This window comes from Enhydra lutris, unplaced genomic scaffold, assembly GCF_002288905.1.
Source record: "Enhydra lutris kenyoni isolate GAN:26980312 unplaced genomic scaffold, ASM228890v2 scaffoldscaffold4, whole genome shotgun sequence".
Classification (NCBI taxonomy): domain Eukaryota; kingdom Metazoa; phylum Chordata; class Mammalia; order Carnivora; family Mustelidae; genus Enhydra; species Enhydra lutris.
The window spans coordinates 1,656,372-1,728,460 of NW_019154088.1; the positions used below are offsets into that span (position 1 = coordinate 1,656,372).

At 36.5% G+C, this 72,089-nt stretch overlaps 4 protein-coding genes and 1 pseudogene across 4 annotated transcripts; 4 read left to right on the plus strand and 1 right to left on the minus strand.

Moving 5' to 3' along the window:
• Window positions 1-11,964: 11,964 nt before the first annotated feature.
• Window positions 11,965-12,891, plus strand: LOC111139940 (olfactory receptor 4N5). Its single transcript, XM_022492350.1, has one exon. The coding sequence runs from the start codon at window positions 11,965-11,967 to the stop codon at window positions 12,889-12,891; it is 927 nt and encodes a 308-aa protein (XP_022348058.1).
• A 5,281-nt stretch (window positions 12,892-18,172) lies between these two features.
• On the plus strand, window positions 18,173-23,049 carry LOC111159343 (olfactory receptor 4K13-like). The gene is made up of 2 exons (XM_022521743.1): window positions 18,173-18,184; window positions 22,123-23,049. The coding sequence occupies exons 1-2, from the start codon at window positions 18,173-18,175 to the stop codon at window positions 23,047-23,049; spliced, it is 939 nt and encodes a 312-aa protein (XP_022377451.1).
• A 4,197-nt stretch (window positions 23,050-27,246) lies between these two features.
• On the plus strand, window positions 27,247-29,414 carry LOC111159352 (olfactory receptor 4K13-like). Its single transcript, XM_022521752.1, is given in 4 exon segments — window positions 27,247-27,294; window positions 28,471-28,557; window positions 28,559-28,741; window positions 28,743-29,414. Coding segments are annotated over 4 exon segments (990 nt in total).
• A 12,942-nt stretch (window positions 29,415-42,356) lies between these two features.
• Window positions 42,357-46,443, plus strand: LOC111159359 (annotated as a pseudogene).
• Window positions 46,444-65,205: 18,762 nt separating this feature from the next.
• Window positions 65,206-66,144, minus strand: LOC111161219 (olfactory receptor 4F6-like). The gene has a single exon (XM_022524812.1). The coding sequence runs from the start codon at window positions 66,142-66,144 to the stop codon at window positions 65,206-65,208; it is 939 nt and encodes a 312-aa protein (XP_022380520.1).
• Window positions 66,145-72,089: the final 5,945 nt, after the last annotated feature.

A 72,089-nucleotide genomic window follows, 5' to 3' on the forward strand; every position in this document is an offset into this window, starting at 1 on the left:
TCTTAGAAACTGTTTGAAGGAAGTCAACCCCAACTGAAGCTTTCTATTAAGGGACGAATATTTGAAGGCCCTTTAGATTCTGGAGCAGATATCCCTATCACTTCTCGTCAACCTTGGCCACGCCAATGGCCTACAATGCGTGCTGATTATGCCCTTGAGGGTCTTGGCTATGTAACTACTCAACAATTGAGACAAAGCAGCTGACCTCTGCCCTGTACGGGCCCAGAGGGATTACAAGGTCATATTCAAGCTTTCATTGCCTCGTACCTATTAATCTGTGGGGATGAGATTTATTACAACAATGGGATGCTGAAATTCACATACCTACATCCGCACTTTTAAAAAACATGATGAAAAACATGGGGTATATTCCTGGGAAAGGCTTAGGTAAAAACTTACAAGGAATGCCTGAACCTGTAGATCTTAACCCTAATGATACTCGCACTGGGCTGGGTTTTATATAGGGGCTGTTGGGGTTGATAAAATTCCTTCATCAATTCTAATCACCTGGAAAAGTAACGAGCTATTTGGACCCCCGCAATGGGCCCTCAAGTTAGAAAAACTGAAGGCTCTAAAAGGTTTAACTCAAGAACAATTGGAAAAGGGACATATTGAACCTTCTTTTTCTCCTTGGAATTCTCCAATTTTTGTTGTAAAGAAAAGGTCAGGCAAATGGAGATTATTAATACATCTCTGTAATATTAATGCCGCAATGGTAACTATGGGTGCATTACAACCAGGACTTCCTGCTCCCTCTTGTATACCTACTAAATTACCTTTAGTAGTTCTGGATTTACAAGACTGCTTTCACACTATTCCTATCCACCCCTCAGATAAAGAGTGTTTTGTGTTTTCAATTCCAACAGTAAATCAACAAGAACCTTTACAAAGATTTCAATGGAAAGTTCTCCCTCAAGGCATGACTAACTCTCCTAGGATGTGCCAGTATTTTGTAGGAAAGATTCTTGAGCCCATTCAACAATTATATTCCACATGTTATATTCTCCGTTACATGGATGATATCTTACTAGCAGCCCCAACCCCAGAGGTCTTACATCAATTGTTTTCAAATACACAACACTACCTGCAACAGGCTGGTCTTATAATAGCTCCCCAAAAGGTACAATTTACTCCACCCTTCTCCTATTTAGGTCATATGACAGAACGCACCACTGTTCAACCCCTAAAGTTTTCCATTCATCAAGATACTTTAAGTACTCTAAATGGTTTTCAAAAATTATTAGAAGATATTAATTGGTTACTCCCAATGTTGGGTATTCCCACACATCAACTTACAAATCTATTTGCCATTCTTTTTTTTTTTTTTCTATTTGCCGCTCTTGAAGAAGACCCTAACCTTGATAGTTCTCGAAGCTTAACACTGCAGGCTGAACAGGAACTTCAGTTCCTTGAAGAACGCCTTCATCAAGTGTTCTTGCATCGATATGATCCTGCATTACCTTACTGTTATTTGTGTTCCCTACTCCCCATTCACCTACGGGGTGATAGCTCAACAAGACTTGTTTTAGAATGGATCTACTTGAAATAACAGATCTCATGATCCATGGCCAAACAGATGTCTTCAAATATCGGGATACGACCCTCATGTTATCATTCTTCCTATCTCTATAAAACATTTTTCTTCCCTCTTTCCCTTGAATGATCATCTCCTTAATGTTTTAGCAGGATATTCTGGAACCATTGGAAACCATTACCCTGCAGGTAAATTATGAGATTTCCTAAAAAAGACATCATTTATAGTTTCTAATATCTGTAAAACTAGTCCAATTTCAGGTGCTCCTGTGTATTATATTGATAGCTCCTCGACTGGAAAAGGAGGCATACATGGACCTGGTTTAAGCCTCTCAATTCAAAGCAAGTATGCATCAGTGCAACAAACAGAAATATTTGTTCTTACAGCTCTGTTAACTCCTATGTCTTCTGCACTTGACATCGTTTTTGATTCTGCTTATGTAGTTAGTCTCTTTCCCACCACTGAAACAGCTCAGATATATACAACACAAAAAACCATGTTACACGTTCTCACAAAACTACAGTCCCTTGTACAATCATGTTCCCATCCTCTCTATGTCACCCATATTAGGGCCCATTCTTCTCTCCCAGGACCCATGGTAGAAGGTGACCGTCAAGCAGATATCCTGACATGTCCTATTTTCACATCACCTGCAGATGGACACTCAGTTTTGCATGCTAATGCTAATTGACAGCACAACTGTTACCGCATTCCACTTTGAAAGGCGCATAACATTGTTCAATCCTGTCCTATTTGTGCACCTTTGCACTGCCGCCCACACCCTTCAGGAGCCAATCCTCATGGCTCAAAGGCCAATGAACTATGGCAAATGGAGGTAACTCATTTCGATCTCTTTCCTCGTCAACCTTATTTACATGTTGTTATTGATACATTTTATAAATTTCTTGGAGCAGTTCCTCAGTTCTCTGAGTCCTTTATGGCCATCCGCTCTACTCTATTGCAATGTTTTAGTGTTATGGGAGTCCCTACTACCATAAAAACTGATAATGCACCAGCTTACACAAGCCACAAATTTACTGCCTTTTGTTCTGATTGGCAGTTCATCATATTACAGGTATACCTTATAACCCACAAAGACAAGGTATAGTTTAACGAGCTCATCGTACACTAAAACTGCAATTATTAAAAAACAAAAAAGAGGAACCCCCAAGGATATTTTAGCACTCTCTTTATTCACTCTTAATTTTCTGAATTTACCCCGAGGCGACATTCAGACAGCAGCAGAAAAACACTTCTCACAGTCACAGCGATCCCTTGAAGCATCTTTCCTATTTGGTTCAAATCTTTTAATGAATGGCTCCCTGGTCCCCTCTTAAGGAAAGGCAGAGGGTCTGCTCTGATTTCCTCAGATTCTGGTGATGGACCTTCTGAAACACTATGTCTTCCTCTTCGGCTCATCAGGCCCTGGAAAACCAATGACCCTGCCAATAACTGCTGCACCCCTGATGTCCGAGAAAGATCCGGAAATATAAGATACATAGGAGGTCACTCACAAGATGCATGTGCTGTCCCCGCGTAAGAAGAGACCCTGACCATATCGGCATAGGGACAATCCACCCACATGGGGTCAGATTAAGGCCCTGTCAGCTAAAAGAGAAACAGTTTTATGATCATCCAGAAGCCCACAGACCCCTGAGAACTTGCTTTTGGCTATAGTTGCTCTTCTGACCTGCACACCAGAAGTAAGCAGAGATTTTATATATCGGGCTTGGATACCTCATCCACCACTCTTATGCTTGGTTGAATGGAGTGAAAAGGGGCCTAAAATATACACAAATGATTCTATACATATGCGCTCTCCTTGGAGACAATAGGGCCCAAAACATCCACAAGATGAAGGTACCCCTTTTAACATTTCTTTAGGATATAAAATGCTTCCTATCTGTTCAGGAGGCACTTCTTGCATTCCATTGGCCTTGCAGACTTGGCTTAGTATTTTACCCCCTACAAAACAATCATGAACACTATTAGGACTTTTGGAGGCCATGTCTCTTAATTTTACAGATGTGAACATTACTATACAAGGTAAACCTCCTGCTATCTCAGTGTCAATCTGTATCTTATAAACATTGGAGATATATGCCTGTTTGGTGGAGTGACTGCTGCTCATCCCATGGGAAATTATTGAGTATAAAAATAAACAATCACACTTATTACTTCATTGATTGGGGTCCACATGGGCGATTCTCTCACAATTGTACAGAGGACGATAACACTGTGTGACAATATACATAAGATACTTTGGACTGGCAACACCACTCATTGGGAACACCACACACGCGGTTTGATGGCTTGGCATGAAGGAGGATTATCTTCACCACGGCCTCGCCTTAAATATAATGATCAATTATATCCTGAACAACCTGATATCTGGAAATTGGCCACTGCCGCACAACCTCCTGAATATTGGAAAGGCAGTTTCTCAGGAACAATCAACAGTCGAGTTCCACTTACTCATTTGATTACAATGTGTCCTTTTATATTCATGTTTGTATACTAATACCTTATGTTTTTGCTCTTGGACCTTTACGATTTAATGAAACTCTTAGAAGTGTTGAATGTACATCATGTAAATTATACACTTTCATGAATTCATTTGTACCGTTTAATGCCACTAAGGATAGTATTATCATTCTGAAAGCCAGAAAAAAACATCAGGCTTCCTGTAAATCTCACTAGAGAATGGCAACATTCTCCAATAGAAGGTCTTACGACAAAGGTAGTTTCTCATCTTCTGACCCGATCAATGAGATTTATAGAATGGATAATATTTGTCCTTATTATTCTTATTGCTATAGCTCCTATAGCTGCAGTCGCTAGGATTGCCTTGCAGACATCAGTTCAAATGCATACATATGTAGAACAATGGCAAAATCAATCCCATGAATTATGGACTACACAGTTAAAAATAAATGAGGATTTAGAAAATTGTGTAGCAAAACTAAAGCAGGCTATGACTTGGTTAAGAGAACAGGTCCTTTATTTATTTATTTATTTATTTTTTAAGATTTTATTCATTTATTTGGCTGAGAGATCACAAGTAGGCAGAGAATGCGGTGGGAGGGGGGCGGGAAGCAGGCTCCCTGCTGAGCAGAGAACCCGATGCGGGGCCCAATCCCAGGATCCTGAGATCATGACCTGAGCCAGAGGCAGAGGCTTTAACCGACTGAGCCACCCACGCACCCCTCAGGTCCTTAATTTATAACAACAAATTGTACTCACTTGTGATTGGAATGTGACATCTTTCTGTATTACCCCTGAAAATATAATAGTACTTGTTATGAATGGGATAAGATCAAATAGCATTTACAAGACTTACAAGGGAATATATCTCTTGACATCCAAGAGCTCCAGAGGAGATTTTTGAAACTTTTCGAACAAATTGCCAGGCGTTCCTTATGAGAACCTCGCTACAGGGACGGCTGAGGCACTGCAGGGCCTTGACCCTTGAGCTTGGTTTCAGAGTATTATCCATTCTGTTTCTGGGGCAGGAGTTACCTTGCTAATATGTTTATGTATATTTCTTATAAGGTACTGTCTCCTCAAACAACCAGTGAACAAACAGGCATCTAGCTTGGAATTGGCTCTTAAGATGTTGCAATTGAAAACAAAAGGGGGGATTGTTGGAACACCACGCAGATCCTTGCCAGTATGACTGGAGTGATGTTGAATCCTCTCCAGGAGATGGAGTTTTCTTACAGGATTCAACATCACTCCGGTGATGGAGCCCATTGTGGGATTCCCTGCTCTGTAGTGATTCTGTTTCTCCCTCTCCTTCTGCCCTTCTCGCCCTGCTCCTGCTGTCTCTCTTGTTCGCTCTCTCTCTCTCAAATAAACACAATCATTAAATACATTACAAAAAAACTAGTGTATAAGACACCATCAAGTTCTTTTATTTAAGTGGAATTATTCCTGAAAAAGCTTTCTGGAACATAATATACTCTCTCTACCTAATTTTTTTGCACCCAAAATATGCAGATACTAACATACTTATATTGACTTAGTGTCACTAGTAACCTCTTAATAAACACTATAGCCTTCTCATCATGTATATGAATTATATGAAAAGATTTATAACCTCCCAGGCTTACTACTTTCATTATGCTTAATAAACGTGTGCCATTTCACTGTTACTGTTAAAACGTCAAATTTAAAATGCTGACGTGATCCAGTGGGATCTTAGCTGGCACATGTTTTGAGTATATTTAATCCTTAAAATGTTCTTGTCTTTTTTCTCTTCAAATTCTACTTGACATTCTAATAATTCCCATTGGAAACACCTGCATGATTAAGGTAGCTGAAAAACCCCAAAGCATATTCCCCTATTGCATCACGAATGACACAGCAGATTTCAGAATTTACAATGTCCCACCATGAGAACATATATTCGACAAAAAATTCAGAAATGATCAGGTAATCTCCTTCTCATCAGAAGGAAGAGGACAGCCCCTTGCTTGAGAGTAACAGTGGAGCCCTAAAAAGGTGAAATTTTTGGTCATTCTTCATATTTAGAAGGAATTGAGAGGAAGAATACAAAGAAAGTCATATTATTTGTCTGAGACATTTGCTGCCTTAAAATGCATGAGAATGGAATAATCCTGCAGAAGCAGGAAAAGGGTAAGTTCTAAATTCAGACATACAGCATTTTCTACCTTGTCCCTCAAATATACATCCTGCATGTCCTGATGTTTAGTATTATATTAAAGGGGTTAAAATATTTAATTGTACTATTATAAAGATGTGAAAATGCCAACAGCCTTGGGAGATTCACCTCCTGGATTTACATTTGAGTATCACACAAATGACTAGGTTTTTCCTATTGTAAATCAGAGATAAGGGGGAGAAGAAAATTGGGAATCACAAGTTAGAAGGGGTAGGCTCAGTCCAGAAACAAACTTCACTGATTTCACAAGTTTACAAACCTCTTGGTTACCACACTCAGTTGGCCTGAGTTTCTTCTCTTGAATATGGTCCTAACATGTACAAATACAAGGCTCAGAGTTAAGGATCTTAAAACAAGACTCAATTCACAAATCCTATCTGAATTCTATAACAAGATCTAAAATAACCTCCCCAGGCTTACTACATTCATTATGCTTAAGAAACAATGCATATAAACAATTTACACTCTTCCTTGAAACAACACAAGTTTTTACCTCAAAATGACTAAGATTTACGCAGTCAGCATCTCTGGGATTAACTCCAGCACAATGACAAAAAAATCTACTGACACAAGGTCCACTTAGCATTTTTTACTAGAATTTTTCTAATCACTGAGTACCTTCTTAGTTGTTTATATGGATATAATGTGGCTACTAACCCGCTCCTTTGATTTTCATGTTAACCATATGCAGGAGAAAGAATAGATATATTATTCCTCCCTTATAGATTAAAAAAATTCAGATTTTAAAAGACTAAATGACTTTCTAAGGTTATATGCTCCCCAAGTTAGAGAAAGAGTAGCTTAAATAAGATAGAATAATTCCCAAAGCAGAGTTCTTCCTGGAACATTTATGATACTATCTAAAAACCACAAAATATAAAAAAAAAAAAAACCCACAAAATAGTAAAAGATGATAGAGGTTTCCATCATCTAATTTAGCTATCCTATTGAATTGATAAGTAGTTGTCTGAGTGAAGATTTGAGTAACTGAATAAAGTTTTATATAATCCTCAAGTTTAGTATCAAATATTTTTTATGTTCTTCAGCTTGATACACGATTTCAAAACTTGCAGAAGTGTTTAAGAGTATATTTTAATAATTTTAAAAAGGTTATAAAGGGTGGCTCAGTCTGTAAGTGTCTGCTTTCGGCTCAGGTCATGATCCCAAGGTCCTGGGATCGAGTCCTACACTGGGCTCCTTGCTCAGCAAGGAGCCTGTTTCTCCCTCTACCTGCTGCTCCTCCTGCCTGTGCTCGCTTGCTCTCTCTCTCTCTCTCTCTCTCTGATAAACAAATAAAATCTTTTAAAAAATAAAAAAGGAAAAAATTAAAAAGGTTATGAATACAGAGTGAGAAGACACACTGTCATTTTAGAGAGAGAGAAAGCTTGCCCAGGTGAGAGGCAGAGGAAGAGGGAGAAAGTCTCAAGTAGATACCCCGTTGAGCCCAGACCCCTACTCAGGGCTCAATCCCATGTCCTTGAGATCATGACCTGAGCCAAAATCAAGAGCGTGCCACTCAACCAACTGAGCCACCCAGATGCCCCAGAAACCACCCTGTCATTTCCAAGATTTATTAAATGGATTCATGTTGGCATGGTGGTTTTAAGGAGATTAACTTCAGAGCACAAAAATCAATTTATTTTTGTTAGAATGAGTTAGACAAAATGTTTGAGAAGAGAATGTGAAGTAATTAATGAGTGGATGAGACTAAGTAAATTTCAAAAAGGATAAAGTTCAGGAACAAAGTTTTATCAGTGAAAGGAAGTCAAGCTTCTTATCTGTAGAAAAATCCATTGGAATGCAACACTTAGGAAGCATGTGCCATGTTCCTTTTACCTTGGAGAAAAATAATCTATCATCTCAGAATTGATGGAAAGATGGGCATTGAATATAATGATAGAATACATGCATAAAACAGAGTGAAAATGAATTAAGACTCAAAGAATGTAGGTAAATGAGAGAAAGAAAGAGAATGATAAAAAAGAGAGCAATGAGGAAGGAAAAGCAAAAGGTCGATGGAGAGAAACTGCAAGGAAAATAAAGGAATAAAAAATAAGGCAAATGCAAAAAGAATAACTGAGAAAATGAGTGTGTAAAATAGAACTAGGAGGAAGAGAATGGGCAAATGACAAAAATAAAAAAGAAGCAAGAGGAAATGAATGGGGAGAGATGAAGGAGGAGATGCTAGGAAGGTGATCAGTCCCCAAACACCCGGTTCCAGGAGCTGATCTGATGGCAGCTGGAATCTAGGCATCCTCAGTGTGGCCTTGTGGACGCTTTGTCTGCACTCTGAGAAAGAGGAGAGGATATGAGCCCCCTCTCCACCTTCAATGCCAGATGTGTTTTTCTACCAGTTAACATAACAAGGAAGGTTAGGAATGATGAAAACATTCAGGTCTCTATCCGGGCCTACACTGACAATACTTCTTTGCCCTGACAAGAGCAAAATGCTGGTCTCTGTGAGAGTCTAGGGCTTCATTTCCCCAGGAATTCATTTTATGTAGAGTAATGTTCCTCTGATGCATGTCTGTCCTCAGTCTCTGTGATGAGCACAATTTGAGAAGCACAGGAACAGAAGGTATATAAATGAGAATGGGAGAAGAAAGTGGGTTAAAGGGGGAAGTGGTATGCAATTCCATCTGTTACTAACAGGGAATAGAAGTGGATCTGGAAAAACAACGCAGAGGAAGAGTGGGAGACTGTAACTCTTAGAATGCTTCCTGTGGCCTGGAATTGTCAAACTCAGAAAAGCATGAAATAACTGTCAGTGAGCACCTGGAAAGCACAAAGACTAAGAATAGTTAGATGGAGCAATTGACTGACTTTCCTGAGAGTAGGTTTCTATAGGTTTCTAGAGATAGAATAAGAAATGAATGTGGAGGCATTCTGGGTGAAAGACAGAAGAAAGGATCGCAAAGATATTTTTTTCTTATTTCTTTTGTTTTTAGGCTTTTAAAAAAAATTCCAGTTAGTTAATATACAGTATAGTATTAGTTCCAGGTGTACAATATAATGACTCAATACTTCCATACAAGGCGTAGTGCTCATCACAAATGCACATCTTAATCACCATCATCCATTTAACACATGCCTTACCCACTTCCCCAGTGGTAACCATCAGTTAGTTTCTTCTCTATAATTAAGAATCTGTTTCTTAGGGGCTCCTGGGTGGCTCAGTGGGTTAAAGCCTCTGCCTTCAGCTCAGGTCATTATCCCGGGGTCCTGGGATCGAGCCCCACATCGGGCTCTCTGCTCTGTGGGGAGCCTGCTTCCCCCTCTCTCTCTGGCTGCCTCTCTGCTTACTTGTGATCTCTGTCTGTCAAATAAATAAATAAAATCCTAAAAAAAAAAAAAAAGAATCTGTTTCTTGGTTTGCTTCTCTCTCCTTTTTCCCCCTTTGCTTATTTGTTTTGTTCCTTAGACTCACTATAGAGTTTATACATATGTGAATAAGTACCTCTATACACAGATATGTGCCCATGTGTTATAAATTCCTTTTGCATAACATTTAGCTGCTAGTTACAAATGTTACTAATCACACAGAGCATACTCTGATGTTTCTATTAAGTGTGCCCTAAAATACTAGCATATTGCCTAAATTTGTTTTAATGGACTTTTTAAGGTTGCTTTTTCCTTAATTTTTTTTTGTTTTTTTGTTTTGTTTTGTTTTTCCTTTTTTCCTCTCTTCCTACATCTTCTTTCTAGGAATGCTATCAAAAATTTCTGTCAAATTTTAATTGGGACTTTTTACTTCTCCAGTTTTTCCCTCCACAAATAATGGCACTTAAAAAAAGATTTATCGAGGGGCATCTGGGTGGTGGAGTCATTTAAGTGTCCAACTCTGGTCAGCTCAGGTTGTGATCTTGGGCTTCTGGGATAGAACCCTGCGTCCAGCTCCATGCTCCACAGGGAGTCTGCTTAAAGATCCTCTCTCCCTCTCTCTCTGCCTCTCCCCATTCTGTGCTTTTTCTCTCTCACTCAAATAAATCTTTACAAAAAAATTTATTGAGATATAATCAACATAATATAAAATTTACCATTTAAGGTGTATAAGTTAATCATTTTAAGTGTATTTACAGAGTTATGCAAGTATCACCATGATAAATTTTAGAGCATTTTAATCACCCCAAAAAGAAAACTCATATTAGCAGTCATTACTCATTCCACCCATAGCCCTAGGCAACCACTCTTCTACTTCCTATCTCTATTAATTTGCCTTGTCTACAGATTTTCAGAAAATGAATTGAATAATATGTGGTCCTTCGTTGACTCGTTCCTTTCACGTAGCATAATGGTTTTGAGTTCATCAGTGTTGTAGCATGTTACAATATGTCATTTCTCTATATTGCCAAACTGTATTCCTTTGTATTCATAGTACTTTTGAAAAATAACTATTGCATGTAATTCAAAATCAAGGGAACTTTAGTTATATGTCACATTACAGTATTGTGTTACAATTAGCAATCTTTCATTTTTTAACTCATTCATGCCAACAGTCAAACATGTACAGGTGTCACAATATATGAGTATATATTTACAAAATAAGTTTCTACAATTATAGTAATATACAAATTAGAAAATGACCACAAATACAATTCTAAATAGAATTCTTATTTAGACCAGATTACAGCCAGAAAGGGGGAAACATTTATGCAAGCAAAATTATGATTAATTAACTGCCTAAATAAAGTAATATCAACGGGTAGATGATGATTACTAATGTCCTAATCAGTTTAAACTGAGGAATGCACACCTTATTTTTCTTACCACTTGTGAATGAGAATGAAGAAGAGAATTGTAAAACTAAAAATCCTAACTGCAATTGTTTTGTTTTTCTCTTCTACCCAAAGAGTATGTCATACTATATGTCCTATATGACCAATTCCAACTCTATCATGCTTTGATTATATTAGTTGAGATATATAAAGTATTTTTTATATTCCAATAAGTTTTATATGAAAATATTTGTGGGCAGGATATCATTTGGCTATCATTCTGAGATCTGAGGGAAAAATAGGTTATGGACACATGGTGATCAAATAAAACTAGATTAGTATTCATTAGGATTTAAAAGGTATGTAGCAGTTTCAGGATTGGCATCCAACCAAGAATGTACCTAAGGGAATACCTCTATGTTAAGAGAATGTAGGATTTTTGCTTGAGACTCTAAACCAGTTTAGAACAAAGGTGCACGAGAGCACCAAAGCAGAACAATGTGATGGGAGCAAGTGAGAAACACATTTAGAAAACAAGACATACAGATACCACCAAGAACTAAGAATTCTACAGGAGCTAATGGAAAGAAGCACTTGCAAAAGCACTTTGCTCTACGGGAATGAAGAGAAGCAACAAAACCCCAGCAACAAATCTAAACATTAGAGACAGTGCACCACAGCTAACTGAGAAAACAGCACACCTAACAAATTAATAATGGTTAAGTTCTGTTTTCATCAGGAAATTTCCACTATTCTTTAAGCAAAGTAGCCCAGAGTCCTAGAGGAACACAATTATATAGAAGCACATGGTTAAATAAGAGTGAGAGTGTGGTTATGAAAAAAACATCTTACGGACGGATCAAGAAATGGAGGGTAGTAGGGTCAGCTCAAAACACAAGACACTTATGGGACATGCATTTTTTTCAGCTACACAAGTGTTGGATATGGTCAATGTATTTACCTGGAGAAGAGCTATGGAAAAGATGTGGTAATAACAGATAATACTTTGTTATTCTGCAGACAGAGGAGAGATGGAGAGGGAGAATAACACAGTGGTGACAGAATTCATCCTCCTCGGTCTGACCCAGTCTCAACAGGCTCAACTCCTAGTCTTTGTGTTAGTCTTAGTTTTCTACCTCATCATCCTCCCCGGAAATTTCCTAATCATCCTCACCATCAGATCAGACCCTGGCCTCACAGCCCCACTCTACTTCTTTCTGGGCAATTTGGCTTTCCTTGATGCATCCTATTCCTTCCTTGTAGCTCCGAGGATGCTGGTGGACTTCCTCTCTGAGAAGAAAATAATCTCCTACAGAGGCTGCATCACTCAGCTCTTTTTCTTGCACTTTCTGGGGGCGGGGGAGATGTTCCTTCTTGTTGTGATGGCCTTTGACCGCTACATCGCCATCTGTCATCCTTTGCACTATTCCACGGTCATGAACCCTAGAGTCTGCTATGCCTTACTGTTGGCTCTGTGGCTTGGGGGCTTCACTCATTCCATTGTACAAGTAGCTCTTATTCTCCACTTGCCCTTCTGTGGTCCAAACAAGCTGGATAACTTCTTCTGTGATGTGCCACAAGTCATCAAGCTGGCCTGCACAGACACTTTTGTGGTGGAGCTCCTGATGGTCTCCAACAGTGGCCTGCTCACGCTGCTGTGCTTCCTGGGACTTTTGACCTCCTATGCAGTCATCCTCTGCCGTGTGCAGGGACATTCCTCTGAGGGCAAGAATAAGGCTCTTTCCACATGTACCACACACATTATCATTGTGTTTCTGATGTTTGGACCTGCCATCTTCATCTATACTCGCCCATTCAGAGCCTTCCCAGCTGACAAAGTGGTTTCTCTCTTTCACACGGTCATCTTTCCTTTGATGAATCCTGTAATTTATACCCTTCGCAACCAGGAAGTGAAAGCTTCCATGAAGAAGTTACTGAATCGTCACATGGCTTGCTGAATGAAATAGAAGAATTAGACAAGCAACAATGGAGAAAATTTAGTTGGAACTGATTAAATCACTTATTCACACACTGAATCATTCAGTCATTTTAGCAAATACTACATTTATTAAGTACTTGGCAATTTTCAGGCACTGTTCTAGCTATGTGAATAAGGCAGGTAAGATTCCAGGTCTCTTGGGGATATAGTCAGGTAGATAAACACAGTTTAAACTACTAAACTGAAAACAACCCATAATATCCGAAAGAGAAGTGCTCTAAAGCAAATAAAAAATAGTGTTATGATAGAGTTTGACTGGGATATGCTAGTTGCTTTGCTTTTGGTGGTTAAGTGAGGTCTTTTAGAGCAGAGGTTAGCTGATATCCGGACAACTTGAAAGACACACCCATGGAATTGCATGGGGACAGAAAATTCTAGTGAGGTACAAAGATCTTATGAATTAGTATGTTTTAAGACCACAAAAAGGAATATGTTGATATATGTAAATAAGCATTTACTAAATATTGACTGTACAAAAAAGAGTATGATATCTTGTTGGGTTTGTGTATGTATGTATGTATGTATGTGTGTGTGTGTGTGTATATATGTCTATTACATATATATATATTACATATATATATGTAAATGCATGACAAGTCCCATAAAATAAATGACATATAATAGGATTACTATTGATATGATTGGATTAAAATTTGCTTTCTTGTCAGATGTTTTATATTTATATTTTTTCACATTTTCTGCTTCATTTGGTTTAATTGGAAAAGGCAAGGAAACTGATTCTTTCATAGAGTCTCCAGAAGGGAATACAAGTCTGCCAACTAAGTGTAGCCCAGTGAGACCTGGATCAGATTTCTGACTTAAAGAATTGTAGCATAATAAATTTTTGTTATCTTAGGTCACTAAGTTTGTGGTAATTTGTTACAATGAAAGAGTAAATTGATACAACACAGTCTGGTTAACAGGAACATATTAAAGTAGTTTTTCTTACACTATCCTTTCACTTCTCATCTGTATAGGTCTTTATTATTAGTGGTGGTTTCTTGTATGCAACATACATCTATCCAATACAATAATCTCTGCTTTTAAATAGGTTATTAGTTCATTTATACATATCATAATAGACATGTTTCAGTTAAAATTGACAATGTTTTTATTTTATATTTGTTTCATTTTTTTTCAGTTTTGTCTTTTTTATGTATTTTCTTGGATATTTGAGTATTATTTATATTTGCTTTTTTTCTACTTATTATTTAGTTAAATTTTTTTGTATGAATAATCTTGACCTCTTAGCTATCTTTTTCTTGAGGTTTTTAGTGTTTATTTTAGGGTCACAAATACATACTAAACATTTTACTGTATCACAGTCTAACATCAATATATATCTTTTCAGGTATCATAAGAAAGTTACAACAGTATACTTCCATTCACCTTTTCTTGGCCCTGGTATTTGTTTTGTTTTATATTAATGTCTACTGTTAATCTATTGCGATAATATATTCAACAATATATTGTTATTACCTTGCTGTGTATGGTCATTTACCTTTTAAAGAGATATATATAATAAAAATATTTTTATTCTCCTTGTGTTCTGCTTTGTATATTGCTATTGCTATGTTTTGATGTTCACTAATATTTTCTTTTTCAATGTCATCTCTGTAAGTAATACCATCCAATACATTTTTTCACCTCAGAAATAGGATAGTATTTCAATTTGGATTAAAAAAAAATTTCCATGATCCTACTTTATCTTTGTGTAGTAGCAGTGCTACATCTTTGGGTGATCAAGGTAAATTACCTTTTACAGGATGGTAACACCTTTCTTTGCCTTTACATCTCTGGGAAAGAAAATTGAAAAGTGACTGAGCTTGAGGTTAGTAGAAATCTTACTGCATCACTGGTGGAAACATATCCCAGAATTTCTGGAACTAGAGAGCCTGAAGCTGTGAAAAATGAAGGCATATATTATACACATGTATTATAGGGAATGAATGGGGAATATCCTATAAAATCCTGAAGATTCTTCTTATTGGGAACAAGCTACATATAATGTGATTTATATAATAAGAGTGTACACTACATCCTAGAGGATGCCACCCAAAGATAACAGGATACAATTTTAAAATTGTGATGCTCTCTAGTACATCTTAATATAAAAGAACACAAATATGAAAAATATCTCCATCTCAATAGTCATTAGAAGTTCTATGCTATCATGGTCCATTCCTATGTGGGCATAGTAGAATGCCAGGAGCTGATTTCCAACTCATGTACAGTTCTCTGCTACACATGGCATAGCCATGCTACATAATCTTAGGAAACTACACTGTGATTCTCCTATTAGGATATGGAAAACCTTATAAATGGTCTGTTTCCCAACATAGGTAATTTTAATACTGTAGAATTTGCCTGGACATACGGCCCTAGTGATGAGGCTACTTTCACTCTGTACTAAATCTGCTAAGTTGCTTTCCTGAACTAAGTTCACAAAAACTAGAACCCTTATGTCAATCAATCAATAAGTAATATACACACGTTGGAATATACGGCTCCAAAACTTGGAGCGAACTACCAGATATTATGTTTTCTTCTTTGTGGTAGTCATTGAGGTACGAGATGCCATACTTAAACTTTTAAGCTGATGTCTCAGAATACTTGCCCTATATAAACTCCCCAAAACTTTACAAATGTATCAGGACCCTGTCACTTCAAAGAATGAGGTTTTTGTGTTCATTTTTTCTCATTGTTGATCTGTTAGTAATCAACCATGATTACAGTGTTATGGTTAGTGTAACAAATCATAGTGTCCTAGTCCAGTGTTGGTATAGTAGTACCACAGTATCACCAGAGTATCACACCTCCTGTGTGTATGCTCTTTTTTAAATAATTTGTCACAAAGGGGTGCCTGGGTGGCTCAATGGGTTAAGCCGCTTCCTCCGACTCAGGTTATGATCTCAGGGTCCTGGGATCGAGCCCCACATCAGGCTTTCTGCTCAGCAGGGAGCTTGCTTTCCTCTCTCTCTCTCTCTGCCTGCCTCTCTGACTACTTGTGATCTCTGTCTGTCAAATAAATAAATAAAATCTTTAAAAAATAATTTGTCACAAAATGTCTGTAGAAATTCCACACACCACACTTATATTCCAGAAAGACTGAATAATAAAAGGATGTGTGCCATCACATGTCCATTTTCCTTTCAATCCATTCTTTTCATTTTTACAAATTTGCTCTGTATCATTGGCTACCCTAATCCATGAAGACTGCATTTCCAGGACCCTGAGTCACTTGACCTCCAGATGCTTACAAATGAGTATCACTGTTAGATTAACATGAGGTAGGAGGAAAGGACAACAAAGAATATACACACACATACACACACTCACACTACCTTAGCCCAGATATCTGCAGTACTTCTGTGGCTCACTCTGAAATTTAGCCACACTTCCATGGCTCTAGCTCTCCTACTGAAATGGGCCACAACACTTCTGACTTTTGCATAGTAGCTGTTATAACCAGAATATGGTCTCCCAAGGAAGTCCACACCCTTATCAGGGAACTTGTGAATATGTTACCTTACATGGCAAAAAGACCTTTGCAGATATGATTGTTTATAAACCTTCAGATGGGGAGATTATCCTGGATAATCTGGGTGGACTAATCTAATGCATGAGTATTTAAAAGCATTGAAACTTTCAGGGATTCAGAGAAAGCAAAAAGAATACAGGAAGGATGAGACGTGAGGAGGCTTTAATGTACTGTTTCTGGCTTTGAAGAGGAAGAAGACATGACCAACAAATACAGGCAATGCCTAAACCACGAGAACAACCCCAGACTAAATATCAGCAAGGAAATAGAGATGTTATTCTACAACCACCTGGAATGAAAGTTGGCCCATAGCCAGCATGAGTCTGGGAGCAGTTTCTCTCTCAAAGCTTCCAGTAAGGAATACTGTCCTGCCAGCCACCTGATTGTATCGCGGTGAGACCAATGTTGGATTTTGGACCTACACAGATATGAGATAATAAATTTGGTTGGATGAGGCCTCTATGTTCATGGAAGTTTCTCAAGGGAGAAGAAGAAAACAAATACATGATCACACCCTTGGGCAATGGCATGACTGCATCTTCTTTTGCCCCTCCAGCTTAGATTTGGTGGTAGCTTCCAGCTGATGCTCATCTTTGGTTTCCCTGAACATTTCCTGTTAGCAACTCAGATATTTTGTCACTTAAGTAATTACTTCACATCCTTCTGTTTGTACAATATTTAACTGATAGCATTAAACTATAAGCATTTATAGTACTTAACATTAGTATTAAAAACTCAAAATTTTCCAAATAGACTTGAGAAAAAAATGGAGTTGGGGAGAGGGAAAGTATAAAACTCTCCTAGGAGTCAGCACCTACAAAGAATTTTCACCAAGTAGCTTCCTAATAACACTGTTTACTTTCATGGTACTGGCGACTTTTTCTTGCAGGGAAGGGTGCACAATGTCATTTAATGAATTCAGGTGTCCGATACTAATGAAGAATGGGAGAAGGCTACTCGGCAGTCTCTTGTACATGGTCTGGACTCATTGCTAAACTGGTGAGGAAAATGAAAAACTGTGACTGGCTCAGGGAGGGAGATCAACTTTGTGCGTGGGTTCAAGACTCCACGGAAGTGCACAGACAGCTGATCCCCAGAAAATGAGTTTTCTTTTTAAGAAATAAGGAAGGGTCATGGTTGGGAAACTAACAAGTTCTGCCATAGTTATTATCACTGTTATTCAACATTGCTCTAAAATTCTAGTTAATACAATAATGCACAAGAAATGTATTAGAAAAAATATGTTATTAATATTTATAGGTTATTTTACAAGTAACCTAAAACAAAGAAGACAATGAACTGGAAAAAATTGCAAATGAGATTTCCACAATGATACCATTTACCACTTAAATATGTAAAAAATGAAAACGAACAATAAAATCAATTATGATAAAGAAAAAGATCATATTAAGTAAAGCATCAAAGTAGGAAATAGGCAAAATTAATTATAAAAAAATGAGTTGCAAAAAATGTGTTGATAATGAAGATGAGAAAATTTTATTGTGTCATAAGTAGGCAGACATTTAGAGGAAATAAAATCCTTTTGGATGAAAGACTCAATGTTGTAATTCTGTTCATTTTTTCTACATTTCTTATAAGTTTAATACTGTAATATCAAAATATCAGTGGAATTTTTTAACTTTAGAAAATAAATCTAATTTAGAATAAAACCATATGAAACTCACCAAGAAAACTGTGAATGAATAAAGCAGTGAGTGAGTGCAGACTTGTCCTTCCATACATTAAATATACTGTAAACATAATGAGTAGTAAAATTTGTAGTATCTCCTCGAAAATTGTGAGGGAGAAAAAAACAGAAAATGAGTACACCAGGAGAAGAGCCTGATCTATCAACAAATTCAAAAGGTTATAAAGAAAGCATAACAAATTCTTACTGGAATGAATTATTATTTAATTGCAAAGATGAAAAATTACCTCACAGTATTTACCAATAAATTCTAGACAGATTAGAGTTTAAATGTGAAAATTTCAGCCTTAATGCAATTTAGAATTAAAATAATCTAGAATATTTATATTTTCCTAAATATATTTTCAGTGATTACTGTAGAAAACAAACTCCAACAAAAGAATGAACATAATATAAAATTCTCATAATTCAACTCTAGTCCTACCTTTCCACTGCCCACCTGAATACTGAATATTGTCTTTAAAGTATTATCAATTTTATGGATGAAAAATGATGTCTCATTCCTGTAATGTCACAAATTTATTTTAACATCCCAATTGATTTTTACTACTAGTCTCTGGGGAATCTAAAACAATCAAATGAGTGTTCTCCTTTGTGCCTTCTACCTAGGGATACACTGATATACTGTTGTCCTTCGAAGTTCAGAGCAGAAAATAAAATCACTGAATGATGAAGATTAAGCATCCACTTCGTATCAATGTTACTTCTGAAGTCCAAGTGCAAACAGGTAGGTTACATAATCCTGAGCCATTACTCTACCTTACATACCATCTATCTCATTATTTTCATCTATCTCATTATTTTCATTAATAACCTTAAATGTATCCATAAGTGATATGTATAAATGCCAAAAAGATAACTGAAGAGAAGGCTGAAAGGGGAAAATTAAACTGGAATATACCTGATTTTGTCACAACTGAAAAAAAAAATACAAAAATCAGAAACACTATATAAATGGCTACCAGGAATTAAGATAACAGTCCAGCAAAGTAAGTTATTTTTAGAGAAAAGAAATCTAGGTATGTTCAAATTGTTTGGTTATCTTTATCAGGTTGAAAGATTTTATTCTTTGACTTATATATAGCAAAAAGAGAAAGTTCCTTCATTGTTTTTAGAAATGCAATTATTTTAAAAGAGAGATAAATGATAGAAATGCAAGGATAAAGTACCTGATTCATGACTTTGAAAATCATAAAACATCACCACTTATAAAACATTGATGGTATCATTAACTTCTTAGGAATTATTAGAAAATGTATGAGAAAATTCAACTTTCCTATGGCAACATTCTGAAAATGGCCAAGTAGTTAAAAACTTTTAACGTGAAAAAAATTTAGAAATAGCATCTTGTCTAGGACTCTATCTCTGCCAGACCCATGTGCACCTGCAAATGTACTTATTGCATACTGCAGACAAATACAGAAGGTCCAGAAACTATAGCTTAGGTAAGATCATTGTCTTACAGCAGGGGTGTGGAGCACAAAGAACAAATACACATTCACATCAGTGAATGAGAACTAACAAAGATTTCCATTTTCAGTTCTATTTCCTTGTGAAAGAAGGAACGTTTTTTGTTTTGTTTTTAAAGATTTTATTTATTTATTTGACAGAGAGAGACACAGGAAGAAAGGGAACACAAGCAGGGGGAGTGGGACAGGGAGAAGCACGCTCCCTGCTGATCAGGAAGCCCGACATGGGGCTTGATCCCAGGTCCCAGGGATCATTCCCAGGTCCCTGGGATCATGACCTGTGCTAAAGGCAGACAATGACTAAACAACCCAGCCACCCCTGAACGAAGCAAGTTTTGTTTTTTTTTTTAAGATTTTATTTATTTATTTGACAGACAGAGATCACAAGTAGGCACAGAGGCAGGCAGAGAGAGAGAGAGGAGGAGGCAGGCTCCCCGCTAAGCAGAGAGCCCGATGTGGGGCTCGATCCCAGGACCCTGGGATCATGACCTGAGCCGAAGGCAGAGGCTTTAACCCACTGAGCCACCCAGGTGCTCCACGAAGCAAGTTTTTATGCTACTCTGAAAGATGGTGTCAAACATAATGGGAGATTATAAGCCATTTAAAATAACTGTGTGTGTTAGTGATAGTAACTATATATAGAAAAGAGGGGCACCTGGGTGGCTCAGTGGGTTAAAGCCTCTGCTTTCGGCTCAGGTCATGATCCCAGGGTCCTGGAATCGAGCCCCGTATCGAGCTCTCTGCTCAGCGGGGAGCCTGCTTCCTCCTCTCTCTCTGCCTGCCTTTCTGCCTACTTGTGATCTCTGTCTGTCAAATAAATAAATAAAATCTTTTGAAAAAAAAAAAAAAAGAAAAGAGAATATGACTAAATGCTTATTATGTTATCTAAATATACTGTATTTTTTAAAATTTGAACTATGTAACCAAAAGTTTAATAGGTACCTTGAAACCATGTATTCTATTTTCTTTTGTGGTGATCTGCATTAGGCCTGGGTCTAGGCTTTCATAAAAGCAAGGAAAGGACTGGAGAGGAACTACAAGCCTGGAATAAGACTTGAAAAACAGAGCTACAATCAGGCAAACAGGAAGGTCTTGAAAAAGTGAATTTATATACATCAAGCACTGACCTATTCCCCTGATATGTGTGTATTTTTTTAAAAGTTCACTTAGCTTAGCTGAATCCATCTCAGTCAGTAACATAATGTATGACTTTTTCCATCTTGACAAAGTTAAAGGCTAAAAGAACTTTAAGGAAGTAACTGTGAGAAAGGATAGGTCCAAGAAAGCTAAGTAATCCAAAATGGCACTATTTTCAAACAATCCAACATATTTGAAATTTTATAAAATCATGTTTACAAATGTCAATGATTCACCTTACTCTTTATCCCTCACTAATGGGAGTTAAGTGGAACAAGACTATAATAACAAGACTACAATGGTAAACTTCACTAGTCTTAATAGTAGTGATTTAGATGTTTCTATACATTTACATATGTGAAAACATATGACTTAAAAAAAGATACCAGATAAAAATGGATATTTAATTCAATTTTGCTACAACTGGATACGCATGCACAGATATACTTCACGTCTAAACACATGAAGAACTAGGCAATATGTAAGTGAGCATCTGTAGTTTTGAGAGTCAATCTGGTCATTCAATTCTAACAAACCTTAATCTTTCCTTAGTAATAGGCTTTAATCTCAGTTAATAATATAACTGTACCCATATTCAACCTTCTAACAACAATATGCTCATGATTTGTAATCAGTTCTATTTAAGAAGCATAATGCAGATTATGTGACTTCAGCAATATTTAATATGGCAAACCTTTTTTTAAGATTTTATTTATTTAAGAGAGGATGAGCAGAAGGAGAGGGAGAAAGAATCTGAAGATGTCTCCATGGGTTCAGTGCAAGCCTCCAGGTGGCTCAATCCCACCAATCATGATTATCATGACCTGAGCAGAAACCAAGAGCTGGATACTTAACTGACTGGGCCACCCTGGTGCCCGTAATATGGCAAACTTTTTACTGCATACTGAGACTGTCACAAAAATGTGTCAGTAAATGCACTTCCTGAAAAAGATAAAAATCTGTTTTGCTGATGCCTTCCAAAACTCTTTTCTAATAAGTTAAGTGTTTCACACAGTCTGATCTGCAGCTGAACAAGAAGGGAGAGATTTTCTCAAATGTCCAAGCAACCTTGATCCTACTAACCAACACACACATTTCATTTAGTTGGCTCCATGCCCTCCACACTTTCTACTATTATGTGGTCCTATGAAATATCTCCTGCAAAATACCTGCGAAGCAGTCATATTACCAAAATGGTTGTTTGCCTACATATGAGACAGCATGTAAGTAAAGATCAGGTTTACTGACTTCTCAGTCCCTATGACACCCTGTTTTTTTCTTCTTCTAGGCAACCTCTGACAAACTCATACAAAAGGATGAATGGATCTCCCGAAGAACAGATCAAGTGTTTCTGAGTTCATCTTGCTCGGACTTTCCAATTCTCAAGAAATTCAAATATTCTTTTTTGCAATCTTCTTTCTTGTCTATGTAGCCATCATAGTAGGAAACCTCCTCATTGTGATCTCTGTAATAGTTGACAACCATCTTCACTCCCCCATGTATTTCTTTCTGGCAAATTTATCATTTTTTGACTTGTGTCTTTCTTCTGCTACAACTCCCAAAGTGATTGCAGACTTCCTTAGAAAACGCAAGACCATCTCCTTGTGGGGCTGCATGGCCCAGATGTTTTTTATGCACTTCTTTGGGGGTGGAGAGATGTCTCTTCTGATAGCTATGGCCATGGATAGGTATGTTGCCATATGTAAACCCTTGCACTATAAGACCATCATGAATCGCAGGGCTCTCATTGTACTTCTACTGCTCTCGTGGGCAATTGGGTTCGTACATACCACAAGCCAGATGGTTTTCACTGCAGGTTTACCTTTCTGTGGTCCCAACGTTGTGGACAGCATTTTCTGTGACCTTCCCCTGGTCATCAAGCTTGCCTGCACTGACACCTATATCCTAGAGCTCTTGGTGATTGCAAACAGTGGACTCCTCTCCCTGGTCTGCTTCATTTTCTTGCTCATCTCCTATATTGTCATGCTGGTCACCATCTGGCAGCACTCCTCTGGAGCATCCTCCAAGGCAGTGTCCACACTATCTGCTCACATCACTGTGGTCACTCTCTGCTTTGGTCCCACTATCTTCATCTATGCTTTCCCATTCAGTAGATACTCTGTAGATAAGTTTCTTTCTGTGTTTTACTCTATAATCACCCCCCTCCTTAACCCAATTATTTATACTCTGAGGAATCAGGAAATGAAGGCAGCCATTAAGAGACTCAGCAGCCAGCATCTTGGTTCCTGGTTCACTTCCTAAGTAATGTCTATAACAACTGATTATTTGTGGTCTCTGCTATTTGGAGCTTTTGAGTCTTATATATTTATTGGAATAATTAAAATGAAAATATTAATACCATCTATTTTCTTCCCTTAAAATTCATGCAATTATTAAGGTCACTTTTATTAAAAATCTAGTGAAAAATTTCATAGCACAGATTTAATACATAATTAAATAAGTGTGCATTCATTACTTCCTTGTCTTAGAATTCAGAGAAACAGGGGTGCCTGGGTGGCTCAGATGTATGGGCATCTACCTTTGGCTCACGTCATGATCCTAGGGTCCTGGGATTGAGCCTCACAATCAGCTCCCTGCTTAGTGGGGAGTCTGCTTCTCCCTCTCCTGCTGCGGCTCCCCTACAATCTCCCCACCACTTGTGCTCTCTCTCAAATGAATAAATAAAATCTTAAGAAAAGAAGAATTCAGAGAAACAACCCTGATGAATGTTTAAAATACATAAGCATATGTCTTTTTACAAAATTTTTTTAAGTTTTAATGTCAGTATGTAAAAATACGTAACTTTAGTAAGACAACATACTATATGGTATTTAGTATCAATTTTTTTTCCTGAAGTTATATTAAGTAACATAATAGGTGTTCAAATATCTGTCAATATTTGTCAACCATATGGGTCTTCACAGAGAGATTGTGATTTGATTGAGGATAAGAATACTTTCTCACTATATAGCCTCGATATGCTAATTATCTTTAATAGAATATAAAAAACATGCCTAAAAACAAATATTTCCTACATATCTTTGAGTACTCAAATAGTTTTATAAGAATTAATATCAACTGAAATATTTAAGATTAAAACCATGAATTTGGTAGAGCTTGCTCTACCAGATCACATTAACACTCAATGCTTTTGCAACTGAATTTCATCATTCATGAAACATTAAAAAAATATTTACTAGGTAACAATCGCTGCCCAAAGAAACACAGATACATGGTTGTAGATACAGACCTGATCCCTGTTCCAGAGACAGTAACCAAGGGGAGACATCTATGTTAGGTGTGGAGGTATCAGAAGACCATTTTAAGGGGAGACATTTATACGAACACATTAAGAAAGCTCTAGAATTAGACATTTAAGCAGGGGAAAGAGTACTCCAGGCAAATGGCCAGTGTACCTAGACATAGTTAAGTGAGAAAGATTTTGTGTAAGAATTAAAGAGAGACCTTGATGAAGGAGATTGATGAATAAAAGAGAGAAGATCTATGCTGAGATTTTATAGAAAGGAAAAGGCCACGGTTTTCAGGCTAGTGGATTCATTTTTATTATCAATATAAACTCATTAATGTGTTTTGATAAAGGGAAAGATGGGATCCCATATATATTACAGTACGGTATATCTCTGTCCTCTTAAGTAGAGAATATAATGTAGCAAAAGTAAAAGCAGAGGGAATTGTTAATGGGCTATTTCAGATAGCAAGCCTGAATTTATTAAATAATATAATAATATTTAATGAAAAACTATTTAAATACTAATAATACACGAATTTGTGAAAACTGTAAAGATTTCCAAAGGCAAATAGAAAACCTTAAATTATTTGAACATCTTTGGAACCATCTCTTTTTATGTTTTTTAAAATTTTTTTAAATGTCTCACTTTTTAAAAACATTTTAATATTTTTTGTTTTTTTGATTATGAAATTTTTTATTTGAGTATAGTTTAAATACATATTACATTAGTTTCAGGTGTACAACATTGTGATTTGACAAATTTATACATTATACTAACCTCACCAGAAGTGTAGCTCCATCTGTCACCATACATTATCATAATTTTACTGACTATATTCCTTATGCTGTGGGTCTTATTCCTGTGACTTGTTCTTTCCCTCACTATAAGCCGGTATCTCCCACTTATCTTCACCTATTTTGCCCATTGGCTACCATTAGTTCTCTTTATTTATATGTCTAATTCTGCTTTTTGTTTATTTTTAAAATTCATTTGTTTTGTTTTTTGGATGCCACATATGAGTGAAATTTTATGTTATTTTTCTCTCTCTGACTCCTTTCACATAACACCCTCGAAGTCCATCCATTCTGCTGCAAATGGCAAGACTTCATTCTCTTTTATGGCTGAGTAATATACCATTGTGTATATGTACCATATCTTCCTTATCCATTCATCTAGTGATGAACACTTTGGTTGCTTCCATATCTTGGTTTGGGTAATTGAGTCAGAACACCAATATTGTTCTAATATTATCTTTCTGATTCCTATATTTAAGAATCTTCCTCTTGCAAACATCTCCTCAAATGCCACACTAAACCATGGCATATATTTCCTCACCATAAATATTTTTTTAAAGATTTTTTTTTAACAGAGAGAGAGAGAGAGCAGAGGGGGCGGAGGGGTAGTGGGAGAGGGAAAAGCAGACTCCCTGCTGAGTGGGGCGCCCAATGTGGGGCTTGATCCTAGGACCCTAGGATCATGACCTGAGTTGAAGACAGATGCTTCCCCCCACTTCTCTCTTGTGTTTAGTGGTAAGCCCTATCTGGTGCTTACACAGTCTTGATTTGCTAGGAAAAAAAAACCCTTTTTTTTGAACTTTATTTTTTCTTTTTTCCTTCCTTCCTTCCTTCTTCCTTTCTTTCTTTTCCTTTCTTTCTTTTTCTTTCTTTTAGTGTTCCAAGATTCACTGTTTACGTATAACACTCAGTGTCCATGCAATACATGCCCTCCTTAATACCCTCCACCAGGCTCACCCATCCCCCCACCCACATCCCCTCTAAAACCCTCAGTTTGTTTCTCCATGTCCACTGTCTCTCATGGTTCATCTCCTCCTCCAATTTCTCCTCCTTCACTTTTCCTTTCTTTCTCCTTATATCCTCTGTGTTATTCCTTATATTCCACAAGTAAGTGAAACAATATGATAATTGATTTTATCTGCTTCACTTATGCTTAACTGACTGAGCCACCCCATCCATAAATATTTTTTTTTAAAGATTTTACTTATTTATTTGACAGACAGAAATCACAAGTAGGCAGAGAAGCAGGCAGAGAGAGAGGGGGAAACAGGCTCCCCACTGAGCAGAAAGCCTGATGCAGGGCTCAATCCCAGGACCCTAAGATCATGACCTGAGCCGAAGGCAGAGGCTTAACCCACCGAGCCACCCAGGCGCCCCATCCATAAATATTTTTAAAAGGTTTGTTCTTCATGGCAATTCTAATTGTTAGTGGCTGTATAAGGAACTAAGTCTTCAAAAAAAAATTCTGAGGTTCAATTAAAAAGTTTGAGAATTCTATTAACAATGTCTGTCATGGGCTTTGGAAATGAATGTGGCACCACATTTATCATATATTTACTACTCTCACTTTCTTGTAACCTTTTCAAAAGGATTTTAATTGGAGCAACATGGAAAAGTTATATATAAGAATAAATACAGAAAAATTTCTGTAGCCTATTAACTCATCTGCAATCATATATTATTATGCTGTTAGCCTTTAGAATTTTACTTGCTTAATTGCATTGTTTTATAAAGGTTTGCTACAGATCTTTCTTTATACTTTTGAGTCATCATGAAGTTATATATAATTAAAAAGGGCTAGCAAAATTCTCTATCTCTAGAATGGTTGGTTGTAAAAATTCACTAAGGAATTATGCATTGATTACCATTACTCATTTACTGATTACCATGGTGAAAGGATCCCCTGCTTGCTTGCTCAAGCTCTCTCCTCTCTTTCTCTCCCTTTACATGGTAATAGGATATTTGTCTCTGTTAAGAACTGGTTTATACCGGGGTGCCTGGGTGGCTCAGTGGGTTGGAGCCTCTGCCTTCGGCTGGGGCCATGATCCCAGAGTCCTGGGATCGAGCCCCGCATCGGGCTCTCTGTGAAAGCAGAGAGCCTGCTTCTCTTCCTGCCTCTCTGCCTACTTGTGATCTCTGTCAAATAAATAAATAAGATCTTAAAAAAAAAAAAAGAACTGGTTTATACCATGAATTTCCTTATATGCCTTGTTTAGTTCACTATTTTAATTTCACAGAATAAATGCATTCAATTACCAAATTAATAATAAATATTCAGACTGATGTAATCAGATTGATAGAATTATAATTTCCTCAAGTCTTTAGTTTATAATAGATCCATTTTCTATAAATGTGCTCATCCTGGTCCAACCAAAACACGAGTTAGTGCAAAGCACTTATTAGAGAAAGTTCACATGACTGATACACTTGGTGAGTTCACAATCCATTTAAATAATGAGAGAGTAAGTCCTTGTTCTGAACTCTGGGGAATACTAAGCATGTTTATTTTAATAATTCCCTTTGAGGGTTGATCAACAGTCAGCACCTTATGTATATGATTCTTGCCTTTTTTTTTTTTAACCTGCAAATGATTGTCATATATCTTCATGGGGGTAAAAAAGATAAACAATATATATACAGGATCTCACAGTGACTGCATGTTTTTGAAGAGACCACTCCTCAGGTATAACTGGTAAGTTTAAATATCAGTATTAATAACAAGCTGCAATTGTACACTTTAATAAAAGAAATGTCAAGTTGTCATAATAAATGATTTCACCTATTGTGACAGAATTAAATCCATCTATATCCTGGATATATTTTATGAAGGAGCTTATAAATTTTCAAACAAAGGCTAAATTAATAAATATAGTTCTTTGCTTTTAATTTTCCAATTTTACAAATTGAACTAAAAAATTACTTTTATGGGGCACCTGGGTGGCTCAGTGGGTTAAAACCTCTGCCTTCGGCTCAGGTCATGATCCCAGGGTCCTGTGATCAAGTCTCGCATCAGGCTCCTTGCTGAGCAGGGAGCTCGCTTCTCTCTCTCTACCTGCCACTGCCCCTGCTCGTACTTGCTCTCTTTTTCTCTCTCTCCCCGACTAATAAAAATTAAAATCTTTAAAAACAAAAGAGAGAGAGAGAGGTGATAATACAGCATAGCTGATGGAGAAATTACCCGAAAGCAATTTGCCGAAAAGTATATCAACTTCCTTGCACCTGAAGATTTTAAATTAGGGAGGGGGAAGGAGGCAAAAGATTGAATCACTTGACTAATGATCCATTTGGCTCTTTTACTCATTGGCCTATTGAACTCATGGTTCAAACATTCATAAACTCATGACAGAAACAACAAATTACTGTGGAGATGCACTCTATGCCTATAAACTCTGTTTACAAATTTTTAGAATTAATTTCTTATCTTTTATTCCTTCCTGGCTGAAAATAAATTTGATAATGTGAATGCTGCTTGAATTAATAAATTCAATTATTTTTCAGAAATGTTCATCTTTTCTCTTTCTATAGGAATCAAATACTTCCTATATGTCTATATCTTCAAAATTCTCACAGTTTAAGTTATCACTTTTTTCAGATACTCTACATTTTAATGACTTTCTGACAACCCCTACACAGACTAGAAGGATACAATGAATAGCTCAATATCTAAGTTTGTTTTGTTAGGACTCACCAACACTTGGGAACTTGAGATTTTCTTTTTTTTTTTTCATATTTTTGTTGGCTTATGCAGCGATTGTGGCAGGAAGCCTTCTCATCGTGGTCACCATAACCTTTGACTCACTTCTATACTCCACACCAATGTACTTCCTCCTTGGAAATCTCTCCTTCCTGGATATGTCTATTTCCACAATCACAACCCCTAAGATGGTCACAGATTTCCTCAGAGAGTATTAAAACTATTTCTTTGTGGGGCTGTATGGCTCAGATGTTCCTCCTCCACTTTTTAGGCAGCAGTGAGATGACTCTTCTCATAGTCATGGCTGTTGATCGATACATTGCAATATGCAAACCTCTTCACTACACATCCATCATGAATCACCGGATCCTCGTGGGCGCTGTGCTGCTCTCATGGGCTGTTGGTTTTGTGCATACGATGAGCCAAATGGTTTTTACTATAACCTTGCCCTTCTGTGGCCCCAATATAGTGGACAATATTTTTTGTGACTTTCCTCTAGTTCTAAAACTTGCCTGCACAGAGATCTATATTCTGGAGTTACTGGTAATTGCTGACAGTGGACTGTTGTCTTTCATCTGCTTCATACTCCTGCTCATTTCCTACACTGTCATTCTGGTAACTGTCCGAGGTCGATCCTCTGGTGGACTCTCCAAGGCTCTGTCCACACTGTCTGCTCACATTACTGTGGTCACTCTATTCTTTGGGCCATGTATCTTCATTTATGCTTGGCCATTCCGTAGCTTTTCAGTGGATAAATTTCTTTCTGTGTTTTACTCGGTTATCACACCCTTACTGAACCCCATTATTTACACTCTGAGAAACCAGGAAATGAAAGCAGCTATGAATAGACTGAGGACCCAACACATCAGATCCAGACAGACCTTCTAGGCAACAAGCACGATGATGAAGATTTCAGTGCAAAACCCATGTACATCTCAGAATAAGTTGATATTAATTCATTCTGTTTGTAGCTTTTAAAAATATTCATAATATACATTGAAATTATCAAATATTCCATCATTATATTTCTATAACATGTTTGGTCTTATTGGAAGAATGATTATTTTAGTTAAGATTCAATTCAGTTAGGGTTAATACTTTTTAATGTAATAAAGAATTAAATAGAAAAAAACTGACTCACTAACTATAGTTGGAAACCGAGAAATACCCAAGACTAAATTTCACTAAATAAAGAAGAATCAAAAAGGAATTTATTTATCTATTTTTAATTCAGAATTAGGGGACTTTCAACTAAATTCTCTAGTTGACTAAGTGTGTGTAAAATTATATGAACTCTTATAAACTCCTAAACACACACACATAAACTCACAGTTTTGTGGACCCTAGTATGTGTAAGAATTATTTTTTTAACAAGGTAAACAGATTAGTTTCTATGAGTATATAGATCTGAGTGTTATTTACTCACAAGAAACACATACTTCTTCCTTAAAAAAACAGGAATTCCACCTGATATATATATTACACAGCTCATTTTACCTTATTCCTTCTTTCATGTTTGTATACATATTTGTTCTCCTATATCTCAAGAATCAAGTAAGAGCATTACTATTGTGTTAATCCCCATGGACAAGGGAAAATGAAGAAGCCCCTGTATATTCTAGGCAATTACATCACAACAAAGCAGGAAGTAGTCAAGCTGCCTACCTTTTATAAAGTGCATTAAATTAAAATGTTTCATCTATGGTTCATGGGTATAAAAATAAAAAGACATTGTATGGCCTCTTTGATATCAAATTCAAATGTCCTGCTCTCTCCCAAATGCTCAGGAACCTTTCTATAGGCTTTTATCCAATACTTTTTCATCATTGCCTCTTAGATGATATGTGTAATATACTAATTATAGACTAAAGGGTGCTTTAAAGATGTATTCTTAGATACATGTGCATGATATATTTTAGACTAAAATTTTATTTTAAAAAACACATTAAAGAGGATAGGAACTGGGTCCCTAAGGATCATTGGGCATATATATTTGTATCTATTTCTTATGAATTAATTCAATCATAGGATTAACTGTAGACATTGATATAACATGTAGCTATATCAAATTTCTAACATTTGCCACATTTATTTCAGATTCTTTTATTACAAAAATGGATTATTAGCAATAATAAAGACTCCAAAGCAACCATCTACGCCTAGTTATTTTATTGCAGCAAAGATCATCACTATCATCTACTCTAGTATCATTCCTTTGTATGTTTTTTTAAAAGATTTTATTTATTTATTTGACAGACAGAGACCACAAGTAGACAGAGAGGCAGGCAGAGAGACAGGAGGGGAAGCAGGCTCCCTGCTGAGCAGAGAGCCTGATGTGGGGCTTGATTCCAGGACCCTGGGATCATGACCTGAGCTGAAGGCAGAGGCTTTAACCCACTGAGCCATCCAGGCACTCCCCCTTCATATGTATTTAAAAATTATTTTCCTCATTTTTCATATAGTGTGTATAAAAACATTTTGTGTGTTTTTAACTTGATATAAGTGGAATCTATATAAATGTCATTATTCTAAAATTTATGTTTTTACTCAGTTTAATGTTTTAATGACTTATCTGTCTAAAAATGTACTTCTCTGGTTCATTTTTTATTGTGGTTAAAACCATGTAACATTTTAAACATTTTCAAATGTACAGTAGTGTTAACTATGTGCACCTTTTTGTGCAAAAGATTTCTAGAATTTTTCATCTTGCAAAACTAATACTCTATCTTCATTCACAAAAAACTTCCCCTTCCACCTCTTGTTAGCTCCTGGCAATCACCATTCTACCTTCTGCATCTTAAGGGTTTGACTACTTTAGGTTTATATAACTGAATCGTGCAGCATTTGTCATTTTGTGACTGGCTTATTTCACTTAGCATAATGCCTTCAAATTTTAACCATATGATAACATGTAACAGGATTTTTTTTAAGGCTGAATACTAGTCCATCATAGGTATATGCCACATTTTCTTTTTTCTTCTTTTTTTTTAAAGATTTTATTTATTTATTTGTCAGAGAGAGAGAGAGGGAGAGAGAGCAAGCACAGGCAGACAGAATGGCAAGCAGAGGCAGAGGGAGAAGCAGGCTCCCTGATGAGCAAGGAGCCCGATGTGGGACTCGATCCCAGGACGCTGGGATCATGACCTGAGCCGAAGGCAGCTGCTTAACCAACTGAGCCACCCAGGCGTCCCGGCCACATTTTCTTTATCCATTCATCCACTGATGGACATTTAGATTGTTTGCTCCTCTTAGCTATTGTGAATAATGCCACAACAAACATGAATGTGTATCTCTTCAAGAGCCTGTTTTCAATTCTTTTATTTTTTATTTTTTTAAAGATTTTATTTATTTATTTGACACAGAGAGAGATCACAAGTAGGCAGAGAAGCAAGCAGAGGGAGGGGAGGAAGCAGGCTCCTGGCTGAGCAAGGAGCCCGATGTGGGGCTCGATCCCAGGACCCTGAGACCATGACCTGAGCCAAAGGCAGGCGCTTAACCAACTGAGCCACCCAGGCACCCCTTCTCACCCAATTCTTTTAGATATATACCCAGAGGCTAGATTGCTGTATCATATGGCAATTCTGTTTTTAATTTTTTTGAGGAACCTCCAGAGTTTTCCAGAGCAGCTCCACTACTAACAGTGCCAAAGTTTCCAATTCCTCCTCATCTCCATATCCCTACCAGCACTTGTCATTTTCTGGATTCTTTTTGTTTTTGTTTTCAAAGTGACCACCCTAACAGATACGGTTTTGGTTTGTCTTTCCCTGACAATAAGTGATGTTGGGCATTTTTTCATATGCTTGTGGGCTATTTGTGTATTTTTTTTAGATAAATATCCATCCAAGTCCTTTGCTCATTAAACTATTGGTTTTTGTTGTTAAATTGTAGTTCTTTATAAGATTCTGGATATTAACTCTTCTTATAATTTATTTGAATATAATTGACACACAGTGTTACATTAGTTTCAGGTGTACAAGATAGTGATTCAACAAGTTTATACATTATGCTATGCTGGTCACAAGTGTAGCTGGCATCTGTTACCATACAGCACTATCACAATACATTGACTATATTCCCTATGCTCTACCTTTCATCCTTGTGACTTATTCATTCCATAACTGAAGGCCTGTACCTCCCACTCCCCTTCACACATTTTGCCCAACCCTCTAATACCCCTCCTTCTGGCAAACGTTGCTTTGATCTCTGTATTTATAGATCTGATTCTGCTTTTTGTTTTTTTATTCATTTACTTTTCAATATTAACTCTTCATCAGATGTATGATTTGTAAATATTTTCTTTCATTCTATAGCTTGCTTTTTCACTGTATTTATTATATGAACTGAAAATACCTTCAATCATAGATTATATTAACAATTTCTGCTGTTTATAAATACACAAATTTAAAATAGTTACATTTAATCACTTTTCCTTTTCTGATTTTGTCTCTTATGTAATACATCTTTACAACTAATTGCCCCAAATATTCTGTCTTCTCTTTTTTATAATTTTAAATTTTTCCTTTTATCACATTTAGTTATTTAATCCAACTGGAAGTTAAATTTTGTATTGGTATCTGATAGGAACCTAATTTATTTTTAAATGGATATAAACAGACATCCAAATACCATCTACTGAAAAGCTTTTCCCTGCTGACTGAAATGTCATTTTTGCCAGATATCAATCAATCATCTATTGTAAGCTTGGGTCTGTTTCTGTCTCTGTCAATACTTTAATTGGTCATTTTGTTTGTCAGTGACAACACTACACTATCTTAAACAGAGTTGTTATTTGTTATAGTGAATCTGCACTCTCAAATGCTCTACTTTAAGTATATCCTAGTTGTTGTTGATCAACTCTACCAGATGATTTCAGGATAAATCGTCAAATTCTTCAAAAACAATTCTGAAGAGCAATTAAAATCAGAATTTATAGATTAATTTATAAATAAAAAACTTTATGATTTTGATTATTCTAATTCATCAATGTAGCATATCTTTTTATTTTGTTACATTTTATTTTATAATATTTAGTGATTTTTGGTAGGTTGTATTGCTTTTGGCTGAAACCACCAGTACAATGCTGAAGGGAAAACATTTTTCCCCTGAATTTATAGTGTTTATATCTAAAATAATATCATTTAAAATTAAGATGTTTATTTTATTAATTTCTAATCTTGTTATTTTTTAAAAGATTTTATTTATTTATTTGACAGACAGAGATCACAAGTAGGCAGAGAAGCAGTCAGAGAGAGAGGAGGAAGCAGGCTCCCTGCTGAGCAGAGAGCCCATTGCAGGGCTCCATCCCAGGACCCTGGGATCATGACCTGAGATGAAGGCAGAGGCTTTAACCCACCGAGCCACCCAGGCACCCCTAATTTCTAATCTTTTTTAAATTATAATTGAGTCTTGAATTTATAAAAAAGTTTATGCGCACTTTGAGATAATTGTTATTTTTTTTTCACTTAATCTGTTATACTAACAGATTGACTTAATATTGCCAGTATTTCCTTAACTGTGGTTTAAACTCCAATTTGTAATAATATGGCTTTTCTTTTGCCTTTTATCTTTCCAGGTTTGATTACTAGTTGTTTTCGAGTCATTCGTTGTATAATTTTCTCTCTTTTTCTATTGCCTAAAGCAGTTTAAAATGCAGTGATGTTAGCTTATTTTTAACCCACTGAGCCACACAGGCGCCCCTAGCTTATTTTTAAAAGTTGAGCATAAGCTCCTCCACCTATCACCATCGTTTCTACACTGAAGCCTGCTCACTTTTCAGGGAAAGCTTCAACATCATCTTCTAAGAGAAGGCTTCCCTAACCCTCCAAACTTGACTGGGACTCTCTGTCATAGGATTCCAAAGCAGCCTAGCTTGCTGTTTCATAGTGGTCATCAGACCATATACTATTTAATCAAATGTTTGCATCTATCTCTATTTCCCATTAGGACATAAAGAAATCATGAAGTCAAGGACCATGCCTATCTTATTCACTGGAATATCCCTACTGGGTGTCTGCCATAAAGTAGTTACTTAATAACACTGCTTGACTAAGCAACAGATTAGATTGCAGGAATCATTAACATACCTTGTCAGATACATAAGCTCATTCTCTGTAATTTTTAAGAGAAATAATTAGCCAAAAATTTGAGACAGGACTTAATTAATTAATTGCTTCTTTACATCATGCAGGCAAGAAAAGATTTAGAACACCAGACAACATATATCAGTCATTTTTCCCCCTTTTTTTTGTAACTGTTTTGTAGCATAGAGATAAAACAATGTCTCAGTTTATTGAACACTAGAGTCTATTTATTTTCATGTCGTTCATTTATTTTCATGTTTTATTCCTAAATTGTTATTGACTGCAGTTCTTTCATTCTAAATGTATTTATCTCCCTTTAAATATGTCAATTTCTTTATGAAATAGGAACTGTTATTTTATGAAATTTAGTGCTTTAATTTACAAAAATGCTATTCTATTCCTCTCCTCTGAATAAATTCGTATTATTTTATACAAAGAGAGCTCATTACTTCAAAGCATTGCTATTATTCAATAGTACAAATAAACTCACTTTACAACCCATTCACCAAAAGACCGACGGCTAAACTGCTTATGATTTCTTATTACCATAAATGATTTCATGATTACTATTTGTCCAACAGCTCTATGCAGGGATGAGAATTTCCCTAAGATAAATACCCAGAAAAGAAAAAAAACTCGATAATAAAGCATTTACCCATGCAATTTCACTAAATGCAGTAATGATAGCTTTACAGAATGACTCTTAATTCCAACTACAGAGCAAGAGTCCCTATTGCTCATGTCTCCACTACAAAATTGAACATAATTTGCCTTTCTAAACATTTGTTTCAACATAAAATAATATCTTGTTTCTTTAATTTGCCATTTTTCCTGATTATCAGTGAATTTGGCATCCCTCTCACACTTACTAGCTATTCAAGCTTTTCTATGAACTACTTTTTTAAGATTTGGGCCACTTAAAATAAGTTTTCTGTATTTTTCTTGGTGATTTGCATGCTGTACTTCTGTTCAGTATAGTAGCTAATAACATATATGTCTGTTTAAACGCTAACTTGAATGAACTTAAATAAATAAAATTAAAATTAAATTGAAGACTCACTCAGATTCAGGTGTTTAATAGCCGTATGTATATAGTGGCTACTGTATGGGATAAGACATGGTTATCTGGTTATATAAGACATGAAATGGTTATAAACCATTTTCATCATCATAGAAAATTCTAGTGCGTAGCAGTCATCTAGATATTAATCCTTGTCAGCTTAATATATTACAAATATTTCTTTTCTTTTTTTAATTTTTATTTATTTGACAGACAGAAATCGCAAGTAGGCAGAGAGGCAGGCAGGGGGGGGGGGAAACAGGCTCCCTGCTGAGCAGGGAGCCCAACACAGGGCTTGATCCCAGGACCCTGGGATCATGACCTGAGCTGAAGGCAGAGGCTTTTAACCCACTGAGCCACCCAGGTGCCCCACAAATATTTCTTTTGAATTTTTTATTACTTCTGTCTCTAGTTTCCATGACTGAACAAAATTGTGTTCTGAAATTTATTAAAGATTTGACTTTTTATTCATTTTAAAATATCAGATTATAAAATATTCTTCTTCATATGCTGCACAAATATTCCTCAATATATTATCACATTTTTCACACTTTGTGTTTAAATATTTCTGGAGCCCACCTTTGTATATTTGGAAGGTAGGGACCCAACTTTATTCTTCTTCTCTTAGTTAACTACTAGTCTCAGCAGCAGCTACAAATTAATCTGTCCTTTCTCCACATTTCTGCTTGATTATCACATAAGTAAGTGTGTGTGTATACACATGTATAAAAATTTATATATGTATATCATATACATACTCACATATAATCTCATATATACATATACTTACATGTGTGTATTTTAGAACATAAATGTATGCGTATACACATACATGATCTGAGTTTTCCACTCAGTTCCATTTATTTGTCTTTTATTTTACCATTATTTTATTATTTTTCATGCTATGACTTCATATATGGCTTAGTATCTACTTGATGTGTTCACCTGTTTTGTTACTCAAAGTTCACTTAGCAAAATATTCACCTTTACTTATGCATGTTTAATTGTCAGTTTTTTTTTAAACAGCCAAGTTTTTAATAGAATAGATACATTTAGGATAACATAGATGTCTTTGCTATGTTATATCATTTCATTCATGAGCATGATAGGTACTTCCATTTAATCAAATTGTAATTTACATCTTCTAAGACAGGTTTTAAATTTTCTCCATAATGTCATTATTTTCAACTTGCAAATATCACTTTGTTTCATTTTCTTGTTATAGTTAAACTTGTTTCTGCTATAATATTAATATTTAATACTGGTCTTTATATGTAGATATAAAGATAATATAGGTTTGCAAAAGAATAAATATATTTGTGTAAATATGTATATATATAAGGTATATAGATATGTGCATATGTTAAATTATATGTGTGTATGTAGATATAATTATATATGCATACATATTCATATGAATACAATACATAGGTAATATATGTATTTTATATATATATATACACACATATAATTTTATTTCTGAACTTTAAGTTATAGACATAATGCTCTTCTACCTCAGTGTGTATTTCCTAAAACAATGTAATTTTTAAATTTGGAAATCAATAAGACATAGATATCTAATCCATCAACCTTATTTAATTGTATGCCAATTTTGTGAATAATATCCTTTTAGAAAGCAAAGTCTCTGGTCCAGGACCAATCCAGAATCACAGTTGTATTTCATTATCATGACTCTTTTTAAAATTAAATCTTCAATAATTCCTCAATCTTTCTTTAATTTTCTGCCACTCAAATTGGTTATAGCTAACAAATTTCATTGTTCAGTAATTCATTTCCTATGTTTCATTTGACACAAATGTCCAGATATGTGGTTCCCTCCTCTTTTATTTTCCTTTTTACTTGCTTCCTGTGGACATTATTCTGGTTTTATCATTTAACACTGTATCCTGGAAATATCAGGTCATATGACTGCCATATATAGTCATAAAGATCTTCCCCATTCTTCATCACAGCTGTGTGTCTCAAATGTTCTTATAAATATATAAAAAAAGTAGAAAAGGAACACAATCCAAATGCTTTCTGGCAGCTTGTCATACAACTAGCAAGCCCTTATCTGCCTGGGACTAAAGTATTCATGTCAGATCAGTACTACCACTTGCTTCACCAGGAGAGTCTCATAAATTTTATTCTAGCTTCTCAGATCATTCACTTTCTTCTCTTCTCATATCTGTATCACCACTGAGTTGGACCTCAAATTAAGAGTCTATATCATATAATAGCTGGCTACCAACATGTAAAGAATGTCATTTTGTTTTCATAATTATAACAATATTTTATATGAATTAATTCCTCATTCTCTGCTGATGAGGTTTGATTCTGTAATTGATTCAAAGTTCAGACACTGAAAAACTACTTTCCACTTCTCTCATCCCCTTGTAGGATGCTTAGACAAAGAGGGATTGAACCACATTTAAATTCTATGGAAATAGTATGATCACAGCTTCCCTGGGGTAAGGAGGTGACATATTTCTGCTTTTATACTCGAGGTCATTGCACATGATTTGTATGTAGAGACAGATGTCTATGTTTTGTGGTTTCTTAAAAAGCTTTTAACATATTCACATTCTGGTAATTCCATTAGAGTAACAGTGCCTTGCCAATAAAGGATTTTTTTTTTTTTAAGACAAATTTTCAAACCATACTCACTGCCAAGGTGCAGATAGAGGGTTTACATTCCATCCATCCGGTATCTCCATCTGTGGGAGAGATTTATTTGAAAATGAGTCATATAAATAATAAAGCTCCAAATAGTCATTTTGCTGGCACCAGTAACAACAAAATCCACTAAATCGGATTATTTTAAAATCCCAAATTTAAAACAATTACTGGTCTCACAGCCACCTGAAGACATCAGAAGAAAACAAGCCACCAGCACTAAAAATCTCTCTAATCACCCTGGTAGGTCTCACCTCATCTAGCCTATTAAAGCTATCATTTATTCTAAAAGATGAAATCATTACAAAACTTTCTTTGTGAAGCATTATTCCCTCAACAGAAAGAATTCCCAATAAAATTACCTTTTGAGGATTTCTGGAAATTTCTAGCACTTATTGGTGCTACCTAATACTAACACAAACTGTATTAAGAAGTCCCTAGGTTGGAGTTTATACATCTTAGTCATCTATTCCTTCTTACCTATGAATTCCAAAGATTCCTGGCCATCTTTCTCACCTGAACACACTGCCTATAGCTGCTTCTGAACTTGTAAGCAAAAGAGATGCTGCAAACATAATAAAGTCAATGCATTTGCCTATTAAGCTCACACAAAATAACAAATGTTAGCTGAGCTTGTTATAATTAGTGAAAGGCACAGTATCAGGTTTGGGGAAATATGTGAGACATTCTGGAAAATGAGCCAGAGAGAAGATTTCACTCAGAGTTAAGAAAATTAAGTGAGATGATTTATGTGAAGTTCCTAAAAATAGAATCTAGCAAAAGGCAGAACCTCAATAAATGGCTGCATTTATTGTCACTTAAGAAAGAAATATGAGCCTCCATTGTATGTCAGTCAACATGGCAGGCGCTTAGATGACAATAAATAAATTTTAAAAATTCATAATCTTGGAATAATGACAGAAACATATGTAAATAATGAAATCACTAGGTGCAAAGGCAGTACCATGGTGGCACAGAGAAGAGAAACATTAATTCTGACTTGGCTTGTTAGGAAAAGATCCACTGAGAACCTATTATTTGACATAGGTATTAAGGACAAATAGAAAGAGTTAGAAATTCAAGAGGATTCATTTATGAAGATGCATTTATTTCCTCTTGATACGGAGTTAAATTTCTTGACATCATCCTTTCTAGAAGGCTTTGCAGATAGTGAGGCTGCATCTAAATTAAACTATTAAAACATATAGCCAACTCTCAATAACCCATGTTAATTTAAGAAAACCTAAGCATTTTCCACCCAAACAGGTAGCTGTATGTGGGGTTTTCTTTAGGTGTGGTTGCTTCATTTCCACCAGTTCCAATAAAGAAATCACTATATTGCTGATCTTGGACCATTTTTTGAGAGGCTGGGAATAAAGAAGAGCCTAGAAAATATAAGAATATGCAAGACAAGAAATACAGACCTTCCCAAACTACTCTTAGAACCTGCATAAACACCAGAAACAAGTCACTCGAAATCAGCTTTATTTCAGTGACCTCACCCATAATTACCTCTATTTCTCTAAGCCTGGGCTCTCTTTTTGTGGGATCTACTCAATAGCCCTGTCCAATTCATCTCCCCAATGGGAAGAGCAAAAATTCATTACCCATTTCCTCTTCATTGTATATGGGGCTAAAAGACAAAGGAAAAGATAATGGGGCTATGGAAGGATGGGTTAGGTCAAAGTAAGGAAAAGAAATTGGACTTACCCTCTATTTAAGGAGTGAGGAAACGAACGGGAGTCAATAAAAGAGCACCATAATGTAGTTGGGTGGGTTTGGGGGGAGGCAGAGAGGGAGCAGTTACTGGAAGTGGAGAAGTCCTAGTGAGGAAAGGGATTGAGGAATCCTGAAAGCTGACAAGTGTTAGTTCTTTCTCATGAAACTATTAATTTAGAAATAAAGTATTAGTGGCCACATTTAACCCACTGAGCCACCCAGGCGCCCCATAGTGGCCACATTTAAAAAACAAAACACTATAGAACACCTAGAAGTATATCTTGTTGGAGATATTGGGTGATTGTTCTAGACCACCACAATACAGCAAAAATTGCAATAAAGTGAGTCACATGAATATTTTGGTTTCCCAATGCCTATGACAGCTATGTTTACAATATACTATTGTCTTTTCAGTGTGCAACAGAATTATATGTAAAGAAAATGTATATGCCGGGCGCCTGGGTGGCTCAGTTGGTTAAGCGACTGCCTTCAGCTCAGGTCATGATCCTGGAGTCCCGGGATCGAGTCCCGCATCAGGCTCCCAGCTCCACGGGGAGTCTGCTTCTCCCTCTGACCTTCTCCTCGTTCATGCTCTCTCTCACTGTCTCTCTCTTCTCTCAAATAAATAAATAAAATGTTTAAAAAAAAAAATGTATATGCCTTAGGTGAAAAAAAAATCTTTATTGTTAAAAATTGCTAACTATAGGGACACCTGGGTGGCTCAGTGGGTTAACCTTCTGCCTTCGGCTCGGGTCATAATCTCAGGGTCCTGGGATCGAGCCCTGCATCCAGCTCTCAGCTCAGCAGAGAGCCTGCTTCCCCTTCTCTCTCTGCCTGCCTCTCTGCCTACTTGTGGTCTCTCTCTGTGTCAAATAAATAAATAAACTCTTTTTTAAAAATTGTTAACTATCATTTGAGCTTTCAGCAAGTTATAATCTTCGTGCTGGTAGGGGGTCTTGCCTTCATATTGATGGCTGCTGACTGATTAGGGTGGTGGTTGCTGAAGGCTGGGGTTGCTGCAGCAATTTCTTAAAATAATCCAGTGAAGTTTACCACATTAGTTGATTCTTTCTTTCACAAACAATTCTCTGCAGCATGTAATACTCTTTGATAGCATTTTAACCACAGCAAAACTTCTTTCAAAATTGGAGTCAATCCTCCCCAACTTTGCTGCTATATCAATTATGTTTATGTAATATCATAAACCCTTTGTTGTCATTTCCACAGTCTTCATCATATCTTTACCAGGAGTAGATTTCATCTCAAGAAACCACTCCTTGCTCATCTGCAAGAAGCAAATCTTCATCTGTTAAAGTTTTATCATGAATTTGCAGCAATTTGGTCACATTAGCAAATTTCACTTACAATTCTAATTCTTTCATTATTTCCACAATATCTAGTTACTTCCCCCACCAAATCTTGAACCCCTCAAAGTCATCCATGAGGGTTGGAATCAACTTCTTCCAAACTCATGTTCATTTCACTATTCTGACCTTTTGCAGGAATCATGAATGTTCTTTTTTTTTTTTTTTTTAAGATTTTATTTATTTATTTGACAGAGAGAGCTCACAAGTAGACAGAGAGGCAGGCAGAGAGAGGGGGGAAGCAGGCTCCCTGCTGAGCAGAGAGCCTGAAGTGGGCCTCATTCCCCCAGAACCCTGGGATCATGACCTGAGCCAAAGGCAGAGGCTTTAACCCACTGAGCCACCCAGGTGCCCCTGAATCATGTGTTCTTAATTGCATCTAGAATGGTCAACCCTTTCTGGAAGTTTTCAATTGACTTTGCCCATATCCATCAAAGTAATCACTATCTATGGCAGTTATAGCCTTATAAAATGTATTTCTTATTTTTAAAAAAAGATTTTATTTATTTATTTATTTGACACACACAGAGAGAGAGTGCACAAGTAGGCAGAGCTGCAGAGAGAGGGAGAGGGAGAAGCTTGATCCCCTGATCAAGCCTGATGTGGGACTTGATCCCAGGACCCTGGGATCATGACTTGAGCTAAAAGCAGACATTTAACTGACTGAACCTCCAGGGTGCCCCAAAAATGTAGTTCTTAAATAGTTAAGACTTGAAAGTTGAAATTACTCCTTGATTCATGGGCTATAGAATGGATGTTGCATTATCAGGCATGAAAATAATAGTAATCTCATTGGACATTTCTACCAGGGATCTTGTGTTTCATGGTACATTGTCAATGAACAGTAATTGTTTGAAAGGAATATTGTTTTTCCCAAGTAGTTGTCTCAAAGTGCGTTTCTTATTTGTGTGGGGTATTTATGTTCAGCTAGATGGTTTTACTTGGATCCTTCAGTGCAATTGCAGGTACGTGACAGCGGTGGCTGCAATCAACTAAAGGCTTGACTGAACAGGATTTCCAAGAAACTGGAAATAGAAATTGACATATGCTGTCTTCTAGGATCTCATTTGGGACTGCTAAGCAGAGCACATGTATGTGGCTCTTCCATGAAGTTTGAGATTCTCATTATATGGTGGTTGGGTTCCCAGAGGGGAAGGCCCAAGAGCACGTGTTCCAAGAAGCCCAAACAGACCCCACAGAGCTCATTATTATTAGACGTAGAGGTGAGACAACATGACTTCCATGGCATCCTATGATTCAAGTGCAAGCCTAGTGGAGGAAGAGAATTTAAGAGGAAGAGAATATACTACAGAAGGGATTAAATGTTGGGGTATACAACTCATTGAATGGTCATATATCAGAGACAACCCTGTCTATCCTATAGATCAGAAACTCACTGTTGAGGAATGATTTAATCAGATAACTTTAATAATGGGAAGAACTGTGGGTCTGACAATTGGAAGTCTGGGGATCATGGAAGTCAACTAGAGAATCTGAACTGATGCTGGGGACAAAGTAGCAGGAGAGAGGTAGAAGGATTTGTAGGGCATTTGTCAGCTGCAGGCCGTCGTCATGCTTACCTGTTAAAACTCTATCATAGTTAACATTTTAACAAAGGGCCTGGTACACCATAGCTTGTTATCAAATATGTACTGATTTTAAAATGTATAAATGTTTTATTTCCATCTGTATAAGGGTTTTTGGTGAATAAAACTAAGTTGCAAGAACAAGACTATCATTGAAAACAATACATCCCTTCTCCCTCTCTTAACTTTTGTATGCTGTACAATGTATGTATGCACTTGGTAGATGTCTTCTTCATTTGCTCTGTGATTTTTATCAGTGCAAGCTATATTCCCTCAATCAGTCTGGTGTGCTGATTAGGGCCAGAGGTCATCACCTAATCTTTTCATTCACCACACTCCCCCTCATACCTAGTCTCTCTCCATTTACTAACCCACCATGTAAAGAGAGTTCTTTGAATTAATAACTTCAATATCTCTCCTAAAATGGATCCTCTATTTCCTTCAACGGTGCACTATAACCTACATGTACAGAAGGTACTAGTGACAACTACATTAATAATCTTATCTCTTATTTGTATAGGATTTCAATCTCATAAAGCATACTGACAGCTTATTTCATTCACTCTCCATTGGATTTTAGCTTTCTCAAGTTTTCATAGTAAAGGGATTTGCGTAAGGGCAGAATGTGAGTTTTCAGTACAATCCAAGGTATGACACCACCTTAATGACAGTCAGAGCTGTTCCCACTGCCCACACCTGTCACAGTTGTGAAGTAATAGCTTGCCTGTCTTTCTTTTGATTAATAAAAGATCATAACAAATAGTTATTTTCTGTGTTTGCAAGTAAAAACGTGCTTGATTTGTGAGGGTAGCAGAGGGTAGGACAAAAATAATCATTTTTTTTTTTAATGAGTCTTCCTAAACAAGCTGCTGTCAAACCTAGACAAATAGTTGTAAGGTCCTGATCTTGTATTTTTTTAGTCTAACCGGTTGCTGCTTAAAAACCTCCTTGGAAACCCTCAGGCATATTATTCCCTAAACTGTGAATGATTGCAATAACTTGGAAATAAACTAGTGTATGGGAAAAAAAAAAAAAACCTCTGTTCCGTGTCATTATTCTTCATATACAGATTTCTACTAAACACTTTCTTATTCCAAAGATAGCAATCTGAGTACAAACATCTCTCTCCCTCTTCCCTTGCCCCTTCCACCACCTTCTTTCCCCCTCCCCCTGCCAAAAAAAAAAAAAAAAAAAAAAGGAAATGTATTAATAATAAGCCCACTATGTTATGGGCCTGAAAAGGAACTCAAGAGATTGAGCTCAACCACTTTGTTTTATGCATCAGAAAAGAGACTCAAAGAGAAATACATGCCAGTTGCTGGAGGTAAAACTGGTTCTTAACCCTAGTCTTCCAGCTTTATTTCAGTGTTCTTGCCAAACACCATACTGATTCTTTTCACATGTTAATTCATAAAAACACAAAAATCACAGCTTTCAAGTTGATCTTTATCTCTGGTGTGATTAGTTGTCCTACTCATTACTTGGATCTTGGTTTTAGCAATATCACACACAAGCACCCATACACACATGCATACCCACACACTGCAGCAGCAGCATCCAGATTGAAGCACTGTAGTTTACCAATTTAGTTTCAAGTAATTAGTGTGACATTCCCAGCCTAAGGGCTCCCACATGGGGACTCCGCTCCATTCATCACCAGGTCAGTGTTGCTGTGTATGGATATGAAGGGAGGTCTAGTGAAAATTATACAGTTGATGTATGACTTATAAAACCTGGTTCATTAAAAGCATGCCATTTTACAAAAGACAGGTAGCATTTGGCAAAGAGGCTAAATGTGGGAAGTGAGACACTTAGAGGTCACAAGTAACCTCACCTGAACTTAAAGCATCTTTCTTGGTTCACTGTTATATGGGGCCCTTCTTAGAAAGTGATGGGGCTACTCGAGACTCAGAACATTCAACCTCAGTGCTTCACCACAGCTGCTTTTGCAATTTATGGACTTTTAAGGCCTCTCTAGGAATGTGAGTTTCAGCCACAGCAGATCATGGGTAGTGACAATCATGTTAGGAAAAACAGTTTGCCAAGAAAGGCTTTCCAAGAATATGAAGATACCAAAAGCCCACTCATGGGTTGGTGGGAAAGACAGCAGTGTGGGTCACTCCAAACCTCAAAGACCTACTTATGCAGAGCAGGCTGATTAAGAATGAAAACACAATTTCTTATAATAGTTGAGGCCAAACAGTAACTCCCAGATTAACTCAAAATTTGAATTATAAAGGGGTTCTGCCAGGCCCCTGTGGACTCCAGGGAATTCAGACTAAGGGATCTTATTATCTACAAAAGCACAAATCTCTGAAGTATGGTCACATCTCCGTAACCTGTGAAGACAGAACATACACCTCAGAGCTCATGAACTGCTTAGAGGAGCCAAGAGATATGAATAGACTGTTGTTTATAAACTAGGCTTAGAGATGGACAGTTCAGACACGTATCTACTTCCTAGAGTAACAGACACTAACACTAAATTTCAAAGTCAAATGAGATTATTAAAGGACCCAAATGAATGAAAATGCTTGCAACCTCCATGGCATTAGTGCTCTCTTCTTTCTCTCTACAGGTCAGCCCAGAACAAACCACACAATGGAGTCCACAGAATAATTAAATCAGTTTGAAGTGTCAGAATTCATTTTGCAGGGCCGATCATCTGCCTGGATATAGAGTCTCTTCTCTCTGCACTCTTTCTAGTTGTCCATGCAGCCAGTTTCAGGTAACCTTCTCACTGTGGTCACAATTTTTTACATCCCAAACCTGAACACCCCATACTTTCTTCCTGGGAACCTCTCTCCTTTGTAGATATGACCCTTGCTTCCTTTGCTGCTGTTAAGACGATTGTAAACTTGGAGGAAAAAAAAAAAAAGCCTAAGAGCATTCCCTTTACTGGATCTTTCTCCTTCACTTACTGGGTGGAACGGAAATGGAACTTTTGGTCTTCATGGCACATGACAGATATGCGGCTGTTTGTAAACCCCTACATTGCACAACCATCATGAGCAGGAAGGTGTATGTTCTGCTGGTAGTGACCTCATGATTCTAGGTCTTCATTTAGGGCTTCAGATACTCTGTTGTGAATTTGCCTTTCTGTGGCCCCAATGTGGTGGACAGCATTTCCTGTGATCTCCCTCTGGTTACTAAGCTTGCCTGCATAGATACCTACAGATTGTCATTGTTGCCAGCAGTGGGATGATCTCTCTGAGCCGGTTCATGATTTTGCTTACCTCCTACAGTCTGTTCCTCATAACCACTAAGAGTCACTCTTCTACCAGAAATCCAAAGCTCATTCCACTTTGATCACATCACAGTGGTGATTCTTTCTTGGCCCATGCATCTTCACCTGTATCTGTCTGTCCCTTCAGCAACCACTCTGTGGATAAGTTCCTTGCTGTATTTTACACCACTGTTACCCCATCTTGAACCTAATTATCTACACTGTGAAACAAAGAAATGAAGACAGTCATGAAGAAATTCTGGTATGATTTGATGAGTTCTAGAGAGGTACTTAGATTAAAAATATAATTTAGATAGAAATAAGTTTTTTAAAGTTTTAAAAAAAAACTTTATATCTTTTAAAAACTGTCATTGACCTATACAGAGTAAGTCATATACAAGACTTATAAAAGTCAGACCTTCAAAGATATTTTGAATATAGTACCAACAAAAAAGAAATCAATGCCTTTATATATTTCAAATGATGCTTACTGATCAAAAATATTGTCCATTAAGAATGCACTTCTATTTGGGGCACCTGGCTGGCTCAGTCATTGGAGTGTGAGACTCTTGATCCCAGGGTTGTAGGTTCGAGCCCCATATTGATGTAGGGACTATATAAAAATGAAAAAATCTTAAAAAAAAAAAACCTCACTTGTATTGAGTAGAAGTAAATATATGCTTTATCAATGTATTAATATGGTATTGATTGAAAGGGAAAATAAAGTGAAACCCCAGAAAGTCCATCATTTTTCTGTCCAGTCAGAATGAGTTGGCACTTATTGTGGGCCCATAGTTGTTCTCTGTTTTCTCAATAATATTAGTATTTCAGTCAGCATTCACATGTGTAAAAAACCGGTTTTAGTATCTTTGTATATACTGCCAAAGCACACTCATTTTTCTTTTTGTCTCCAAAATGAGGTGTCGTAGATGCTTTTAAGGCTGCTAATATCATCCAATATTATTTCTATCTCAGAAACCATGTCTCTGACTCAAAATTTAAAAAGGGACAAATTCAGACATACATTAATTTTTTCCTTAAGAATAATTTGAGGGGCAACTGGGTGGCTCAGTTGGGTTAAAGCCTCTGCCTTCGGCTCAGGTCATGATCCCAGAGTCCTGGGATCGAGCCCCACATCAGGCTCTCTGCTTGACAGGGAGCCTTCTTCCCTTCCTCTCTCTCTGCCTGCCTCTCTGCCTACTTGTGATCTCTGTCTGTCAAATAAATAAATAAAATCTTAAAAAAAAAGAATAATTTGAATTTGAAGTATGTTTAATAATAAACCACATTATGCATGTTATTATTTTATAAGGAATTAATATAATGGCATTTGGATATTGTCACATCTCTAGTAATTCTCATTGATAAAAGTACAATTCAATGGAATTTCTCTAGCTGTGAACTTGAATAGATTTATTCACAATTTCTCTTTAGTCTTCTCTGTATTATATGACATTAATATATGAGTTAAAAAAAACAGCAGCAATAGAAAGTTATATTCTATCCTTTTAAGGAATCTAATTGTGCTCAAAAGTGGATCCCTAACAACAAAAGAGGATCAATATGTATTTTTAGTAGGGTTTTTGCTCTTTTTATGTATCATATGATATAATCACAAAACTGAAATTTAATGATTATAGAAAACCTTGAAATTTGGGAAGATATTCGAAGTAGTGGCAGCAAATGTGGTTACAGAGACAAAGAGCATAGGAAAATAATCCTGTGTATTCACTCAATGGAAACAATAAAACTGGAAAAAATTTTCAGATAAAAATACCCAAAACAAAATAAAATCTTTAAACTTTTTGAAGTCTCTAGGAAAAAAAAAAAAAACAAAAAACAAAAGCAGAGTGCATACAGCAGATTCAGAAATGTTTATTCCAGAATCTTGATAAGAGCAGGGGGAGTCTGACATTTAAGCCAGAGTCTTCGCCTATTTCTCCCAGCTTTCTGCTGTGAAATTCTTTGGTATACAGGTGCTGCTGCATCCCATAAGGAGAGGCAGCTCTCACTGTCCATCCAAGATCTAGAAGTGGAACAAAAAAAGTGAACAAAAAAAAAAAGTAGTAAGTACCAAGGCTAGCCTTGATAACTGGTGGCTCCTACCTATCTTGTTGGCTCTGTCTTCATGGTATGGGATCAGCCCAGGGTGAGCACTTAAGACAAGAGGTGCATGGCAGTCCTGCCTGAAGAGGTGACTTTATTCAGAGAGCAGTGCAAAAAAATCTATGTCCAGGCCCTATTGTTTAACACAGTCAAGGTCACAGCAGAAATATCTTTAATGACCCCATAAAAATAAAACCTATTTTAAAGGAATACTGTGGGGGCACCTGAGTGGCTCAGTGGGTTAAGCCTCTGCTTTTGGCTCAGGTCATAATCTCAGGGTCCTGGAATCGAGCCCTGCATTGGGCTCTCTGCTCAGCGGGGAGCCTGCTTCCCTCTCTCTCTCTGCCTGCCTCTCTGCCTAATTGTGATCTCTCTCTCTGTCAAATGAATAAATAAAAATCTTTAAAATATAAAAATAAATACTATGAAAAACTAAAAGTCAACAAATTAGATAACTTATATCAAATGGACAAATGCTTAAAAATATATAATACGAAATAGAAAATCCTGAGGCACCTCAGTGGCTCAGTTAGTTAAAACTCTGACTCTTGATCTCAGGGTCATGAATTCAAAGCCCATGTTCAGCTCCATGCTGAGTAGCATGGAGCTGAACTTAAAAAAAAAGAAAAATCAAAGACATAAAAATGAAGTTATTGTTAGTATTTTTTAATTTTCCAAAGGAAAACTCCATGCTCTGATGGCTTCACTGGTGAATTCTGCCAAATTTCTAAAGAAGGTGTAAGACCAGTTCTTCAAAAAGTCTTCCAGCAAATGGAGAAGAAAGAAACAGTTCACAACTCATTCTATGAGGACAATTTTACCCTGATATCAAAGTCAGAAAAGACGGCACAAAATAAAATTAATTACAGATGAATATTTCTCATTGATGCAGACTCAACTATATACTACAGCACGGAAACACACTTCAAATATAAAGACAAAGATATGTTAAACATGTAATGAAGGAGAAGAACAAAGTCAGAGATCTGACACTACTCAACTTCAGGACTTACTATAAAGCTATAGTAATCAAGATAATGCAGAATTGACAAATATCAAAGGAATGAAATAGAAAGTCCAGAAATAGGCCCACATAAATTTAGGTAACTTATCTTTGAAAGGAGGAGAGGCAATTCAATGGAGCAAAGATAAGTCTTTTCAACAAATGGTCTTGAGCAACTGGACATCTGCAGACCAAAAAACAAACAAACAAACAAAAGAATCTGCACAGACCTTACACTTTTCACAAAATTTAACTCAAAAGGATCACAGACCTATTGTGAAGTGTAAAGTATTAATCCCTTAGAAGATAACATAAGAAAAAATCTAGATGATCTTTAGTGTGGCAATGACCTTTTAGATACAACACCAAAAGCACAATCCATGAAAGAAACAACACTCAAGCTGGATTGCGCAGAAATTTAGAACATTTTCTCTGCAAAAGACAATGCCAAGAGAATGAGAAGACAAGTCGTGCTGGGAAAAATACTTGCAAAAGACGTATTTGATAAAGGACAGTTTCCAGTATGTTCAAAGATCTCTTTAAACTTAACAATAAGAAAACAACATGATAAAATAATTGGCAAAACATCTGATCATAAACCTCACTGAAGAATATATACAGATGGCAGATAAGCATTTGAAGATATGCTTATCTGCCAACATCATATATCATCAAGGAACTAACAATAAAAAAACAAGATCCACTATAAATGCATTGGAATTACTAAATCTAAAACACTGATGACATCAAATGCTAGCAAGGATATGGAGCAACACGAACTCTAATCCTAATGGGAATGCAAAATGGTACATCCACTTCGGAAGACAATTAGGCAGTTGCTTGTAAAACTAAATAAACTCTTAACCATTCAGTCCAACAACTCTTAATATTCACCCAAATGCACTGGAACAAAAACCTCCATATTGAGGTTCACAGCAATGTTTTTCATAATTGCCCAAGTGTGGAATCAACCAAGATCTCCGTCAAAAGGTCAATGAATAGAAAGTTGTACAACCAGACAATGATATATTATTCAGTGCTAAAAGGAAATAAGCTACCTAGCTACAAAAAGACATGGAAGAAGTTAAAATGCATATTACCAGGTGAAAAGAGCCAATGTGAAAAGGATACATTTTGTATGATTTCAACTATATGCCATTCTGGAAAAGGCAAAACTATGCAATGTATAAAATTAGTAGTTGCCAAGGGTTAAGAAAAGGGAAAAGTAAATAGGCAGAGCACAGATGATTTCAAGGCAGTGAAATTATTCTGTATGATACTACAATGTTGAATATACATCATTATACATTTATGATAACATACACTATGAACAATATCAAAAGTAAACCCTAATGTAAACAATGGACTTTGAGTGATAGTGATATGTCAGTGTGGGTTCACTGATTGGAAGGATTATCACTGTGGTATCAAATGTTGACCATGAGGGAGGTTGTGCATGTGAGGGACTCAGGAGATACATGGGAACTCTGTATACTCCACTCAATTTTTTCATAAGTCTAAAACCACTCTAAAGAAAAAGGCTACTTTTTAAAAAATTAAAAAATGAAAGGATAGAAAAATATATACCAAATGAATATGAATCAAAATAAATCCCTAGAGACCATTTTTATATCAAAGTATATTTCAGAGCAAAGAATATTACCAGGGATAAGAATGCCATTTCATGGGGGGGGGGGGGGGGACAAGAGGGGGGGGAAGTAGGAGGAGGCGCCTTTTCAACCTGTACCCTAAAGTGAGCTGATTACCTACCAAAGAACTCCGATCACCCATGAAATCAGCCTGAGATCAGAATTATACACGTCTGGATCTCTACAGGGGCAGAAGACGCCAGTGGGCAGGTAAAGCAGAGTGGGAAAGGCCGACTGATATCAGAAGATAAACAAAAAGGGGAGGGAGCCACCAGAGGTGACCAGTTGGAAAGTAATACCCCTAATACGAGTGAGAGTGCCCTGCGTCTGGCGACCAGCATTAACTTGGAGACTGGTTGAAAGCACTCCAAAAGAGCAAAAGATCGCATGGGGGAAATTGTGGGAATCCAGGCAGCTAGGGACAGGGGCTTAAGTCCCCGGTCCCAGGACAGGCTCCCCTGGCGCTGAGCCAGAGAGAGTGAGGCGGAGAAACCAGGTCTTGGTCCCTGAGCCACCAGCATGCCCGAGATTGCATGGGTTCTGGCCCCTGTGAGGGGATGGGAGCCACACCAGACGGCAGAACACATGAGCCCTGCTACAGAGCCTGAGATGTGCGTGCCCCTCATCCTCCCCTGAGAGAGGTACAAAGGCCCAGCCAGCGCTCTTTGACATGCGCCATTGTTTCAGAGCCTAAGACACGCGCCCCAAACTCTCCCCTGAAAGAGGTGCGCAAAAGCCCAGCCTGGTGCTTTCGGACCTGCGCCCCGTTCTCAGAGCCTGAGGTGACCCACAGCCTCCCCTGAAAGAGGTGCGCACAAGCCCGGTGCTCTTAGACCCAGAAAGACCAGGCACTCCCAGCCCGGGCCAGTGGGAAGATCTCAGTGTGTGATCCCTGCTTGGAACCTCTCTGGAGGTCTGGAGCTGCCCAAACAGCTGCCACTGCTTTGGTTTTGGGTACAAGCAAAAGATCCTGCTCCCCAGGGATCGCGACTGGGAACCTGCTCTGCCAGAGGCCAAGGGGGGATTTATATGGGCTCTGCAACACCCACAGAAGAACAGACTGAGGCTTCTCTCTGAGAGGGAGGTCAGGGTGCAGTTTGCTTTCCTCTAAACCTACAAAAACCATCAAAAGCAGTCAAGGCTAGAGGGAAAAAAAAAACAGGTGAACAAACATAAAAACCTCCAGAGAACAAAAGCCTGAAAAAACCGGTTTCCTCAGAGCCCACCCCCTTGAGGGGGACTGGAGGACTTAACTCAGGGAACATCATTGACTGAAAACCCATGTGGCAGGCCCCTCCCCCAGAAAACCAACCAGGAAAGGAAAAAAAAAAAAAAAAAAAACTACAAGAGAACCACCACCACTACTTCATAGGACAACTTTTATTTTTAATTTGTTCCCACTATTCTGGCTCATTTTTTTTATATAGATACTTTTTTAACCTATTTACCATCACAGCGAGCTGTCCAGTACATCAAATTCCATAATAACCTTCTAACCTGAACTTTTTGATACATACACCTTTGTTTTTCTTTTGCATATCTATTTTTTGAATTTTTTTAAATTTTAGTTTAGTTTAGTCTAGTTTATTCCTTTTTTATTTTTTTTCTAATATTCATATAGAGTTAAACTTCAAAGAAATCCCCTTTCCCCAATCAATACTACCCCTATAGGTAAACCAATTTTTAATCCCCCTTTAGCCTAGGAAAGTTGAGTCCTTTAACAAAGATATCAAGATACATCCAGGAAGAATCAAAACAACCTTCCTCGCCCACACTGAGAATTTATAACCACTCTCCCATCTTTTTCTTCCACCAGTGTTTCTGTCTTTTTGTGTTTGTCCTGAGAGTATATAAATCTTACACTTGGGGTTCTTTTTGACAAGGTTCTTCCTTTATTTGCATATATATATATTTTTTTCTCTTGTTATATACTTTTATCAGTCTTATTGTTTGTCTGTTTTTGTTTGTATATCTCATAAATCTTACCTTGGGGCCCATTTGGGGCCTTCTCTTTCATCTTCCCTTTCTTTCCTGTCTCTCTCTCTCTCTTTTATTTTTTCTTCTTCTTTTTTTTCTCTCATTTGGGTGGGGAATCCTGATTGCTCAGAACTGTTCCAGGGTGCACCCAGACTGCACCACAGTCGATACAACCAACTACATCTGTTCAGTCATCTCTCACCAAAATGACTAGGAGGAGGAATGCCCAACAGAATAAAAATACAGAGGATGGACCTTCTGCAACAGAGCTAATGGCTATCAACATAGACAATATGTCAGAAAGAGAATTCAGGCTAACAATTATCCAGGCAATAGCTAGGTTGGAGAAAGCCATGGATGACCAAATGGAATTGATTAGGGCTGAGCTGAAAGCGACCAGACAGGATGTTCACAATGTTAGGGCAGAGCTAAAAGCTACCAGGGCTGAGGTTCACAATGCTCTCAATGAGTTCCAATCTAACCTAAATTCTCTCAAAGCTAGGGTAACTGAGACAGAGATAGAATTAGTGATCTGGAGGACAAACAGATAGAGAGAAAGGATCAAGAGGAAGCCTGGAACAAACAGCTTAGAAACCAAAAACAGAAATAAATGACGCCATGAAACGTTCCAACATCAGAATTATTGGAATTCCCTGAAGGGGAGGAGAAAGAAAGAAGTCTAGAAGATATAGTGGAAAAGTTCTTCATGAAAATTTTCCCAATCTCGTGAATGGAACCAGAGTTCATGTACTAGAGGCTGAACGGTCTCCACCCAAGATGATAGATTCCAGAAAAACATCGAGGCACCTGATAGTCAAGTTGAGGAATCATAATTGTAGGTATAATCTCTAGAAAGCTGCTAGGACAAAGAGGTTCCTTACTTACAGAGGAAAGCCCATCAGAATAATGTCAGAACTGTCCACAGAGACCTGGCAAGCCAGAAAAGGCTGGCAAGATATATTCAGGGCACTAAATTAGAAGAACATGCAGCCAAGAATACTTTATCCAGCAAGACTGACATTCAAAATGGATGGAGAGATAAAGAGTTTCCAAAACTGGCAAGGCTTAAAAGACTATGCAACCACCAAGCCAACACTGCAAGAAATATTAAGGGGGGTTCTATAAAAGAGGAAAAATCCTAAGAATATCATTGAACAGAAATATAGAGACAATCTACAGAAAGAAAGACTTTAAAGGTAACATGATGTCAATAAAAATGTATCTATCAATAATCACTCTCAATGTGAATGGCCTAAATGAGCCCATAAAATGGCACAGGGTTGCAGATTGGATAAAACCACAAGACCCATCCATATGTTGTCTACAAGCAACCCATTTTGAACCTAAAGATACACCCAGACTGAAAGTGAAGGGATGGAGAAGCATCTTTCATGCCAATGGGCCTCAAAAGAAGGCTGAGGTAACGATTCTCATATCTGATAAATTAGATTTTAAACTAAAGACTGTAGTCAGAGATACAGAAGGACACTACATCATTCTTAAAGGGACTATCCACCAAGATGATCTAACAATTGTAAATATCTATGCCCCCAATATGGGAGCAGCCTATTACATAAGAAAACTGTTAATCAAGATAAAGAGTCACATTGATATGAATACATTAATAGTAGGAGATCTTAACACGCCTCTCTCAGAAATAGACAGATCATCGAAGCAGAAAATCAATAAAGAAACAAGAGCATTGAATGACCCATGGGACCAGATGGACCTCATAGATATATACAGAACATTCCACCCTAAAACAACAGAATACTCATTCTTCTCAAGTGCACATGGAAACTTCTCAAGAATAGACCACATACTGGGTCACAAAACACGACTCAACCGATACCAAAAGACTGAGATTATTCCCTGAATATTCTCAGATCACAATGCTTTGAAACTGGAGCTCAATCACAAGGAAAAGTTCAGAAGGAACTCAAACACCTGGAAGGTAAAGACCACCTTGCTTAAGAATGCTTGGATCAACCAGGAGATCAAAGAAGAACTGAAACAATTCATGGAAACCAATGAGAATGAAGACACATCGGTCCAAAACCTATGGGATACAGCAAAGGCGGTCCTAAGGGGGAAATACATAGCCATCCAAGCCTCCCTCAAAAAAATTGAAAAATCCAGAACACAGCAGCTGTCTCTACACCTTAAAGAACTGGAGAATCAACAACAAATCAAACCAACTCCACACATAAGAAGCGAAATCATCAAGATTAGAGCTGAGATTAATGAGGTAGAAACCAGAGATACAGTAGAACGTATCAATGAAACTAGAAGCTGGTTTTTTGAAAGAATCAATAAGATCGATAAACCATTGGCCACACTAATCCAAAAGAAAAGAGAGAAAGCCCAAATTAATAAAACTATGAATGAAGAGAGAGAGATCACAACTAACACCAAGGAAGTAGAAACAATCATCACAAGTTATCATCAACAGTTATATGTCAATAAGCTAAGCAACCTAGATGAAATGGATGCATTCCTGGAAAACTATAAACTCCCCAAATTGAACCAGGAAGCAATTGACAACCTAAATAGACCAATATCTAGTAACGAGATTGAAGCAGTGATCAAAAACCCCCCAAAAAACAAGAGCTCAGGACCTGATGGATTCCCTGGGGAATTCTAACAAACTTTCAAAGAAGAAATAACACCTATTCACCTGAAGCTGTTTCAAAAAATTGAAGCAGAAGGAAAATTTCCAGACTCTTTCTATGAAGCCAGCATTACCCTGATCCCCAAACCAGGCAAAGACCCTACCAAAAAGGAGAATTTCAGACCAATATCACTGATGAATATGGATGCTAAGATTCTCAACAAGATCCTAGCAAACAGGATCCAACAGCTCATTAAAAAGATTATCCACCATGACCAGCTGGGATTCATTCCTGGGCTACAAGGATGGTTCAACATTCACAAATCAATCAATGTGATAGAACAAATTAATAAGAGAAGAGAGAAGAACCACATGGTCCTCTCAATGGATGCAGAAAAAGCATTTGACAAAATCCAGCATCCGTTCCTGATTAAAATGCTTCAAAGTATAGGGATAGAGGGAACATTCCTGAACTTCATCAAATCTATCTATGAAAGACCCACAGCAAATATCATCCTCAATGGGAAAAAGCTTGCAACCTTCCCACTGAGATCAGGAACACGACAAGGATGCCCACTCTCACCACTCTTGTTCAACATAGTATTAGAAGTCCTAGCAACAGCAATCAGACAACAAAGAGAAATAAAAGGTATCCAAATTGGCAATGAAGAAGTGAAACTCTCTCTTCGCAGATGACATGATTCTTCATATGGAAAACCCAAAAGACTCCACTCCCAAACTACTAGAACTCATACAGCAATTCAGTAACTTGGCAGGATACAAAGTCAATGTACAGAAATCAGTGGCTTTCTTATACACTAACAATGAAAATACAGAAAGGGAAATTAGAGAATCGATTCCATTGACTATAGCACCAAGAACCATAAGATACCTGGGAATCAACCTAACCAAAGAGGTAAAGGATCTGTACTCAAGGAACTACAGAACACTCATGAAAGAAATTGAAGAAGACACAAAAAGATGGAAGACCATTCCATGCTCTTGGATCGGAAGAATAAACATTGTTAAAAATGTCTATACTGCCTAGAGCAATCTATACTCTTAATGCCATTCCAATCAAAATTCCACTGGTATTCTTCAAAGAGCTGGAGCAAATAATCCAAAAATTTGTATGGAACCGGAAGAGACCCTGAATCGCTAAGAAAATGTTGAAAAACAAAAATAAAACTGGGGGCATCACGTTACCTGATTTCAAGCTTTACTACAAAGCTGTGATCACCAAGACAGCATGGTACTGGCACAAAAACAGACACATAGACCAGTGGAACAGAGTAGAGAGCCCAGATATGGACCCTCAACTCTATGGTCAGTTAATCTTCGACAAAACAGGAAAAAATATACAGTGGAAAAAAGACAGTCTCTTCAATAAATGGTGCTGGGAAAACTGGACAGCTATATGTAGAAGAATGAAACTCGACCATTCTCTTACACTGTACACAAAGATAAACTCAAAATGGATAAAAGACTTCAATGTGAGACAGGAATCCATCAGAATCCTAGAGGAGAACATAGGCAGTAATCTCTTTGATATCAGCCACGGCAACTCCTTTCAAGATATGTCTCCAACGACAAAGGAGACAAAAGCCAAAATAAACCTTTGGGACTTCATCAAAATCAAAACCTTCTGCACAGCAAAGGAAACAGTCAAGGAAACGAAGAGGCAACCCACGGAATGGGAGAAGATATTTGCAAATGACAGTACAGACAAAAGATTGATATCCAGGATCTATAAAGAACTCCTCAAACTCAACACACACAAAACAGATAATCATATCAAAAAATGGGCAGAAGATATGAACAGACACTTCTCCAATGAAGATATACAAATGGCTATCAGACACATGAAAAAATGTTCATCATCACTAGCCATCAGGGAGATTAAAATTAAAACCACATTGAGATACCACATTACACCAGTTAGAATGGCCAAAATTAGCAAGACAGGAAACAACACGTGTTGGAGGGGATGTGGAGAAAGGGGAACCCTCTTACACTGTTGGTGGGAGTGCAAGTTGGTGCAGCCTCTTTGGAGAACAGTGTGGAGATTCCTCAAGAAATTAAAAATAGAGCTTCCCTATGACCCTGCAATTGCACTACTGGGTATTTACCCCAAAGATACAGATGTAGTGAAAAGAAGGGCCATCTGTACCCCCAACGTTTATAGGAGCAATGGCCATGGTTGCCAAACTGTGGAAAGAACCAAGATGCCCTTCAATGGACGAATGGATAAGGAAGATGTGGTCCATATACACTATGGAGTATTATGCCTGCATCAGAAAGGATGAATACCCAACTTTTGTAGCAACATGGACGGGACTGGAAGAGATTATGCTGAGTGAAATAAGTCAAGCAGAGAGAGTCAATTATCATATGGTTTCACTTATTTGTGGAGCATAACAAATAGCATGGAGGACATGGGGAGTTAGGAGAAGGGAGTTGGGGGAAATTGGAAGGGGAGGTGAACAATGAGAGACTATGGACTCTGAAAAACAATCTGAAGGGTTTGAAGAGGTGGGATGGTGGGAGGTTGGGGGAACCAGGTGTTGGGTATTAGAGAGGGCACGGATTGCATGGAGCACTGGGTGCGGTACAAAAACAATGAATACTGTTATGCTGAAAATAAATTAAAAAAAAAAGATTAAAAAAAAAAAGAAAAAGAATGCCATTTCATGAGTGCCTGGGTAACTCAGTCAGTAAAGTGCCTGCCTTCGGCTCAGGTTGAGATCTCAGGGTCCTGGGATAGAGGCTGCCCCCACCCCAGGCTCTCTGTTCAGCAGGGAGTCTACTTCTCCCTCTCCCCCTCTGCCCTCCCCAACTCATGCTCTCACATGTACTCTCTCTCATTCTCAAATTAAATAAATCTTTTTAAAAATGTGATTTCATACTGAGAAATAAATTAATTAATCAGGAAGTGGTAACATTTAATTATTTATGTCCCTAATAACAGAACTTTAATACATAAGAAGTAAAAATAGAGATGCAAGAAGAAATAATTTTTCAAAATATAATCAGCAAATTGGAGGGAAGGTCATAAAGAGGATAGAAACACCAGTTGACCCATGAGGTCAACCAAGACAATGAGAGACTCCTCACTCTCTCCTCTCTCATCAGAATGTGCATTCCACTTGCCTTCCTTACTCCCAGAAACTTCTCTGAGATAATGATGGCTTCCCTGGTAAATTCTGCCAAATTTTTTTAAAAGGAGAAATAAGATCAATTCTTCAAAAATTCTTCCAAAATGTGTACTGTCCTTGAGAGTGTGATGTGGTGTTGAGACTGTCTGGACAGTATACATGGTTGAACCCACTTAATGCCTCTATATTAACTTGAAGATTTGGCAGGCAGATACAAAGATCTACTCATCTTGTAGCCACCCATGATGGTGGTTATAGATCACATTAGTTGAGATATGACTTCTCTTGCAACTAGAACTAAAACCTTAATTGAATTTGATGATATAAATCTAGGTAGAGATTAAGATCACAGAAGACATCTTTTTAGTATTTACATGTTAAATGAAAAATAATTTAAAACTTTACTAATGTTTAATGGATAGCTGCTTTATGTGTGATTTTTCTTATCTCCTTGCTCTGATTTCTATAATATGCAAAGGTTATGCTTGACAAGGACTCCTGAAGAGATGTTCAATAGAAATTATTTTCATAATTCTTGTTCTGCCCAGAATACAGAATAGGAAAATTTTACCCAAGGGATTCTTCTAGTGGTGAATATATGTCAGGCTGAGGGAAAGTGCTTCTATAGAACTATCTCCACCCAACTGTAGATGTCATCCCAAGCATACATCAGAAGAGAAGAGGAGAAAGCAATCTGGTCTTAGAAAAAATTTGTGTTTGGTAAGCTATCTCGTGTTCCCTGTGACTCTCTTCCTTAATTTTTAAAATATCTGTATGTATCTGTATTGCCTATGCCCACCCATGGCAACTTGAGTGTGGCTTGTTCAACTTCTGACCTTTAAAGAGGGTAATACGGTTTTTCTCCTCCCATCCTATTCCTGTGGGAGCTTCTATGGTCCCTTTAACAAAGGTTACAGACACCACCATCATGCAGCCCCACAGAGATGTTCTCAGGTCTGCTTTAAAAGATCTCTGTTCTTTGATGGCTACTAGATATTAGCAACTTCCAGCTATCTTGGCTTAAGTGGATCTTGCCATTTAAGAGAATTAAGTTTTTCATATCGGATACAGTATTATATGCTAAGATAACTTTTAACATAGAAATAGAAGTAAAAATGATTATATATCCAATGAGAAATTATATAAAACTCTATTACTAGAGAAGTAAGATAAAACTACAACCTGAGAGAAAAGGAAGGTATCTTAAGCTAGTAGAAGGAACTTGGACTTTCTCCCTATATGCCTTACCTAGTGTATCTCTCAGGCAATCCATTAAATTCTGAGTCCAAGTTTCTCTTATAAAAACATAAATGTTGAGAATCTCACAGTTTAAGGGAAATTGTTATTTAAAAAATCTTAGTGGCTGGAGCACTGGGTGTGGTGCATAAACAATGAATTTTAGAACACTGAAAATAAAATAAAATAAAATAAAATAAAATGGAAAAAAAATTAAAAAGTAAAAAATAGGGGCACCTGGGTGGCTCAGTGGGTTAAGCCTCTGCCTTCAGCTCAGGTCATGATCTCAGGGTCCTGGGATCAAGCCCCACATCAGGTTCTCTGCTCAGCAGGGAGCCTGCTTCCTCCTCTCTCTCTGCCTGCCTCTCTGCCTACTTGTGATCTCTGTCAAATAAATAAATAAAATCTTTTAAAAAAGAGTAAAAATAAAAAAATCTTAATGGATAAACAGTGAATCTAGAAAAGCATGAAAAATGTGTTGCTGTATTTTTAACTCCTTACAGAGTAACTAATTTGTCCCCTTTCCCTAATTTTTCAACTTTATTATCCCAAGGTTATCATTACTACCTTTGTGAAAAATCTCAGCCTTAGAGTTAAGAATTTCAGAGGTGCTTTAATAAAATGTGCTACTGCCTCCTGTAGAGCTTCTTAAAATATGAATAATCCCTTGGACAAAAACAAAAGTGAAAAGTGAAAAAGTTACTAAGCTACTGAAAGGCAAGCAAACTTCTTTTTCATCTGTATATCGTATAGGGTTGCTAAGAATGTACTTGTTAATTTAGAGAAAATGTAAGAGGGTAAGTATTTTTTTAAAAAGATGGTACCATGTATTTTACTTATGTAAGGTAGTTGGCTGGTCACTAAGATGGCCTCCGGTAAGCTTTGTACAATTTACTGCTTTATGTTGCATATTAATGAACAAAGAAGGGAAATAACTGGAAGTTTGGAAAGCTCTATGCATGCTAATTCCAAATACAAAGCAATGCCCTTAATTTCACAAATTGAATCACAATTCTTCAAACAACAAAATTCTGTGTAAACACAAAATCAATGAAGAGAGGAAATTAGTTTGTGGTGGCCTTTTATAACTTTTGGACCATGCAATAACTCCTATTTTCTTTTCTATTTCTTAAAACATTTTCATCACCCAAAATAAACCTCATACCAGTTCTGCAGGAAGTCTGCTTAATACCTCTCTTCCTCTGTCCTTCCTCCTACTCATGCCCTTTCTCTCTCTCTCTCTCTCTAAAATAAATAAATAAATCTTTTTTTTTAAAAAAGGTGTTTTAAAAACTATATAATAAAAACACAAACAACTGAATTTTAAAATGAACAAAAGATATGAAATGACATTTCTCTTCAGAGAATGAACAGGTGGCCAGCCAGAAACCACATGAAAAGATGCTCAACATTATTAGTCACTAGAGGTAGGCAAATCAAAACCAAAATGTGGGGCACTGGGGTGGCTCAATGGGTTAAGCATCTGCCTTCAGCTCAGGTCACGAACCCAGGGTCCTGGGATGGGACCCCACATGGGGCTCCTTGCTCTGCAGGGAGTCTGCTTCTCCTTCTGCCCTTCCTACCGCTTGTTCTCTCTCTCAGATGCTCTCAAATAAATGAATAAGTTCTTTTAAAAATATGATTTTCCTTCACACTCATTAGATTTTCCATAATAAAAAATAATAAAATAACAAATGTTGGTGAAGATATGAAGAAATTAGGATATTCGTACATACTGCTGGTGGGAATGTAAAATGGTGCAATCATGGTGGAAAAATTTGGTGGTTCGTCAAAATATTAAACATGAATTTACTATATGACCCTGCAGTTCTATTCAAGAGAATTGAAAACAGGTGTTCAAACAAACAAACAAACAAAAACTGTGCACAAATGTTTATAGAAACAATATTCACAATACCCAAAAGGTAGAGACAAAGCAAATGTTTGTCAGCAAATAAATGGATAAGCAAAATATGGTGTAGTCAAACAATGGAATATTTTTTAGCCATTAAAAGGAATGAAAAAACATTAAAAACATTATGCTACATGAAAGAAGCCACTTCCATTTATATGAAATGTCCAAAATAGTCAAATCCATAGAGACAGGAAGATTTATAGCTGCCATGAGATGTGAGGAGAAGGGGATTGGGACTGTCTGTTAACTGGTATGAGGTTTATTTGGGGTGATGAAAATGTTTCAAGAAATAGAAAAGAAAATAGGAATTGTTGCATTGTCCAAAAGTTATAAAAGGCCACCACAAACTAATTTCCTCTCTCACAAAAACACAAAAATTGATTTTGTGTTTACATGAAAAAAAAAACTGAAATTCAGTATGTTAGAAATGTTGAAAGAAGATCTCAGTTGGTTTCCAACTGTGGGCAATTGGAAACAATCTTCATTATGAGGCACAAGGGGCTTCTAAGAATTCATTTATTCAATTAGCTTTCCCTGACCACCTACTGAAAATACCCAATATATACTAGATACTGTGTCAAGTTCTGGCATAGAACTCCCACCTGTCTTCAGGAATTATAATCCTTAGTGAAAGAATTAGACATTAAATAATCAATCACTGGTGTTTCCAGTTATGTTACATGTATACTTGAAAAACTGTATTCTCTATTATTGCTTTAAAAAATCCGATAAACATCCATAGACCCAACATATATAGCTTAGTGTGGTTACATTTTTGATAATTATTATTTTCAATTATTGTATTTTACCACTTGACCTGTTTTAGATAGAACATTATTTTTCAAAGCCCGTCAGTAAATCTATCCTGTTTTGTTGTTTGCTATACATAAAACATTGTTCAAAAGCTTGCATACTTGACATCATTTTTCTTTAATCATGATATATTTGAAAGATAGATTTGGAAATGTAGCTCCATTGTTGCCACCTTTCTTTGTATGCTACTATCAAGAAGTCAGAAACCAGATTTCTCTCCTATTTAAGTTATTTCAGTTATTTTGATAGGAGGCTCAGAAGATACTCTATTTTAAATACCTAATAATATTATTAGGATATGCCTTGGAATTAATCATCTGGGGCCAAATTTCCCAACTTTATTAGAAGCTATTTCATTATGTATATTCTGGCCTTTTACTTCTGACACATTAATATGAGTTTGAAAAGTTAATTCTATTATATTGTCTCATTTAAAAATTATACAAATATTGAATATCATTTGCCTTGCTCTATATGACTTTCTCTCTGAAAAGTTTTTACCTTTCTCTTTAATTAGGTGTTATTTTCTTGGTTCTTTTCATCTTTATTTCTTGTGATCTTCATTGTAATTTTGGCCATTCAGCTCTCTTTTGAGTACCTAGTAGTTTATTAGTCATTTCTGAAATGATCTTGTCTTATTCAAATATTGTTTTGAGTGTAAGTTGGTTCTTACTTCTTATTTCCAAATTATTAGTCATTTACAGTCAGAGATCTTGAATTTCTGATTCAGATATTCTTCTATATCTTGTACTGTAGATTTAATGACATTTCATTTATGATGGAATATTATCATAAATTTTTCTCTGCTTCATGGCTAGAATCATTATCAGCATATGCCCAGGTTGCAACAGAAACAGATTTTAACAGGAAATTAAACTGACATTTCAGGTTACCACATGAAAAGGTACCTACATACTCATATACATACATAACCCTCAAGAAATTTTCTATATGGGGAATTTTTCTTAGAAAGACTTTAGAGGGACGCCTGGGTGGCTCAGTTGGTTGGACGACTGCCTTTGGCTCAGGTCATGATCCCGGAGTCCCGGGATCGAGTCCCGCATCGGGCTCCCAGCTCCATGGGGAGTCTGCTTCTCCCTCTGACCTTCTCCTCGCTCATGCTCTCTCTCACTGTCTCTCTCTCAAATAAATAAATAAAATCTTTAAAAAAAAAAAAAAAGAAAGACTTTAGATGTTTGGTCTCAGAAGGAATGTTTATCTTAAAGCTACAAGATATAAAATCATCATGTTTTTTCCAAACATGAAAGGAAGAAACATTATGGAAGTTTTTTCAATCTACTTCTAGACTATAAATGAGAAATACAATATGAAATACATAAGGAGGGAAATTCCAGCTCAATAGAAAAATAAAATTTCAAAAACCAAAGCTGCAAAACACATGGTTGTGTTTTGTGTGTTGGTGAACTGTCAGGCCAGCCAACTTAAAAGCACAGCCTTCATGCTTGAACATGGAGTGGTGTTCAGTACTGCATTGTATCCATGGTTGAGTAATACTACATATGAATTCCTTCCCTTTAACATTTCCAAAATCCCATCCTAGTTCTATTCTCTTTAATGAATGTTACTCCTTAATTTATGTCCTTCTAATGTCAGCACACATTTAAAGGAAATAGCTAAAAGCAAAGTTGAGAGGAAGAAGATTTAACTTTTCCCTCTTAGAAAACAGATCCTCACATGATGTCAAATACTATTAACTGTTTAATTATTTTTGTCCACTTTATTGTTTTCTGCATAGTTGAATATCAGATAATATTTAATCTATGACAAAAATTATATTTAAGTAACAGAGTCTATCTGTTAACATAAGTAATAAAGGAAAGAAAAAAGCAATAGCACACTTGAATCAACTTAAAAACAAACCTACTTTGGGGCACCTGGGTGGCTCAGCGGGTTAAAGCCTCTGCCTTCAGCTCAGGTCATGATCTCAGGGTCCTGGGATCGAGCCCCGCATCGGGCTCTCTGCTCCGTGGGGAGCCTGCTTCCTCCTCTCTCTGCCTGCCTCTCTGCCTACTTGTGATTTCTATCTGTCAAATAAATAAATTAATTAAAAAAAAAAACCTACTTTGTTTGCCAAAAAAAAGGTGTAAGATCCAATCATTCTCTTTATATGAGAATATGTTCCAACCAAATAACACAGAAAAATTTTTACACACAGTACTGTGATTTCAAATTCATAAAACTTTCCAAGATTCTATGGACTATTCAAAATGAAAGTCACACAAAATGTGTATTTTCAGTATTGTAAAATTTTAAGATATGCAAAATAGTTTTATATATATACATATATATGTGTATATATATACACATATATATATTTATTTATTTTCACACTATTGGCCATTAACATGGAATAAACTACCCAAGCAGTTTTTGAACTGCTGAAATAAAGAAAATTAACTGTTTTAAGATACTATATAACCCTTAACATTTATGCATACAGTATTACTTTTAGAAGGCACCACTTGGTTTTCTTATGAGTTATTTAGGAGATCATTCTCAAATTCAGGACTTCACTATGCAGTCTTTTCATTGCCATCTTCATGTCCTTGTTCCTCAGTGTGTAGATAATAGGATTCAGAATAGGTGTAATCATAAAGTCCAAAATGGCAAGAAATTTATCCACTGACACAGTGGGAAATGGCCACACATAAACAAAGATGCATGGTCCAAAGAACAAAATCACCACGGTGATGTGAGCTGACAGAGTAGAAAAGGCCTTAGACAAACCACCTGAGGAACGTTTCCATACAGTGACCAAGATGAAGATATAGGAGATAAGCAATAAGATGAAGGTGCCCATGGAAATAAACCCACTGTTGGCAGTAACCATGAATTCCATTCTGTAGGTGTCCGTACAGGCAAGTTTGATAAACCAAGGAAGGTCACAGTAAAAGCTATCTATCTCATTAGGACCACAAAAAGGCAAATGGACAACAAAAGCTAACTGGGCCACTGAATGTATGAGGCCAATAGCCCAAGCACCAGACAGAAGCAAAATGCACATCTGTGAGCTCATGATTGTCAGGTAGTGAAGGGGCTTACATATGGCCACATATCTGTCCAAGGCCATGGCAACCAGCAGCACCATCTCTGATCCACCCAGGACATGAAGGACAAATATCTGGATAACACATCCTTGAAAGGATATGGTTTTGTGTCCTGAGTGCAGATCAGATATCATCTTAGGAACCGTTAAGGTAGAAAGACACAAATCAATAAATGAGAGATTGGCTAAAAGGAAGTACATGGGGGAATGTAAGTAAGGGTCAAAGGTCACTGTAAACACCACAAGGAGGTTTCCCAAAACAATCGTTACATAAAACACTGTGGAGAAGGCAAGAAGAAAATTCTGCACTGGTCTATAGGTAGCGAGTCCCAAGAATACAAATTGAGTCACTTCAGAGTAATTTGCTTCATACATTGGCTTTGCCTGGTGAACCTAAAAGACCGAACCAAATAATGAAGAAAGAATTTATCAAAAATTATTATTTAAAAACAGATGTGAGCTTTTATTAAGAATGCCTAGCAAAATTAGTCAATCAGAGAAAGACAATTATCATATGATCTCCCTGATATGAGGAAGTTGAGAGGCAACAATGGGGTGTTTGGGGAGTAGGAAAGTAATAAATGAAACAAGACAGGATTGGGAGGGAGACAAACCATAAGAGACTCTTAATCTCACAAAACAAACTGAGGGTGGAGAGGGTACAGGGATAGGGAGAGGGTGGTGGGGTTATGGACATTGGGGAGAGTGTGTGATATGGTGAGTGCTGTGAAGTGTGTAAACCTGACGATTCACAGACCTGTACCCCTGGGGCTAATAATACATTATATGTTTATTTTAAAAATTTAAAAAGAAAAAAGAAAAAAAAAGAATGGTTTTAAGAGGAAATCTTCAGTAATAGCCATAAGGTATTTTCTTAAAAACATCATTTAAAAAAATTTGTAAACATTAATATTTTTTAAATGTATTAATTTATCCATTCAGCTACTATACATAGAAAGAATAATGTAATAATCCTATTGAGGATCTACCATATGCCTGGTACTATGACACATTTTGAGGTAAAAAACTGATCTTGACTTCAGGAAGCTTACAGGTTAATGGTGGAACTAGACATTAAACGTTTTAAATACAGATAGAACTCTGATAATAGATTAAAAGGAAAAGAAGAGAGTACCATAAGAACCATATGACTCATTCAAGTGGTGATTGTTCAGATTCTGCTTAACAAGGAATTAGTACTGAAAAGTAGAGTCCATACTATGGAAACACCATGTCCAAAGATAGTGAGACAGGAAGGTTAGCAAGGCAAGAGGATGGATAATTGAAATCAGACTAGATGAATAATTGTAATAGGCCAGACAGGATGGAAGCTTTTATCCATGAATTGAACTTTGCTTACATCCTAAGAGCAATAGAAAATTATTGGGGATTTTAAGGAGTAGCTTGATATATTTCTGCTGTCAGTCACCAAAGCTTCAATGCAAAGAACTGAATAAAAACCATAAGGTAAACTTAGTGATCTCTCAGGAGATTATTGAGGAATCATATATCAGTGTGGACAAGGTGAATTATTTGATCAACAGTGTTGGTATAAGGAAATGAACTTGAACTTGCCTTTCAACATGAACTCAAGGAAATTTTAATGGATATTTAAATGTTAAAAAAAAACTGAAAGAAATATATAAATACTTAGACATTAAGATGGGAAAATTCTTTTTTTTTTTTTTTGGAGAGGGAAAGAGGAGGAGAGGCAGGCAGAGAGGGAGGAAGAGAATTTTAAGCAGGCATTATGCCCAGTGTGGAGTCCGATGCAGAACTAGATCCTACAACAAAACCTGAGACCATGACCTGAGCTTAAATCAAGAGTCAGACACTTAACCAACTGAGCCACCCAGGCTCCCCTGGAAAATTCATTCTTAACATCCTTCATTAACAAAATAAAAGGAAATTGTTGACAGTAACTAAGACATTAAAATAAAAATCATATTACATGTAGCTATACATAAGATACAGAAGGATAGTATATATAGATATATACATTTATATTCTTGTATGAAGATAAAAACACTATAAAAATAAAAGTAAGAACACTGGAAAATATCAGACAGATGATTAACATTTTTAATATGAAATTACTTCTTCCAAATACATTTCAAAAATGTAAAATACCAATTTTAAAATGAATAAAACATGAAAACGATTAACAAAAACAAAATGGCTATTAATCATAATCATATGAAAAGTAAAACAGTAATCAATTAAATGTAAATAAGATTACACCAGAGTGCCATTTTGCTCTAACAAGTTACCTAAGTTTTTAAAACACTGATGATTTTTCATGAATAAGGCTGTGAAGAATCAAATACACTCATTAATAGTGCTTTCTATTATTTAGTATTTAATTTTTCTACATTTAACCATCTAGATTTAATATATCCACATTTCCCTTTATAAATTATGGATTTTGTTTATTCTTTAAACTTTCTCCAAATAAGAATTAGCCACCAACTACATTTTAAATGCATTTATTGCATTTGTGGTTACATAACTGCATATATTTGGCAAGTCACTAAATTGTATATTTAAAAATTAGTGAATTTTATTCTGTGTAAATTATACAGCAATAAAAGTGATTTTAAAGCTTAAAAAAAAGATGAAAAATAGAAATACCATATGATTCAACAGCTCCAGTACTGGGTATTTACCCAAAGAAAATAAAAACATCTATTCAAAAAGATATCTGCGCTCCTATGTTTATTGCAGCATTACTTACAAGACATGGAAGCAACCTAAGTGTCCATTGATAAATGAATAGATATAGATGGAAGAAATATATATATAAGGACTATATATAACATATATATGGACTAACACTGGAATATGGAGTATTACTGAGCCATAATAAAGAATAAGATCTTGTCTTTTGCCTTTTGTGACAACTCTGATAGACCTAGAGGGTGTTGTGCTAAGTGAAATGAGTCAAGATAGAGTAGGTGAAAGATCAAATGATTTCACTTATATGTGAAATCCAAAAAGCAAGACAAACAATTTAAAAAACAGAAACAGACTCATAAATACAGAGATGGTTGATTACCAGAGGGTAAGAGGTATCAGGATGGGCAAAGTACATGAGGGAATTAAGAATTACAATCTTCCTGGGGTGCCTGGGTAGCTTGGTGGGTTAAAGCCTCTGCCTTTGGCTCAGGTCATGATCCCAGGGTCCTGGCATCGAGTCAAGCATCAGGCTTTGTGCTCAGTGGGGAGCCTGCTTCCTCCTCTCTCTCTGCCTGCTTCTCTGCCTACTTGTGATCTCTGTCTGTCAAAAAAATAAATAAAATCTTTAAAAAAAAAGTACAATCTTCCTGTTCTAAAATAAGTAAGTCATTAGGAGGAAAATACAGCCTAGGGAATATAGTCAATAATATTATAATAATGTTTGGTGACAGATGGTAACTGTACTTATCATGGTGAACACTGTGTAAGATATAGATTTGGTGAATCACTATACTGTACACCTGAAGTGAATATAATGTTGTATAACAACTATACTTCAATAAAACAAACCGCAGAATTCTTTGAAATAACAATAATACACACCAAAAAATTTTAATTTTCCTTAATTTATGACCAAGAATCTCACTTCAAAAAAATTTGCTTAAATTTACAATAGATGAATTCAAAAAGAAGCTATAGGGCTACCTATTAAGACTATATTTATTTAAAAAATATATTAGAAATAACCTAAATGTCCACAATAGAGAATTAAATTATTAATAGTAATTCCACCTGAGGAAGGATTCAATTTTGTATATTGAAATAAAAGTTCATACTATGAAAAGATATGTATAATTTTCATTAAATAAAAAGAAATGGTTATAAAATAAAATAAATAGGAAATCTTAATCCCTAAGCCTAACCCTTTGCAGAGGTCTCTGAACAGCAGGATACTAGGCATATATCTTAGCCCTAACCCTAGATCTGAGGGAAAAAAAAAAAAATGAATAGGAAACCCATTCTTAAAACTTATATGTTTAGAAAAAAATAGAAATATGCTTATCTTTAATGCTTATCAATAAATTATTACTCTCTGGGCTCTGTGTATTTATTAGTTTGAACCATATAGTATTGTTTTTCTGTAGCTCCAAAGATAAGTTTCAATGTTACAGATTTCAATCTAATAGAGTAACTTATTTGTTATTTACATAATTTTCTAAACTACCTTATCATTAAACCAAATCAAATTATTGATGCTTATTTCACATCTGAATTAAATAACATGAGTTCTCTACTTGCACGGCCAACACCAAGCTTTTCTCCAGACCCCACACTACTAACATTCTTTCTTATGTCATCATTTTTTCTTATGTCATCATTCCTCCCTTTGCTACCCCACATCATACCCAGTCTCCTGTATGTCACAAGTCTGCACTTCCTCAGCAGGAAAGCAGCATAAGTAGGTGGGAGCATCATGATCCCAATATAGCCAAGAACAGACTTGGGGGGTCAGGCCAGACACTAATGGGAATCCTGAGGGTTATGGACATGAACAAAGTATTGTAGCTAAAAGGAAAGAATACAAGGGTTGTGCTAGGAAGAGCCACCACAAGAGCAATGGATGGAGAATATTACAGACAACAACCAAGATAAAATATAGCAAAATTAAGAAAGGATAATGGGATAATCACAAAGGTGAATATCAGTGAGTATGACAAAAGGACCTGTAATCAACTACATCTAAAGATTTTGAGCACACAATGTGTATATATTTTAAAATGTGGGTATTGTGGAATATTAAAAAAAATACACATTTGGCATGTTCCCAACTACATAAAATACATAAAAATACTTTAACAACCAACAGAAAAGTCAGTAAAAAGAAAAAAAAAATTTTCTTAGTAGGAAAACTGGGTATTTTACCCTGTTTTTTTCTTTATTAAAAAATTTCCAAATGTCAAAAATTCCTTTATTAATGCAAACTGCCTCAATTTGATGTATTTCAATAGGAAGGAAAAATATTGTCATCAATGATATTATGAAAAATACTATAGTAACTCCACAAAGAGGAGATTTAAGTTTAAAAAGTGGGAAGGCATGCATAGGTAACTAACACCAGGAACAACAACAACACATATGACTGGCCAATAAACATATTTATTGATGTTCAGTCTCACTATCACCAGTGATCATCATCAACCTCCACTGATTTTTGTTTTACTGATCAACAGAGAAAGGGAAAGAGAATTCTCAGTACTATCAAGGTTTCTATATAAAAGTTACTCTTATACCTTCATGAAGGGATTATAAATTGATAATATTTACTAGAATTTAAAGTGTACAAATCTATTCCTAGTATGCAGTGTATATATTCATATAATATGTATATATTTATAACAGATACATACATGTATACATAAAATGTTGACCCATGTCAGTCAATAGAGAAGGTATTAATCACATCTTGTACATATATACAATGGAATACTATGAAGCTCTTAAAAAAAACTAAATGATTGTACACATACAGATCTTGGAAAGATTTAAATTTTAAGCAAAACACAAGAAAGTGCATAAAATTAATATGAAAGTTTGTGTTTGAATAAAAAATTTTTCTCCAAGAGTGAATACAAAATATGATAAATCATAAGTTCTGAAAAGTAAGATATCATGTGTCTTTCACTTCCTGAAGTCAGTATTTCTGTACTGTTTAATCTAAAACAATTTATATTGCTTTTGACTTAAAAAGGATGTTTTTTAATGGGATGCCTTGGTGGCTCAGTCAGTTAAGCATCCAACTCTCAGTTTTAGCTCAGGTCATGATCTCAGGGTCCTGAGATGGAGCCCTGCATGTTGAATAGGGCTCTGCACTCAGCAGAGTCTGTTTGAGAGAGTTTCTCTCCCTCTGTCCCTTCTCTGTCACACAAGCCAGTGCACATGTGCTCTCTCTTAAATAAATAAATAAATCTTTTTTTTAAAGTATGATTTTTAAATACAAAATAAGGGGTTCAAGATGTGCAGTCTTTCAATTTCAGATTGTAGTGATGTCGCTATCATTCAAATAAGCATTTAAAAATTGAAATAAAGTCTTACAAATATGTAAACTGTATAGTCACTAAGTATCACAACAGTCACTTTAACAATTTCTCAGAGATTCATCGCCATGATAAAATCTCATGTGAGCAGTCTATTGCTAGTTTCTAAAATATATATCTATTGTTTAGTTGATGGATACTAGTAAGGAAGGAGAGGGTAGGAAGTGGCAGGAAAAGGGAAGAAAGAGAAGGGACAGGGACAAAGAAAAACAGAAAAAGGACAGAGGAATAGAAACAAGTGAGGAATACCATAAAGGTTTTAAGAGATGC

Excerpts from the sequence above, each read along its gene's own strand:
- LOC111139940 (XM_022492350.1), top strand. The coding sequence starts at position 11,965 with ATGGAGAGGGAGAATAACACAGTGGTGACAGAATTCATCCTCCTCGGT.
- LOC111161219 (XM_022524812.1), bottom strand. The coding sequence starts at position 66,144 with ATGTATGAAGCAAATTACTCTGAAGTGACTCAATTTGTATTCTTGGGA.